General features: G+C 40.3%; 1 protein-coding gene across 1 annotated transcript; it reads left to right on the forward strand.

Moving 5' to 3' along the window:
- Positions 1-17,035: 17,035 nt before the first annotated feature.
- LOC103661826 lies at positions 17,036-38,555 on the forward strand. The gene is made up of 5 exons (XM_040626564.1): positions 17,036-17,088; positions 18,280-18,392; positions 23,928-24,357; positions 28,289-28,406; positions 38,100-38,555. The coding sequence occupies exons 1-5, from the start codon at positions 17,036-17,038 to the stop codon at positions 38,127-38,129; spliced, it is 744 nt and encodes a 247-aa protein (XP_040482498.1). The 3' UTR covers positions 38,130-38,555.
- Positions 38,556-72,089: the final 33,534 nt, after the last annotated feature.

Genomic DNA, 72,089 nt, shown 5'->3' on the forward strand with positions numbered 1-72,089 from the left:
CTTGATAGACACGGTAATAGAGTTTGTACTGACAATTGACCCTGAACTGCATTCTGCCAGTTAGAGCGTGATTAATTCACTGCGCTGGCAGAGAAAAAACGGCTCTAGCTGAACCCTGGGATTCAGGTTGAGAATCAGCCTACCAAGACCTCTACTACAATGATCCAGTCGATGTACAGTGAACCCAAAGGCTTTGAATACTCTTAAGCCATTTCTAATATACACGAAATGGAAAGACAGCAACACTACGAACACTGACTCTTCCTAAAATGCCATTCTCTGTCGAGGTTGGGGTTGTTCTTTTGCGGTCTGAAGCCCCTTGGCTTCCAGCATCCTTTGTATTTTCAATGAAGACACGTACACCAAGGAACATAGCGCCAACAGCGAGCAAATTCCCTGAGATTCGTACCAGCCAAGGGATTTGGATAAAACTGATTTGTCTCCAGAAATGGCATGAGTACACTGCTGCTCAGGAAACAGGCTTTACCTTTCTGCACTTCTCGCCCTTCCAGCGCTGGCAGTATGTTAAAAATCTCTCTTCGACATGAGGATGAGAGGACTCTTAGAAACTTCCCAGGCCAACTTAACACGTTTCCTGAAAGCATCACAAAGAAAAGAAAGTGCGTCCTAAGACTCAGACCTTCCCAACCTCGTCAGACCTGCAAGACAGAAATGACAACTGCGTACGTCCAGAGAAACCCTGGAATAGGCAGCTCTTACAGATTAATACCCAACACAGACCAAGAAACGCATGGTCTCACGGATTCTCAACAAGCCAACAGATTTCTCTTCCATACACATGTTCTCACCTCAGCCACAAAATCACAGAGCCACACATAATAGAGGTTTAAATCAAAGATATATACAAGGTATTAAACATGTACCCAGGGAATAGTTGGACACTGTTTATCTTTAGATATGAGTCCATACCTTAATATTTTAAAAAGCTGCCCAGTTCACATTTTCTTAAACTACTACTGATCTTGAAAATAAATTGAAATATTGGATATTTGGTTAGTCTTTGTCACCTGTGATTTTTTAATTAAATATTTACCAAAGTAAAAGTTGCCATGAATCTTTTCTTTAAAGATTTTATTTATTTATTTATTTGAGAGAGAGAGAATGAGAGCACGAAAGGGGTGAGGGGCAGAGGGAGAAGCAGGCTCCCCTCTGAACTGGGAGCTTGATGTGGGGCTCGATCCCCAGACTCCTGGATCATGACCTGAGCTGAAGGCAGACATTTAACCAACTGAACCACCTAGGCACCCCTGTTGCCACATATATTTAAACATATTTGGTGTATATGCAGAGAAACCTCCAATTACTATGTTGCTACTCTTTGAGGTACAGGATAAAAACTTCACTTATTATTCCATTTGTTAAGAAACTGGGTGTTTTTCCCTACTGATAGGGAAAGGGAAAGCAATATTTGAATATAAAAACTAAGCAAAAGTGTATGCATTTACAGAATATATTTCTCCAAGCAGCTCCCATTGAGTAGCGAAGTCCTTCAGAATCACTTTCCTTCTTATTCATACACATCCTGATATATAAAAACATCTGCATAGTTAGTTGGAAGTACACATTGGTATAGTCTGAGTCCACTGTGACTGTTCATAGCTACAAATGTGGGCTGATATGGGCTATCGGTTGGAATGTGGGACATAGGTGCCCCTATTTGGTTATTAAATATTTTTAACACCACCCCAGATTATAATATATAATGGAAAGTTAGTAGCACATTTTTCTACCATAATGCTGTGTTACAAGCAGCCCCTTTCGTGAATGCACTGTCCTGGCCTATATTGTAAAGGGAAGAGAAAGAGCAGCAGTTCTCCCTCAAAACCAGGGAGCAGGAGCTTGATGAGGATGTTAAGTTGTTTCCTTGTTGTCTGGGCTGCTAAAACAAAATGCTATAGACTGGGAGCTTATAAACAACATAATGTGTATCTCACTGGTCCAGAGGCTGGGAAGTCCACGACGAAGTTGCCCACTGATCTAACGTCTGGCCTGCTTCTTGGTTCGTAGACAACCAGCTTTTTGCTGTGTCCTCACATGCTGGAAGAGGCCAGGGAACTCTGTTTAGTCTCTTTCATAAGATGTCAGTCTTGACAAAGATTTTTTACGTGACCCCAAAAGCTTTCTGACACGGGTCTTGACAGTGATATACTGGATATGACCCCAAAGGACAGGCGACAAAGGAAAAATAAACACGTGGTATTACGTCAACATAAAAAGCTTGTGCAAGAAAACTAACAACAAAATGTAAAGAAAACCTACATAATGGAAGAAAATATCGTGCACTATATATCAGATAAGGAAATAGTATTGAAAATATGTAAGGATCTCATACAACTCAATAACAAAATAAACCCACATTAGAAATGGTCTAAGGACTGAATAGACATTTTCCCAGAGAAGACATACAAATAAGTGAAGGGATTAAGAGGTATAAACTTCCATTTATAAAATAAATTAGTCACGGAGATGAAAAGCCCTGCACAGGGAATATAGTCAGTATTCTAATAACATTGTGTGGTGATAAATGGTAACCATACTTATCATGGGAGCATTGAGTAACGTATAGAATTGTCAAATCGCTATGTTGTACATCTGAAACTAACATTATATTTCAACAATTAATCCCACTCATGCAGTCTCCATCTTCATGACTTAATCACCTGCCGAAGGGCCCACCTCCTAATACCATCCTTTTAGGCATTAGGATTTCAACCTATTGAAATTTTAAATTTTGAGGGGACATAAACACACAGACCTTAGCACCTGTGGTGATAACTTTGCCTCCATTTCTTAGCTTTTGGTTTCTGACACCTTTTGAGACTTATAGGCCCTCATTGCATGTCTTTATCACAACATTAAAAAGTCACAATCTAGACTGGTAACAGTAACAGCTACCGTGAATTGAATAGCTGCTATGCACCAAATACTAACAATCCTCCAAGGTAAGTGTTATCCCAGTTTTACACACAAGTAATCCAAGACTCAAACAAGGCCAACTATTTGCCAACAGGCCTATAGTATTAGGTAGCACAGCGAAGTTTCCAACATGGGCTGTCTACAAAGCCAATGTTCCTCTGTTCTGTTTTATATTATTCCTCCTAGAAAAGCTAGAAAGATTGTCAAGCTTTGCCTGAGAGTCAGCATGTTTCCTGCATTCCTGCTACCTCTTGCTTTAATGGAACAAGCAGCCCTTCCCCCCGCCCCACGGACTCTGAATTCTAGTTATTTTAACGTGGTTGTGTTTGCTAATGTAATACTAGCAGTGATAATAATAATATAATACCCATGCATGTGACTAATCAAGATGAGTTTTTGTTTCTTACCAGAAAAAGGCTCTGGAATTGAGGCCAACATAGACTGGAAGAGCCCAGATTTAGCTGGAAAGGGACAAATGATAAAGGGGACGATTTCAGAAGTTATTAGTACTCTAAAGGAAATGTTTCTCAGGTAACCAAAAATTAGTTTTTCTTAAACTAAAGCGATAATACAGATTTCTTAGTGAATCAGACAAAAACTATAAATTTGTGGCAAGAAGAGATGTACAGAGGTTTAGATAACTACAGAACTCAGTAAAAAAGTCTTGAAACTGAATTCTGGATGTATTCTTTGTACCTATTGTGTTCAGACTAATTTATAGCTAGCATCCAACTCTTGCTATACTCAGAAGTGTTATTTTTCAAAAGAGTAATTTATTTCCACCTTTTAAAAGAAAACAGTCATTGTGGAACCTCTGGGGTTTTTTGTTTGTTTGTTTAGTATTACATAAACTTAAGTTTGGAAATAAATAAAATAAATGTATGCATTAGATGCAGTCAAAACCATGGATACATTCAAATTATCAAGTAAATGTGATAGATGATACTATTTTACTGAAACCAAAGTATTGGTGTTATAAACGGTAGAATATACGTCCTCAGTTCTGGTTCTATATTTTAACTATTTCCGTGTGTTGAATTTAGTCATTTTAGTGCTTAAAATGTCTTTTTAACTTCAACATGCAGCATATAACGGAATTAATAACGTTGAGATTTTTCTTGCTACTTCAGGATAATCAGATCTTACATTCAGCCAAAACTACAGCAATCTATTTTCACATACCAATGTAAAGAACTCTACAAATGACCAGTTTAATTAAAGATTAGTATTATTGTGCACAAGTTTAGTTTGGTAGCAGAGATAAAAAAAAAAAATACCAGTGGTTTAAGTTTCTTTAGATTTTTTTTCTTTTAATATTACCATAAAAGAAGTCTAGAAATTAGCCGTCCATGACTGATACAGGCAAGCCGTGATGTCATCAAGAATGCAGGCCCCTATATTTCTGCTCCTGAATCATACCTCCCATTTTTAAGGTCACCCCATCATCCATGGAGCTCATGCTGGAATTCCAATTATCATCTTCACACTGAAAGCAACAGAGCAAATGCAACAGGGCGAAAAGGATTCCTCTCCACTGAGTTGCCTTCCTTTAAACGGCCTTGCCATAATTTTAACACAATATTTCTACGTATACCCTATTTGCCTCAACTTAAACATATGGCCATACCTAGTTGCAAAGGAAGAAAAGAAATAGAAATGTGTTTTTGGTTTCCATGCAGCAGTGTGTCTGGGTTTGTTACTAAGGTGAGAGACGAAAATGTTTATCAGAGGAGGCAACTATTAATCTTTGTCACAAGTTATACTTTTAAACTCTGCACTTTAAAAATCTAATGCAGTTCTTGATAAGGAACATTACATCTACCACTAATGAACTGTTCCCATTTGATATACCCAAAGGTGACAACCTCTAGGTAAGTGTGAAATAGAAATGAAAATATTGGTTTCTGCCTGCCAGTTCCTAGCACAGAACTCCTAAAATCCTTGTCATTTCCTATGTGATAATAGCACTAAGAATATCTTTTTTTTCCGCTAGTATTTGGCTTTTGACCCCAGTTCCTGACAGTGCTTCTAAATGCGCTGGGATTTACTGAGTGATAGAAACGTCTCTTGTTCTCTTGGGTCTAGACATGGCGAACATCTAGAAAGCTTCAGGATAGGGACTGGTCCCCAGAAAAACCAAGTCATGATTAAAAATTTAGAACTTGCAGCCTCCTCTTCATCATTTGGATAGGGGAGAAAGGCTGGAGATTGAGTTAATAATCTATCATACCTACATGATGAAACCTCCATAAAAAAATCCCGGAAGTGGGAGGTTTAGAGAGCCTCTGAGTTGGTGAACACGTCCACATACCAGCTTGACACACCTTAACTCCATGGGAACAGAAGCTCCCGTGCTCAGAACCCGTCCAAACCTCCCCCTGAGCATCTCTTCATCTGGCTGCTCATCTGTATCCTTTATATAATAAACTGGTAAGCATAAGTAAATGTTTCCCTGAGTTCGGTGAACCATTCTAATAAATTATAGAACCCCAGGAAAGGTTCCAGCCATTTGGTCAAAAGTACCAAAGACAACCGAAAACTTGTGATTGGCATCTGAAGTGGGGACAGTCTTCTGGGACTAAGCCCTAAACTTGTGGTGCCTGTTACTCGCTCCACTAGAGAGGTCAGCTGAATTGTGTAACGCCTGGGTGGAATCACAGAATTGGTTGGGGGGGGGGGGAATCACACATCTGGTGTCAGAGATATTGCGTGTGTGTGAGTGAAGGAGACACACAGGGATATGTTTGCTACACCCTGTATGTCTACTTACAATGTAAAAACAGTAATACCTCTACAGTACAGGTGCTCTTTGCTCTATTTGCTTAAACTCTTACGTACAAAGTGATGACTTAGTTCTACCATTACCTTTGTCTTCTAAAACTCTAGCAGGACTTCTGTTCATACAGCATACCATGGCAGTTTCCAATCTCTAATATGGCCTCTGGCAATCTGAACAATCAAAATTATTTTTTTTTAAAGAAGAGTCTAAGGTTTAGAGAAGTTAGACAACCTGCCTGAAGTCATGCAGCTCAATCCAGCCCTGGACCCCTCTGCAGGTGCTGTGGCTCCTCGGGCCTCCTTAGCACAATTTATGCAAATTTCCTTTGGCACAGAGTCACTTCTTCAGATCTAGGGGTCTAGTCAACGTTGTGAACGGCCATGCAATCCTATGTGGGTTTCCCAGATGCTTAAAAGAATGTTTTTCTTGGCACCTCCATTTCAAGGCATCACGTGGATACCAGGTAGAGCATGGACCGCTCTACCAGTAACAATGATGGTGGTATACAGTTTTATGTTGTTGATGGTAAATAGACAAGTTTCAGCAATTATTATAGAAAAATGACTCATCATTGTGGTTAAGAACTAATTCTGGATCCACACCACTTGGTTTGGGATCCCAGCTTCAAAACTACTGGCTGTGTGATCTTCATCAAGTTAATCAACCCACACCCCATTTTACTCATCTGTGAAGTATAAATAATAGTATCTACAGGGTTGTTAGAGGATAAATGACCTAATATTAGCACTTAAAATAGTGCCTAACACATAGAGAGGCTGTAGTGTTTGCTGTCATTATTAGAAGTAGTTGTATTATTAGTGTTATTATAGTCATTGTACCGAGGCAGAAGGGAGCAATTTTGCATAAACGGGAATACTCTGACGTGAGAGTCATAAAGAAGGAATTCAGAAAATCATATAAAATGGAAATGCACTTAAGAATCACACAGACCCTAAATCCAACAGGACCTCAGGTCCATCACTCATCTTGGATAGAGATTTTTTTGTTCGCTGGCAATAAAGTAAAGGAAATTGGTTTTTTTTTTTATTTAACAATTGTAAAACTTAGCAAAATAATTGATTTTTTTCTTTTTTTTACTCAAACTGCTGGGATCACATTATAAATAATGACAACTGGCTACAAGAGGGAAGGAGGGAAAAAACCTTTGAGTTGGGGTGGGGGAGGGAAGAGCACGCACATATTCGGGAAAGGTAGAACTAGTAATGCAAGAGACTGAACTACCATAGTCAGACCTAACTGGATTTTCCTGAACCTTTTCCTACTGCTGATTGACCTTCTGTTATCCTCCTGCATTTGGATTTCCCTTACCTCCTGAGTCACTTTGAAATTTCTTTTTTTTAATTTGACATCCCATGTAACATGTCTATAATGTTCCAAAAAGAAGTATTAAATTGAGTTTAGAATGTATCCTCCTTCTCTGTATGACAGGCAGTAAAAGACAGTGCCAGTCTTCATTTTATAAAACAAAGTACAATATCCATGCAAAAATAATTACTAAAAGAAGAAATAGATTTCCGAATAGTATTATAAAAGTGTTTTCTGCCCTCTATTTCTTACACAAATGAACTGAGGCATGAGCTTCGGGGGAGGGAAACTCAGAGTTCACTTCCTGGCCTCCCCCAAAGAAAAGATGGAATAAAAAAAAATTCTTTAGAACTAAATGCAAGAAATTGCAGAGAGAATGAAAGCAGTTATGCATGAGGAACGCTAGCATAGTTTGACTCATTTGGTAAAACTTTAATACCGGTATATATATGACTGATACCTGCAAAACTTGCTTTAATGCTTCTTCCTGTAAACTGATATTTCTCACAAAATTCAGAAGGGAACTCTAACTCCTTTCCTTCCTCTTTATGTGCCTTCTGTCTCAAATCCAGCACAGACATGCAAACAGGTAGATTTGATTCCTTGTGCCAGTAATTGATACAGTTGAACAAAGGATTCTTTTACCATAAAATCTATGTATTGCTAACAGGAATCGTGAGTTACCAGGCAGAACAATACCAGATGGCAAAGCTTGGAAGGAGAAACTGAGGTAGGTACAAAGCAACAGAATACAAGCACCGTGGGTCCCAAGCCCTGGTTCGGTCTAAGCCTACACAAAGGGATCTCGGCACCTCTCCATCACTGAGCAGCCCCGACAGTTTCTGGACCTTGGCACACGTGTGGACATCAGGGACCACATTATGCCCTGGTGTGACTAATGCAATTATCTGAACTCCACCTCACAGCCTCCTTCGTGTTTTCTAGCACAGTAGCACCCCCACTAGAGGGCAGGAAAGGGCACGAAGAACCAGAACTCCATTAATGGAGTTCATGAAGTTTTGAGTGAAGAATAAGGATAAAGAAAGAATTTCTTCTGTTGACAGGGTCTGTGGTCCTAATTAGCATACGTAATGGAGAGTGGACCACACTCGAGTCCCAGAGTCATTTTTAAAAATTCAAAATTCTAATTATGTGACTGACAAGCATTTCCTAAGTTATTTTATTTGGTAAATTCGCTCTTTCTCCCGGACTCTAAATACCTTTGAGCAGGCTCTCCTATGCAAGTGTACAAGACCACTCACATTTTGTGACAAAGGGCTGATTAAATCTCATCCCCTCCAGGAAAAAAGACAGAGTAAAAAAAAAAAAATGGGATCCACAAATTATTTTGTACTTTTTTGTGAACAAGTCCGAAGGTTTAAAAGAGTGACCAAGTTTTACCACAAATGATATATTTACCCAAGCTCAGCATCCTACGTAGTCTAGTAGCATTCAGGTATGACAGGAATAAAAGCCAAAAGCAGCCACAACTGCGCATTGTAGAATTGACTTCAAATTCATCTAAATATGAAATATTTGTACAACGCTGATACATGAAAAACAAAAGGGCTCTTTAATTCAGGGGTTGAGTTTTTTTTTTGAAACCTAGCCTATGGGAGCTCTTGGAGAATATAGTTTTGCTGCCCTTTCTTTATAATATGTAACTGCTATTTCTATTCTGGGGATTTCTCATGAGTTTGCAGCCACACTGTCACATATGGTCGCCTTTCCACCTAGTGCTGGATAGGGTCAAGTTCCTCTGCATTTCTGTGACTCGGGTTTGGGGGTTCTCTTCAGGTCAAACATACTTAATGTGAGAGGTGGTGGTGTGGAGTGCAGCTGCAGGTGAGCAGCCCCAGCAGGGGGAAGGTAACAACAACACACTGTGTCTACGGAGCCAAACACGAAGAAAAACTACAATTAGCTTTTGCTGCTTTCTGCAGAATCTGCATTTGCATTTTAAATTACATTTTGGTGTACTCATTTTCATCTTTCTTTTGGCTTTTAAAGCTGGAACAGAGACTCCTGACAAAAACACTGCCTAAGATTGGCATTTATTAGGGGGGAAAAAAACCCACATCCACATGATTTTTTTTCTAAAATATTCCTTTGAGATTAGTTATTTCAGAAAGTCATGTTGACAGGCAGATGGAGAGAAAGATGCAAGATGGTTTCAGAGATTCTAGGAATCTCAAAGCCTGGATTCCCATTTCAACATTTCGATCCTTGCTAGTCAGTGAGTTTCTCTAGCTCGCTACATTAAAGTGTGTACAGTAGTAACATATATTAAACTTGCTCTCCTGATACATGCTGACAATTATATAGTTTATCATGCCAATAAGTTTGTTGAAATCAAATCAAATCAAACTTGTCTCTTAAATCTCTGGAGGGATGCTCCCTCTACAAATTTGTTAAGCTTTGTGTGTTCTCCCCCCGCCAATTGCCTAAATACTATTGATTATCAACAGCCTTTTCCCAAGTGATCACTGGGTGTTAAATGTAAAGCAAAACAGAAATTCTCGTGAATTCGACTGTGAGCTCATTCTCACTTCTTTGAAAGGGACCAGTCCCTCCTCATTAAATGATTAATTCTCATGGACCCTTTGGCCAATGACTTTATGGATGGGTAAACCAAAAAGAATATCTCACTTTTCATTTTATCACTAAAGGACAGATGCTGAAAAACTGAAGATTGAGCCAGGTGCCAAGGGGGAATAGAAAAATTATACAGCTCAACTGCCAATTTTCTAAAGGAGATATTAGCATGGAAATATACTGCTGTGATCAACTCAAGTGGAATTAAAGGAACTGATATTGTGCAGTATTTAAAATTCTCTACAATTCTAGAGAATTCTGACTTTGTCTATCTTATTGGTATATCTTAGTAGTTTATGTGTGAGTTCATCCCAGTCTATATTTTGTCCAGCCTTCAGTGGTTTCATGCAATAGTTTCTTGTTGTGCAATAATGAAACCCTTTAGGTTTGAAACACTTCTACATGCATTTATTTAAAAATTTATTTGAGTAGAAAAGGCACTAGGGATGCATTTGTGAAAAACACAGATAAGACCCCTGGTCTCAAAAGTCTACATTCTAATTAGCAAAAGAATCAGTAAGTGGGAAACACAAAATCACTTTGGATAGCTCTAAGTGCTATGAAAAAATAACAACGATGATAAGCTAAAATGATATGGGGGAGGTGAGGCTAATTTAAACTGAGTGATCTGGAAGGCCTAACAAAACAGGACACTTGAGCTCCATTATAAGAAGAGACAATGAGGAAAAGATTTGGGGTCAGAGTTCAAGCAGAGGGTACAGCAAGTACCAAGGTGCTGGCACAGGAACAAGCCTGACCTTCAAAGAAGCTGGTGTGGCCACTGGGCAGCAAGCAAGAGGGAAAACAGAAGGGGATGAACGCCAAGGTAGAGGCAAGAGACGTATTTTCAGGTCTTTTAGAAGCTACTACGCTATCCAATTTTTGTGAAATTACCCCCAAAACATAGGTGCTTAAAATAAAGGTTATATTTTGCTTACAGTTTGAAGATTAAGAATATGGGAAAGTTTTTCCAGGCAATTTATCTCTGATGCATGTGGTATTAGCTGGAGCGGCTAAAGCTGGAGGACCCGCTTCCCAGGTGATTTCTTCATTCAGGGTCTGGTGCCTCAGTGCTTCCTGGCCTCTTTCTCTCCATGGCACCGCACATTCTAGGGCCTCTCCAATGGCTTGTTCCTCTCACAAGATGGCAGCATGACTGTGTCATAGTTGTTAGACTGCTTACACAAAGCCGGCCTTCCCCCCAGAACTATCCTTGACCCGCACTTCAAGCCTTCTATATGACCTCTCTTCAAAGTCTCAGAACATCCCTGCCCCATTTTTTGTTAGTCAAACAAGGCACTAAGGTCAGCCCAGAGTCAAAGGAGGGAGAATCAGACATCTCCTAAGAGAGGAAGGTCAAAGAATTTGTGGCCATCTTGAGTTGGCTACAGAGGCCATGGTAAGCATTCTGCATTTTTTTTTTCTAAGTCTAATGGGAAGCCACTGGAGGCTTTAAAATACAGAAATGACATGACTTTATTTGTGTTTTTAAAAGATCATTTGGGCTGCGAGACAGAGAATATACTGAATGAGGAAAAGAGAGAAAAGCAGGGAGACCAATTAGAGGCAGTTACAGCTGTCTGGGTGGCTGAAATGGAATGGTAGCCGTGGAAATGGAAAGAAGTGAATATGTAAGTAAATATAAAGGACATTGTGAAGGACTTGCAGTTGGATAGGTCTGTGGGAGAAGAAAAGCACCAGGGAGACTCTGAAGATTTTACTGAGGAACTGAACGGGGATTGTATTTATTAAGGCAGGAGGAAAGGGATCCAACTATTTACATGTCTCAGATCATCATCCCAATAGCTCTTTGTAACAGCCATGAGGTAGGCCTTACTGTCCCCAGTCTTTTGTCACATGAGAACAATGACATTCATAAATAAAAGGAGCAAGAGGATGGGAGAATAGGGAAGGAAGGGAGGGAAGGAGAGAAAGGAAGGAAGGAAGAAAGACCTTCCTAAAACAATTAACTAGTTATTGCGAAAATGGGTCTAGAATTACTTATCTAGTCAGTGCATCTTCCCATTGTACAACATAGTTAACTGTCAACCATTAGTATAAGAAGTTGAGTTTAAATTACTTATTTTAAACCTCCTCAAAGAATGTTTCCTTCTGAGTAAAAGAGAAACAGTGAAGATGATCACAAGCCAAAGTTTTGTTCTCAGTAATCACAGGATTTAAGCGGTGGCATGATCAAGTCTTTTCAGAGATCTCTAAATGTAGGTCAAATTAATTTTGATTTTATGTCTGCTAAATATATATATGTATTTTAAGTTGAATTGAAAACCACAGTGAATAGAGGAAAGGCAGGATCTAGTAGAAATGTCCTGGAGGGCCTACTTCTTGTATCTCTGGCTTTGACATTAAATAAACAATGAATTGTATGAAAAATCCCTAAATTCTGTCTAATTCCCTCCTCATCAAAGAATTATTACTTTTAATAACCATGTCATGAACATGTAAAGGGGAAATTATTGGGGGAAAATATTTTTATATACTTGAAAAAAAAGCGAGGCTGTTATTATGAATTCTTCCCAAACAACATTAATTTAGAATTTTAATACACCAGTCTATTACCCACTAAAGAGAATCCCAAATAACCCAATATATCAGGACTCTTTGTGAGTAGAACCCTTTCCCTGCCACCTCTCTAAGTCACATTCAGCAACATGTAGTACTTAACAGATTTGCCACATCAGTCATCAAATATGAAAACTCACAGCGTGGTTAGAAAATAAGTATTCTAGGAGGGTCCTAGTTACCAAGACAATACTCACTGGTAATTATTTTTCTCTCTCATGCCCTGGTTTATACTCAATTGTTGGTCACTGTCAGCACCTTTCACTTCGTGAGACCCTGACTGGGGCGCTGTGCTAACACACCCACACGCCCACGCACACCCACCCCAAGATACCTTTCTCTCACTCTGAGCAATGTTCCTTTACCCACATGGGAACATTTATTGGGCTTGTTTTCGTTCTAGGGGAGTGCAAGATTAAAGGGGTACTATCTGAATAATCATTTGGTGATGTGGTCTGAAGTTTATATTCCTCAGCAGAAACAAGCCACAGACATCAAAACTGCCTGACGATATAGATATATAGAGATTTTACATAGATAGATAGATAGATAGATAGATAGATAGATAGATAGAGATATAGATAATCAATAGTCTTCTGTTAGATCTCAAAGTTGTGCTGTATATAGATGAGGATGGTAGGTCTACATACAGAAAAACCAGACCATTTCTCTTGTACTTGTTGTGGGAAACTGATTTAACTGATTTGGAAATGCTTAAAGGCAGGTTGAGAAAACTCTGCTGAATGTCTAAATAAACTTTCTGATTGTTCAACAATTTAATTAATGTTTCTGAGAAATTTGCAGCCAAAAGACCTTTGGATTTCAGTGCAAGCAAAATTTAGTTAGACATTCCACCAGAGTCATCATTCTTAAAATTCAAATTAAATAAGCAATGTTCCAAAGCATAAAATTCCAAATACATTTTCTTTTCCCTCAAAAAAAAAAAAATCTTTCTTCCTCAGATGTCACCACTTCTGTTAAAAACAAGAGCATTTTCATTTCCCTACATCTCTCCACTTGGCTCAGTGAGGCTGCCCTCACATGGGCACTGTGCTGGTCTCCCCACCTTCCTGCCTGTATTGTTTCTTTCATAGGCACTAAGTCAACTTGCATAGTGTCCTTGCATATTACAATCTGAAATACAATTTGGTTGTTACATCACGCTAAATATTCTTTCAGTGTTTACCTATTGACTATGAAATACTGTTCAGAGTCCTTAATTTCACTCTCCAGGTTAAGACCACCTCTTGGTTGTGTGGGGTCGTGGGCAATTTCTTTTTTTCAGGGCTCCTGTCTACATAACCGGTTTGATTAAAAATGTATTAAAAATTCAGAGGCCCATGTGAGGTATATTGATTTACTCCCAGAGATTTCAAATCATAGGTAGAGAAGATGGACTCTCCTATTTATTGTCCAATCAGAACATGTTAAGATTTTTCCTAGTGTTCAGGCTCCTTCTCTGCCTGTTCAGGTCTGGTACCCATCTTGAGGTTATCTTTTGATGGTGACAATCCCTCATTTTGTGCTAATAGGATTTATTCTCCATTTCTCATTTTTATTCTTGACATTCCAGAAATTATTGCCAGTTCCTGACCTAATTTGAGTTCGAAATAATTATGTTTTTATTTTTCCCCACCAAGACAAAAAAAGTAGCAATGCTTTCATCACTCACAATGCCAAGGCTTTTTGCAATTTTTTTGTAGCAATACAATACAGATCTTCTTGCTTCTGCAGTATCCTATTATTTATATAATGCTGGTTACGTCACTAAAAATGCCCCCTCAGCCAGTGAGCAGCCCGTGAATACTGGTTTCCAGTGACCCTCTCAGAGGCTGTGACTCTGCTTCAGGATGGTGAACACCGTGCTTACCCAGAGCTTGCAGAAAATATTAATGATAATTCATCTTCCGGTTATGCTAAATTTACTGTTTGGAGTTTTATCACATACATGTAGAATAACAAACCCTTCATCCATTTTTCTCCTCAGTTCTGTACGTTACGTCATGTCATCCCTTGAGTGCGCTTTCTCAGTGTTGACTGCTCCGCTGCTTCCCGTACACCCCACCAGCGGGGAAAACCAGAAGAGGGGCCTGCCGGCAAAGTGGAAGAGCTCCCCTTTTAGGTAAGAAATGTCTGTGCCTCACGCAGCATGGCTTAGGACCAGCCTGAAAGGACATAACGTTGCCTCATCTACTGTGGGCAAGTGAGAACATGAGTCAGAAGGGCCGAACAGCCTTTCCTAATACGCACATTCCGATAACGCAACTTTGAAGCTCATTCCTGCAATTAGGATGAACTGATCCCTAAAGAAAATACCTTGTTGAAGGCCCGTGGAAGAAACAAACAAGATATAAAGGGCAGAGTTCAGTCTATTCTTCTCGATTTCATCTTTTCATCAAAAATTATGTAATCTCGTGTTGTTTTTCCAAAGATACGCATCTACTAATATGATAGTGATGACACCATTTTTATTCACCTACCTGCAGTACATACAATCGGGCTTTTGTAGACTTGTTTTTCCCGGGACTACACAGACTGCCCCTTAAACGAAAACCAAACAGTGATCTGGTTTCACCTTCCAAATCGAGTGACTCGCGAGTGATTGTGAAGGCAGTACTGATGTACTCGGTCAAGCTGACCTGCTTCTCTCTGTGAATCTGTTCTGATACTGTTATCTTCCAGAATTGCATGTACTATGGTTATGGAAGGTGTCTGGAAAGATGTCAGATGGAGCCTGAGTTTCAAGGAAGCTGGTTGTTTTCCCTCAGTTCCTAACACCCGTTCTGAACTATGCAAGGAGGAATACTGTATATTTAAATGCATCTGTTGTACGACTGCTGAGTTCAGAGTACTCTAGCAAGGGGTGGTAATCACACAGATGGTGTGCTTCACAACCCAAACCACTTGCTGTGAGATGCCACATTCGCAGAGAACATGTAAATACTTGGCGCCGTTGTGAGAGTTTTCAGAGGTGTTACATTCATTTAGAGAGTTACAGCTTTGGTGGTGACAGCTTCTCATTTTGGGCTAGCAGGATTAATTCTTCCTTCCTTATTTTTATTCTTGACATTCCAGAAATTGCCACAATTTCCTGATCTAACTAGAGTTGGGAAAGAGTTGTGTTTTCTTATTTTCCTTATTTTCTTCCTTAAAGAGGGTTCCTACACCAACAAGAGTGTGATGCAGAGGAAGTGGCTGACCAGGAGAATACTGGCTTTATGTCCCACCAGGGAGTCTTCAGGCCTGTATTCGTGTGCCTTCCCACATTTCAATAAATGCCACCCGCGGCCCACCACATCGTTCCGGTTTTCTTTTACTCCAAACGGACTAGAAAAAGCATTTTTTAAATCTGTATTTTCTATGAACATTCACCCGCCCATCCACTTACTTATCAAATATATCGCTGGAAGCTCGCTGAGTGTAAAATAGAATTGGTCTCTAGGTCCCTCTGCATGAGCTTCCCTGGCAAAGTAAGAAAGTCGGGGAGGGGCCACAGCTGAGAAGGTCTGGAAAAGACAAGGAGGGAAGCAAACCTGAAGAATGGTGAGAAGATGAAGAAGACAATAGTAGGTGGCATCGGTGTCTGCGAGAACTCACGATGAGGTATGACAAGCTACAGGTCACGTTCGGGACCTTCTCCACAGATACCACGTATCGGAGCATGCAACCCATGTGGCCTGTGGCCCGTGTGGATGCACATCTGGCTGTTTAAAGGGGCAACACAGGGCTAAGGGAAGGTTCAAATGACACAGGAGCTCCCCTAGAGGAATTCACCGTCCAGACAAGGATGTACACCAATAAACGTAATATACCAGCATTCTAAAAAGAGCCAAAGATTGGGTCACTTCTAGTTTCATGGAGGAAATAGCACTTGTGTTGGGTCTCACAGAATGAGTAGGTATGTGACAGCCCAGAGGAAAGAGGGTAGAAGAGAAGAGCGCAGAGTTTCAAATGTCTGTTCCTCCCGATTCTGTGGCACATAGAACAGTGGCTGGTACGTAAGAGTTATCATTTACTGAATGAATAAATGAATGACTATCAAAGAAGGTTGCATGAAACTTTTAAAAATAAGATGCAGACTTTAAGGACCCCATACTCAAACTTGCAACATCATGCAACAGACTACATTAAAATAGAAAATATGGAGAAAGATCATTTATAAGACAAAAGAATAATGTAAAATGAGAAAGAAAATTAAGGGGTGAGCTTAGAAAGCCAAAGAGAAAACAAGGGTAGGAAAATAGTGTCGGCCAAAAAAGAAGCTTGCCATCATAAGATTAGTTTGTCAAAGCCATTTAAAATTTCTATGTATATATTTCCTATAGAAAATTTATAAAAATAAAGCAAAACAAAAAACACACTCCTGATTCCAACATCTAGAGAGACTCGCTTATCCAGACACAACCACTATTAACCCCCATTGTACATATTTTAAAACAATTGCACTAATATTTAAATAAATATTAAAAAGTCTGATACTCTATATTTTCTTCTCCTAACTATTGTATTGTGGAGAAGGAGATACCGAGAAAGTGAAAAGTATCAGAAATAATCCTCATCTGATTTAGCACAATTTTCTGAGATGTCTAAGAAAGTGGGAAACTTCTAGAAGTAACTTCTAGGTAGTTCTGAAATATTTTAAGAGCCACATTTGTTACTTCACTAACTTTGACTTGAAGCAATGAAAACATGGAGTTAATCGTTGGCAAAGAGTTGGAGGTAGGCAGGAGCTCAGTGGCATTGTCAAAGGCTCCATCTCCTCCTCTCTGCCCCCCTGCCCCACACACAGCATGGCACCCTACTCCTTCAGGCACCACGATGGCTGTCCCAGCTCACCTCCATGTTCACGTGGCGGCAGGAAAACAGGAAAGGTACGCGGCGCTAGCTTTGTCTGTCCCTTCGATCAGAAAGGCCAAAGATCTCTCTCCACGTTAGTGTAGTCGGCATCCCTACTTCTAATTGATCAGAATTGGGTCATACGGCCGGCAACTTAGAGAACACGTTTAAGACTGCCTTTAATACATGTTGTGTCATTGGAGCCAAAGACATGGTGATACCAAACAGATGTGGGGTTGTCATCAAGGAAGGAAGAGACAGAGGGTATAAGCAATCAGCTTGCCTGCCATACACACACTAACAACTAGGGGCTGGTCCGCAAAACCCTCCGAACAACCTCACGGGTATGTCTCAGACACTTGCCACTTTAGGCAAGGTTCATGCGCCAGCTCTAGAAACCATTTGCCTGATCACTAAAATGCACAGCAGCCTCTTTACTCTCCGACGCGAGTTCATTTGTGCGTCTCACCAGCAGGAACGCACAGGTCAGCGTTCAGTTACACTATCATTATTCACTGTTCTGTATGGCTCTCTTAGGGCTGCCCTTATTCTCTGTGGCAGGCCACCCATGAGCCAAATATGGCCTATTTATTTTTGTGGTTTTATTAAATGCAGACATGCTTGTTTACTCATTGTCTATGGCTGCTTTTGCATTTACCGGGACCGAAATCATAGGACCTTCATTTCAAACATACTATCCGCCCCTTTATAAAGAGAAATTTGTCACCCTGTGGTCTACAGGCCTGTACGGTTCTCAAAGGCAAGGTCACACCCTGTATTTCTCTTGCATCTCGGTGAGCACAGCTCCAGACACAGGGGCTGCTCAGCAAATACCTTCTGTCGGACGCAAACGAAAATCAAAGGAGAGCTAAACTCTAATAGTTAAACTCTGACATAAGTGTCACATATTTGGTGCTTCATTAATGTTTGGTGAATTAATCCAGGAATTAACTAAGTAATTGACTAATTAAGGCAAAACGCTTTAGTACTTCAGAGCGTGGGCTCTGGCTGCAGGCTTCCTGTATTTAAATGCTGTGTGTCCTAGGCAACAAACTTAACCGGTCTGTTTCCTCTTGCATAAAATAGAAGTAATAGGATTCAATTGCTTGTAAAATGCTTAGAACAATACCTATCACATAATAAGTTCTCAGAAAAATTGATTATTAGTAATGCTGTGAGGGAGAGTCCTTTAAAATATAGAGTGTCATTTTCATACTTTGTGGTAGGTCTTCAAACCTGTTTCGTAAAAAAGACGGAGACGGGACTAAGATGGGATCAAGATGGGATCCAGCTTTTCCTGGAACCGCTAAACCAAGTCTGAATCAAAAGGAAGTCAGAGGTAGGTGTTGCAGGGACATCCAGGAAGTATTTGCTGGTGGCAGGGTCAGAGAATGAACTCCCACACGCTGGCGGGGGGGGGGGGGGGTCACCAAAAAGTCACAAGCACGTCAACACAGAAGGACTGAAGTCTGCTTCTGCTGATGAGAAGCGTCCGCGCCACACACGTGAGGTGACTGGCAGGAGAGCGCTTTCATTGAACTGTCAGCTAATGAAGTGGTGAGAAATTAGCAGGCCCTGCGATTTACACGCTCATTCTCCCTAATGCCACCTGGGGGCTTCCTGCAGGCAGAGGCACAGAGGAGTGGAAATGGTGTCCTCCATGCAGCAGCCAGCCTGCGCGGCTATTCTCTCTGTGCCAAGCAGCACAGCAGCCCGGCTTGTTCCCATCCACTATTCTGCAAGCACTTGGCAGACATCCCTCAGAGCAGGGGCAAGCCTCAGCTATAAGAGCACAATGAAGACAATGAAAGGAATTTTAAAAGGCTTCCACCTATTTTGCACTTTCTGTATGCTCTCAAAAAGCTGACTCAGCAGGCAACCCTCTACCTTTTCTGCAATCCCGCCAACCCCTCCCTCGCCGCAAGAATACGCCAGGGGAAATGGTCACTGTAATCAGTGCACTGTGGGAAACACAACTCAGAAATACGATTCACAAGACCCAGCACCCAGAAGGTGTTCTCACTGCGTTTATCACCATTACTTAAAAGAGAGGAGTTTCTTTCTGTAAAGCTGCACCATGTATTCCTCTAACAGGACTGCAGCTCTGCCCACCTGCCTGATCCCTAGACTCTCCTGCTAGGAAAGAAGTAACAGTTCTCACCCCAAAAACACATGCCGGGAGAAAGCAGGAAAGGACGGTCTTCGTCTACTGGCATCTTTCAGGCAAGCGGCCAAGTCAGAACTGGGGAAACAGTGTGCGATTGTGTATACAACAGCCTCCCGTATTATAATCATATATTTCCTTGGACATCCTCTGACTGTCAGATGAATAGCGCTGCAGTTTAGCTTCCCCTGGTAAGCTAGGCCTGATTTTAAGACCATTAGGAAGAGGGAAGAATGCTACAGTCTTCCTGGTTTCTCTGGGGTCACAGTGTAATTGTGCGGCAGGAGGAACAGGGCCCTAGAGATGGTGTGACAGTCACTTCTCATTACCTCCCACTTGGTTCATTACATCTGTAGGCAGCGATTGCCCATGTGTGGATACTTCCATTACACAGAAGGATGTCATGTGCTGTGGTCCTCAAATGGCTTTCAAAAGGGGAGATGGCCGTTTATTCCAGGCACATACCTATCTTGTGTCCAGGGCCATGCCAAAGGAATAGAAAGTGACATAAGGAATAGATTGGAGCTGATCGATACAGAGGAACAGGCCGCATAGGTGCTTACACCCAGTGACACATGTATGCACGCGGATCCCATGAACGTGGAATGCAGCACACAGAACCCTCACTTCCTAATCTACAAATTATACTCTAACAAACGGACCCAGCTCATTCAGGTGTGTGTGTACACAAGCTATTTTGTGGGCCCTCTGAACTGGCATTACTCCTCCGGCATACGTTGTGTGTGTGTGTGACAGACAGAGAGAAATAAATTTTTCATTTGCAAGGGTGAGTCCTAGGAACAATGAAATATATATTATTTCATACTTTTTCTCAAGGGTATAAAAAACCCCAATTAGATTACAAACTAGGGAGAATTAACAAACAAGACAATTATAGAGAATTATAGATTGTGGGAATCAGGAATGAACCTCAGGTATTCTCTATTACAGCAAAGCTCAGACTTTTTCTTTAGAACAAAACCAAACCACCTCTCCCTAAAAGGTAATGAGAGGTACCTAAAAAGATACCCACAACGAAATAAAGCTGGGGTGCTACATGCTATATCCTACTACTGGGAATTCACAATGATGTCAACTTATTAAAGGTTCTGAGAATTCCTGTTACAAAAAAAAATCTATTTAATTCAGAGTTTCCATTATTCATTCAAGGAACACTTTTTTTTTTTACATTGCAGTCTTATCACTCTCCTATGGAATAACTGTACTACAGTAAGAGATCTTGTTCCACTACAGCCCCATCATTTTCTATAGATCTATGTACTAATAATTCACAAATTTTAGCATTCATTTGACTCACCTGAGGTTCTAATAGTAATCTCTTATAGAGACTATTCAATAAACTAGGTAAGACTTGGGAACCTTAATATTAATCAGGCAATTCTAACGCAGAGGGCCTCATACCCCACTTTGGGAAGTACCAACCCACGCATGTGCTCTGTCTGAATTCATCAGGGATCGAACTACATGTTAACACGAGAATTTGACAGTTAATAGGCTGGATGTCTGCAGCTTTGACTCTGAAAGGTGGCCACGTTCGTCATGAATTACAAGAGTTTCTGAATATGAAAATGAATGTTTGCCTCTATAAATTGACCACAACTGACGGCTCACCTTTATAGCTGGCTTTAATGGTGTATTCTTTTCACTTTCCGACTCATCTATTCATGAGATTCACTAATCGACTTTTATTAATTTATTCATTCAACAATTATTTACAGAGCATTCTCTATGTATCAGGCACTGGATGGAACACTAGGGATATTAGTGACAAAAGGAGACAAAAATCTTTGCCCTTGTAGGCCAACATCTTAGCAAAAGAGACACAGACAACAAAACATCAACATAATAAGTAATGACGTAGAGTCAGAAAGTGGTGGGTGCTACGGAAGGAACAGGCTGAGGGGTACAGGTGGGCAGGGGGCTGGGACCAGGACAATGAAAAATGACACGGGCAAAGTCTTGAAGGAAGTAAGGGAGGTGGCCTTTCAGGATCTAGAATAAGGCCCAGGCCTAAAGAACAGCCAAGGGTCACAGAAACGGAGAAGGAGGGTGCATGGGGAGAGATTGGGGAATGGAGGATAGGCACCGCAGAGAGCAGATCACCTGGGTCAGGGTTTTGACTTGGACTCTGAGCGGAAGGAGAATCCATGGCAACACATTGAGCAGAGAAATGAGATTATTTGGGTCCTTTTTAAAGGTGCTGGATGTATTCGACACGATTCACAGGGAGTGGGTTTCTAGTGCTATGCCAGGCACTGAGCTTACCAGGCTGTTTGCAAAGATGCATGGACAGACCCTGCTCTCAGACTGCTCCTAGTCTCTGGGCCTCAGGAACCGCTTGTTGCAGTCAACATGTGCACATTTAAAACCTAGTATCTTTACCCCTTGCATAACTAGCCCTCTGCTCGGTGTTTGGCTCCGGGATCTCGGCTTCTGCGCGCTCCCCTGTCCTGGGCCAGAGCAGGAAGAGCTCGGTCAGATCAGTCCGGAGGTGCGGGTGCTCAGCCCTGCCCTGAACACACTGTGTGGCCTTTGACCAGACATTAATCCCCCCTTTTCTTGGCTTTTCCATCTGTTGACACAATTTTCTGCAGAAGTATATTTGTGAGGTCTGATGAGATAACCAGCACTGAGAGCTTTTGTATGTAATGGAAAACTGGCAATTTTAATTTTCCCTCAAATTATCATACTCTAAAATAAATAGAGAGTCGAGGAGATTCTCCAGCTATTCGTTCTGGCAGCACTGCCTCAGCTGAAGACCGTCTACAAGTTGGCAGGCCAGAAGCGAGGAGAGACTTGGTTCCTGGAGATAAAACCTGCTAGTTATCAACAACCGAAATTCTGAGAGAGGGTCTTCTGGGGAAGAGCCATTTGTAGCAACAACCTCTTTTTAGAATTTTAACTTGCTTCCCTCCTGCTAGCTAACTCCTTTCTGTTGGGGAAGGATGTGAAAAGTCTCACTTAATTTCAGCCTCAAACATAATTCCAAACGATCAGACTTGCTCACCTCACCTGTCAGTCATCAATAGACAGGTCAGAGACAAAACCTCCATTCCGAGGAGTTGGAAAGTGGAAAGGACAGGTTTCAAGAAAGCCGGAAGAATTAGCATGATGGCTGTGTTTGCCGTAAGTATGCATATGCAGCCTTTATGAAGAGCAACATGGTTTTTAATCAAATGCTTATGATGTAACCTCCCTGAAATCAGGGAAATTCAGGGATTTGGCAGGCAACTGGGGAAAGAGGCACGCAATACAATGCTACTTCACACCGCACTCTGCTTTGGAGCTAAGCTACTCCAGATGTTTTTCTTTTGTCTTCATTTAATAGTTTCCCTAAATACAATGTCTTAGTAGCAGCCAAGGCAGCGAAATATACAACATACTAATTAATAGCAAGATGCTTAGCTAAGCAATTCTGTCTCTGAGTATGTAATTATATTTTTAGAGCTTTATTTTATTTTTTTTTTTGACCTTTCCTCTGTGAGATTTTACTAAAGGAATAAGGGAGTGTTAGGAGCCCATAAAATCTTATGTAGCTGTAGCAGGATTACTCTCACTCAGGCAGTAAGAAATAAGTTATATTGTTTACTCTTAACCATACTGGTTACATTGGTTATATCAATTGTAAGTTCATAACAAAACCAAGTTGTCCAGGGAGTGAGAACCGCAACTCACAAAGAGCAACTATAGGTGCAAAGCGTCTTCTCGCCATCACTGACCATCTTAATTTTAAAAATTAAAAGTCAAATTAGGAGGCGCCTGGGTGGCTCAATCGTTAAACGTCTGCCTTCAGCTCAGGTCGTGATCCCAGCGTTCTTGGATCGAGCCCCACATCAGGCTCTTCTGCTGGGAGACTGCTTCTTCCTCTCCCACTCCCCCTGCTTGTGTTCCCTCTCTCGCTGGCTGTCTCTCTCTCTGTCAAATAAATAAATAAAATCTTAAAAAAAATGAAAAAAAAGTCACATTAGTTCTTCTTGCCTGTTCAGAGATTCTTAAACTTCATATTATCAGCAAAACATGCTGCCAGACCTGCTGTGCGGATCCCCAGCCCCGATCTGTCCAACCGCTAACTTGCTCAGCTCCTGCTTCCAGGCAGCGGAGCACGGATAAGGAAAAATCCCATAACTCTGTGCTGGCACAGCCCCAAATCTATGTTCTCCAACATCAGCTGAGCCCTCTGTGCTACTGGCAGTCCTTTCATTTGTCCCCACTCAGCTCTGTTTCAGATTTCCCTACAGCTGTTCCGAATTGCCAACATGCTCTACGATCCCCTCAGTTTACGTAGCTGCCCTTGTCCATCGATCCGACAAAACAGAGGTCCTCTCTTGCCCCTCCACCTGCAGCCTGACCCACGGGGGCATCCACCGTTTCCCTCCTTTCCTCCTTAATTCCATCAGGGAATTAGCTGATCCCCCAAGTTAACACTGGTAGAGAATATTGGATACCATCTCCTCAGGCACCTTCTGGGGCTTCAGTCCTCTCCCCTAACCCTTTGGGGTCTTTCATCCCCTGCTCCCTGTTCTCTTTCACCCTTTCATCTACAAATGTGCTCAATGTCGCCCTTATCACCGCACACACTTGCGCGCACATCCCACTCACAACGTTTTAATCCTTTCAGACTTTCACGCATGCTGCAAATTGCCTTGTAGAGCAATTATCTGTTTACATGACAGTTTTCAACTGGTCCAGCGGTTTTTAACCATTGTGTCACGGATTCCTTTGAGAATCTGATTAAAGCAATAGCCCTTTTTCCTGAAGACACGCACCCCCTCCCACACACACCCTCGCAGCTTGTACACGCAACTTCAGGTCATTCACTGACCCACACGGGGGCTCTCACTACCGCTCATCAATACTCCCAGTTCTCGTCTCCCGGGCACGCTGGAGAACCACACTTCCTTCCTGACTTGAGATTAGTCACTGCTTTGGCCAATGAAGTGCTGGTGGAAGTGATGTGTGCTAAGCTTCAAGAGGCTGTCCTGGATGTGGCATGCTTTGTTTTCACTCTGTCCCCAGAACCGCTGTGTTCCAGGCAAGGACTGCTCGGTCAGCGAGGGTCCTGCAGCGAGGGGCACGCGGAGCAGAGCGCCTGGCCGGCTGCAACGGACGGGCGGACGGAGTAAGTGAGAAATAAATCTAGCTGTCTGCAGTGGCTGCGATTGGGGATGGTTGGTTACTGGAGGGCAACCCAGGCTCTCGCGCTTGACAGCGGGGCATTCTCCATTAGATACGAAATCACCTAAGTCAGAAAGATCCTTCTGGTGGAGCTTGAGTTACCCTCCTTCCTATTCCTAACCAAGCCGCTCCTTTCACTGCCTATTTCTGCACTCCTACTTCTGCCTACCTGCAGCACTCCTTTCCTGGTTCTTCCCAGGGCTCCTCATACTTCAGACCTCAGGTTAGGCACTGCCTCCTCAGAGAGTTTCTTTTTGGCTTCCTTCCCACCTCCTCCAGCCCCTTACCATCATTCGCATCACGCATTTCTGCCTTTCACGGAGCACGTCACAGCCTGTAATGATCTTACCTATTGCCTGTCCCTCAGGTTCTGAATTCACAACATCTGTATTCTCACTATCAACGATGACTCATCAATCACCAACGCCAAGCTACTTTAGCCCCACATGAACTTAAGGGAATACATTCAAAATACGGACTGCCCTCATTTGTTTCATATAATGATAAAAATAGTATCGTCAATGTTCAAATCCTGCTTTACACTTTCCTAAACTATGTTAATAGAAGAAAAAGCTCTAACTAAAAATGTTGGACAGACATCTAAATGTTTGGATGCACGTCAAGAACAAGCCACTGAACCTTGGTATTCACCCAGTCACCATTAAGAGGTCAGCCTGACATTTTGGGCTCTGTTCAGATAGTTGTGGCCAACAGCACTAACAACCTTTGGTCCCAACCCAGTTAAATAGTAGTTTTTGTAATTCATTGGCATACGTTTTTTGTTTTGTTTGCCCTTTTTTTCCCCCTTTTACTCGGGACCTGTACCAAATGATCTTACTGCACAGTGAGGATACGAATTAGTCCTTAGGTTTCAGAAAGTATCGAGTGGCGAAACCTGTTATGCATCTAGAGATATAGGTAGAGTATCTCGTCACAGAGTAAATAATTCATACTTGTTCAATGGATTAACAAATATATTTAGTATGAAATTGCAACGCATTTGTTTTACTTGCCTTTATTATATATGACTAATACAAGGCAGGTAATCTAATTCTAAAAACCAAAATTTTAGCCTTGTTTCACCTGCATACAGAACATGTTTAAAAATGTTAGAAATGAAAAATTGAGTTAATATGCAATTTTTCTATTTTCACTGTCTTTATAAAATGTGTTAAAGTCTTAATATTTGGTAAGAGATTTAAAAGTTGCAATGCTATCCTTCCAGCATACAACAGACTCTGAAAAATAGTCATTAGAAATCTGTATCATCAGATTTCAATTTCATAAGCAAAAATTTTGTGAACCTTCTGAATTGTCTGAATAAGATAAATTTAGTCCTGATGAGAACAACTGAACAAAACATTTTACAATTGCTAAGAAATAAGCTTGGTTTAGAAACAAAAATAAACTTAGTTTAATTTTGTTTCTTTTCATAAGCTATTTTATGTTTTCTTTGAATTTCCCATGTGGCAGTGTGCATTGCAAAATAGTACCGCCTAAAACATGGAGCATATCCATTACCCTATCTCTTATGTAACATGTAATTGGCATGTGATAGCTACATTTTTCTATTTATATTTTACAAAAATCCACATGGGTAACTTAAAAAAATACGAATTGTTGTTTTGTTTTTGTTTTTAGATGAGGCTGAATATCTCTGCTCTCTAAATTGTTTCCTATCAATTAATTTTTAAGAGATCATCATGTGTCACCCCATTTTAAGTGAATATGGGTAATCAGATGGGGCTCACTGTCTTTAAAATGGGACATGCCTCAAACATGTATTTGCACACACATTTGAACACATATAAAGAGATTTTTTTAAATTGTTTTGCAAACAAGGCTAGTCCTTTCTCAATTCCTCATCGCTACACACAGCCTTCAAAAAAAATTTTTTTTACAAAAGCTTCTTTTTTGTTCTACTGGGGCATTTCAACCAAACTCATAAATTCCACAGAAATAGTTGCTATAGAAATGCAAAGGGGATAAACAAGAATGAATTATGCAATCAAAACTTGCAACTGAAGCAGGGCAGGAGCAAGGTCCATGTTTAATAATGCTGACTGTATTTACCCTTGACTTTATATATACTCCAAATTGAAAGGTCTGAGTCCTAAATTGGAAGGTCCATTACTACTCAAAATAACACATCTTAATGAAAATATTTTAGCAGGCATTCCAGATTAGGAAATCAGTACATGCCAAACCAAAAATAGTTAAATTTAATGAATAATGAATTCAAGTGATGCCAATTACTTTCCTTTATTTCACACAAAATGGTCTTTATGTGAAATGAAAGAAAGAGAGGTTTCCTACACGAGTTTTGCAGACACCTTGGCTCTGAAGAATAAATGCTTCTTCAGGTTTCTACATGTCTTTCATTTATTTTGCTAAGGAGCTTATTTTGAAACAGTGCTCTATAACAGGCACTTAAGGTTTTCCATCAGGTTCATTGAAGAAAACAATCATAAGTCTCCTAAAAAAACATTTGTCTCTGTCTTTGACTTGTTTAGGGATTATACTTTAAATGCTGAATTACTAACAAGGCGTCTGGTAAATGTGACTGTGGCTATTTTTTTTTTTTAATTAAGCTCTTGTAGCCTTTGATCTTGCTAATTAAGTTTTATAAAACTTTGGAGAAAAAGTTCTATCAGTCATGTTATTTAGACATAGTTTTAGGAAAAACGTTTACTTCAGCAGACTGATACAACCTGTGTTCTAATACCAAAATAATCCTATTAAAAATGTATAACACTGACACACCCATTCATGTTATAAAATTCAACTCCTAGTTACCAATAAAATCAATACAATCAGCTGAAGAAAAAGAAAGCAGGGAAGGGGAGGAATGGATGGGGAATCATCTCAGAAAATAAAGAAAATTCGCCTACACCTTTCTCTCTGAAAATATTGACCTTTACAATCCCTGTAAGCCTTCTATTTTATACTGGTTTAGCAACATGATAATCAAAATTATATCTGAATCAGCACCTTACCTAAGTGTACTTTTCGAACCTGTTTGGAAGAGTGGAGGAGCGAGGGTCTTGGATAGGCAAGAGTTCAACGCCAAGTTCCAACATGTACTGTGGACCTTGGTCAAGATTTAACACCTCCAGTCTGTTTATTCATCCATAAAATTATAAGGCATTTATCCTACAATGATCTGAATCTTACATCAAAGTTCTATTAAAATTATCCTGATGAAGGTCACTAATACCCTCTTAAGTTTAAAATCTTTTTTTAGCTCTTATTAGATCTCTTTGCAATATTTGACTCTACAATGTAATAATTCTTTGAACTGTTTTTCTTCAAAATGGCCTACCTGTTTGCTGCCATTTTTCTTCCTTTCTGGGAGTATAATCTTTTATGCATTCTACTCCATTAATTAGATAACCTCCTCCGTACTCTTCTCCCTCTCAATCGTGTTCCCAGCACATTCCATGCACTTCTCCTTCCCATGGCTTCAACCATCACCTGGACTCTGATGGCTGCCTCGTATGCGCCCCCTTCCGAGACCTCTGCCCCGGGCTCTTAGCCTCCACATTACTACTGTCTACTGGACAACGTCACTGGATCGTTCTATCAGTACCATCCACGTAGACACAGAGAGCTAGAACCCATCCCACACCCCTTGCTCTTGCTTCTGCTCACATGCCCTCAGTCCCCAGAAGCTTATTGAGTCTACCTCGTCACTGTGTTCTTATTCTGCCACTAGTGGCCTCAGTTCATTTCCTCATGTTTAGATCAATGGAATAGTCTCTACTTTATTCAGAGTAGTCTAAATGCTGTAACAGAGAACATTTGCAACAGGTGTGGCAACAAAAATCTCTGGCTTAGCACAATAAAGTTTGTTCCTTGCTCATGTCACAATCCAGTTCAAGGTGTAGGGGAAGATTCAGCTCCACTTGGGTAACCAGGCTTCTTCCATCAAGCGGCCACACCACCTCCTTATGGCTTGGAGTCCCGGCTCAGACCTTTGTACCTGGCAGGCAGGTAAGGGGGAGAGTGGTATTGTTATGAGCCTAGTCTATGTATGATGGTGGCTCATGGACAGAATGCAATTAAAACTTCCATTTTGAAAGGGGAATAATGAGAGATACTTAGTGTTTACTGGTCTATTGCAATTCTGAAATCCTGCTTGGCAGGTCTTAATAAAGCCCCTACCCTGGGGAGAAGGTGGGTTATTTAATTAAACTTTAATTCTGCTACTTGGGAATAATTCTCTTTTCCTCTTCCCTCCTTGGACTCAGCTTTTAGGAGTCCTTATTATCTATTTTACTCCCTTTGGTCACAGCTGAAAGGAGTGTTAGCAAAACTCTGAGAACCAAAATGTGATTTTACAGCTCAGCCAATGAGTTTTTTAGTCTGATAGTTTGGGTTTCTTGACAATACAATTTTCATCAAAAACATGCTAGGCTTCTGTTGTATTCGCTTCCATCTGTAATTCTTGGGTCTTTCTTTTCCCTCCCTCTCCTTAACATCTACCTTTATTATGGTTTCATATCAGAAGGCTTTACTCGTAATCTGATCTTTGACATCAAACTAAATCATGCTATCCAACTAAAAAGTTTTACCCAACTTTCATGGATCCATTGGGTATCTGGAGCCAGTTGGCTTCCCAACCACTTTTGACGTCAAGTCTCTGGGCTCTCCATTGTTTTCTGGTCAGCTTGAAAACTGGCCAACTCTGTCTGAGCACATCTCTTCTTTGAAACATCTTACCAAAGGAAGACAACACACTGATTCTTTTTAAAACATTCCCTAAAACAATGGTTCTCAAAGTATGGTCTGCACACACCTAGGAATCCCAAAGATTCTTTTAGTGGATCCACAAGGTGAAAACTACTTTTGTAAAAACACTAAGAGGTTATTGGCCTTGTTCACGGCGTTGACAACCCTTTCACCCATGCCACAATCAGCAGTTGTGGGTGAAACTCCTGGTGCCTTAGCGCAAATCAAATCCCTCTCACCAAACTGCATCACTGTATCATTGGGCTTTGCGTCTTATTTGTCACCATACACTTACGGCTTAAAAAAAAAAAAAAAAAAAAAGCCACTTCTGCTTAAGAATGCCCTTGCTGAAACAGGAAAAATTATTCACTCTATTAAAGCTCAACCATTGAGGACGCGTCGTTTCACTGTTCTGTGGGATCAAAAGGAAAGAACACGTAAAGCACTTCTGCTGCGTACCAAAATACAATGGTTGTCTTGAGGAAAAGCAATATGTGATTGTTTGAGTTGCAAACTGCACTCATCTCTTTTTCATGGAACACCATTTTTACTTGAGAGAACAAGTGATAAACAAAATATGGTTATTCAGACTTGGGTATTTGGCAGTCATTTTCTTGAAAATAAATGAAGTGAGCCTGTCACTTGAAGGCGAACAACCTGACAGTATTTGTTGCCAATGATAAAGCTCAAGCTTTCAAGTAAAAATTAGAATTTTGGAAAAATCGTATCCGACACCATGCGCCTGACAGCTTCTGAATCTTTAAAGACTTTTTCGAAGAGATCGGTACTGATATTAAGAAATGTGATTTTTAGAAATATTATATAATGAAGCATGCCAATGGTATAAATCAGTGAAACAATATTTTCTAAGTAACCGATGTAAGTACTACAAGGTCATGCATAGGTAGAAGATTCCTTTGAAGTGCAAGGAAACCGACAGATTTTAATGTAATAGTATGCGAAAAGTTCCTTGATACGGTTTCAGATTCCACATTGCAATCAACTGAAATCAACAACTTATTGAATTGTTATTGAGTATCAAGAACTAGCCACAATTATCTGAAAAGGCTATTAAAGTACTCCGTCAGGAGATTGGCCTTCTCACAAGAAATACCTACACATGTGTGTCCGGCCAGGCTTTCCTCCTGTACTTCAACAACAAATCCTAACAGGACAAATGAAGAAGGCAAATGAGCATCCCTACGCCTATTAAAGGGGACAGTATAGAGTTTTGCAAAAAATGTGAGACATTGCCATCCTTTAGAAAATTACTTTGAAAATACAATGATAGTATCTTGCTTATGTTAACGTAATGGACTTATGATTATTTTCAGTTCGTTATGATCTTTAACCTCTCAGTTTTGATATTTAATATGGTAATTTGTGCTAAATATAACTCATAGACAAAAGCTTTTTGTGATCCTCAGTTTTTAAAAAGAGAAATGAGCCCCAGGAAGAAAGATTTTGAGAATTAGTGTCCTAGAGAAAGGATCAGCAAACAAGGGCCCACAGGTAAAAATCCAGCTGTTTCGCCTGTTTTGGAAACAAAGTTTTATTGGAACATAGCCATCTCCATTGGCTTATGTATTGTCACGGGTGCTTTCATGCTATAATAGCAGAATTGAATACTTGCAACAAAGATGATATTGCTCTCCAAGCCCAAAATATTTACTATTTGGACCTTTACAGAAAACCAATCTCTGCCTTGGGCTTTGGTTCTCAAGCTTGGTAGCATATCAGAACTACCTGGAAAACTGTTAAAATAATACTAATGACCTTCCCCTTCTCCAACCCATACACACACATTAAGTCAGAATCTCTGGGAGTGGGGATGGAACATGGATAGTTTTTACAAATCTCCAAGTGATTCTAATATGTAGACGGGGTTAAGAATCACTGTCCTAAGGCTGTAAGATTCTCAAGCATACATCATGCCTTCTGGGTTTCCAGACAACAACATCCAAGGTTTTTCACATTCATGACATCGGTTACCATATTGGAACCTCCTTATATCAGGGTCCTCGCCGCCCACTGGCAAACACTAGACCAGGGTCACAGTTGTCCTTACAGCAGCAACTCCCTGCTGGGGACAAATTTCAACAGCAGTCAGGATAGGCTGTCTGCTGTAGCAAACACTTCTCAAATTTCAAAGACTAACATGCTAAAGGTTTCTTTCTCATGCAAAGCAGGGGTCTCTGCTCCACAAAGGAATCCAGCTGCTGGATTCCCCCTACATCCAGCCAGGTGAGGAGAAAAAGAGCGTGGAGGATTGAGTGAGAGGTGTTGTATGGGCCAGGCCTGGAGAAGGCATGCATAACCCCTCTTGGCCAGAACTTAGTCTTCCTGGTCACAACTAAGTGCAAAGAAGCTGCAAAACTTATAGCCAAGCTTTCTGCCAAAGAGGATAAGCAAAATAGTTTTGGTGACTAGCTTATCCCTGTCACAATCGCCTTCCTTAGCCGTCTTACATTCTAGTGCTGTGAAGTACCTCGGGCCCCTCGTGAGAGGCAGCATGGCCTCTAGACTCCCTCCTTTATATTTTACTGCAAGATTGGATACGTCCAATTTGGCACTCAGTTCACTGACTTGCATCTGCCCCTTTCCCTGCTTTTAACAGATTCAGAGAGAAATTCCTAGCAACTTTACTTTCAAAAAAGGCTGAGAGTTTGTTCTTTCATTCATTCATTCTCTGAAAATAAGTTCATCATGACAACATACTTCACCAGAACTTAATTCTGTGGGAAGATTGATAGCACTACAAAAACACCAAAATAGAAAAACCAGACAAGCTTCTAGACCTCTTTTGCAGTATCTTTCCCAGGATGGATCTCCGATCCATTTCAAAGAGCATCTTCCCTGAAGAAATGCAAAACAGGAAGGAACTCTGAGAAGCCAACATAATGACAGTCCTACTGAATAGGACTACCACAAAACTTACATTCTGCATGTTTCTCTTTCAGTGACTTTCTCCAATTTACTAGATATTCGTGAAGTACCTATAATTTCAACACATACCTGCAGCAGATGATCCGTCAACGGGCTGTTTGTATGAATCATTTCATTTGGATGGTTTTATTGCATCAGCCTATATAAGAACTGGAAGAAAAAACTCAGACTTTTAAAAACATTTTGAGTTTAGAATATTAAACTCATATTGTAAAAATATTTTGTTGTAGTTTAGGGTTAAGTTTTTCTTGAAAAAGACACTGGTCTGCTTCATGCACTGACACATTTTCCTGGTGCAGTCAAGCACTCCACGCAAGAGTCACATTCTATTTAATTAAGTGGACAAGGATCTTCCTCATCAATTATTCAATTTCCTTGCATCTGGATATTTTATGTTCACCACAATGAACATTAATATATTTTACTCAGTAATATATCTGTAATATATGAATTGTGACCTGCTAAATGATTTACCATTTATAGAGAATATTTTGATAAATAACTGTCACTATGGCAGAGCCATTCTGCAGAGCCAAATTCTAATAGACTTTCAACCATTTCTTGAACTATTTTGCACCTACTATGTGTAAAAAGAGAGAGAGAGAGATAAGAAACACCTGTGCAATAATTATCGGTTGGTGGATTGGGTCAAATTTATTCTAACCATAGACACATAATTTTCAATAGGAGTCCTAAATGTCAATACATCAAGTTTCCCTGTTCTTTTCCCTTATCTTTTATTAAGACCTCTCATTCAGAATCTAGCAGACATTGAATTCCTACTGGCTCCTGTGGTTTTAGTTTTCTTGCACACTAAATATTAACAGTAATTAGCTATTGTCCTCATCCTCACCTCTCAACACATTATCAGTTTTCCAGCCGGCATTGATTCTGTACTATGGGCTCTAACCCACTAACCACAGTGGTACAGAGTAACCAGGGAATTATCCCCCTTGGAGGACAAGAGGTTTCTACCCCTTAGTCAGCGTTCATTAAAACTAACCAATACGTTGTTAAGCTTAACAAAGCACAATGGCTGTAGGGACCCACTGGGACTTCACCATTGAAATTACAATGGTGAAGTCACAATGATCCAGCAATTAGGTTTCCAGCTGTATTCACCTTTCAATAATCAAGTCTACAAAAATGTGCCCACACTTCTTTCTGTTGAACTTAATCTGCAAGGTTTATAAAGCCTTCATTTTTATGTAGTTTCTGAAACCAAGGAAGCAATTGCATCTGAATGAAGCAATGACAAATTTTATGAAGCAGAAAAAACAATTTTTCCACCTAACATAAGCCTTATTTAAAAAAAAATGGGGTATTTCCAAGTTATATTTCCAAATGGAATATGCTCTGAGCCATCATAAAAATTTGGCTGCCAGAAAAGTATCTAGTTTAGTAAACATGAACATGGATACCTAATGTTTTAGGAATGCTTTCAAATACAGGTAACAAACAGTCTAACTAGAGTGACTTTTTTTTTTTCTTAAATTAAGGAGTATCCCCCCCCCCGCCCCCTGCAGTGAGAAATCCAATTACTAATGCTAGATTGGTTCAACAGATCAGTCATGCCAAAGATTGAGATTTCCTTGACCTTCCCTTATTATTACAAAAAAAAAGACTGCTGCAGCTTTTATAAATATATCCTCTTTCCACCAAGCAGGAGAATGGGACAGCAAGAAGGGATGCTGCCAGCATCTGTTTCAATAGATAACATCCTGTTTTAACGAAAGCTCCCAGAACATGTTTGTATCTCTTTGGACAGAATTTTGTCCCAGAGTCACTGCTGGCCTAAAAGTGGCAAGAGAGAGGATACACAGATAAAAAGAAAAGCAGCTTCTGACATTCAGAAATTGGCCGACACTTACGGTTAGGCCTTAACGCTAAGAGCCCGTGCGGGAGTCACAGTAGGCCTTGGCATTGTACTGTTGATCAGAAACAAGCTTCCAAATCACCGTCAGCGACTGCGATGAAGAAAGACAGGGCTATTCCATAACTTCTTTAAGCACAGAAACAAGGTCATTGTGCAAACCACAGACACACCAAACATCCCCATATACTGGCTGACGTGGGAGCCTCCCGCCCCTTCCCAATTACGGCTTTAGCCTCGCTTTATTTTTCCCACCTTATACACAAGATTTTTTAAATGCCCAATCTTAGGGGCACTGGGTGGTCAGTCGGATAAGTGGCCAACTCTTGATTTCGGCTCAGGTCATGATCTCAGGGTCTGCAGATTGAGCCCTGTATCAGGCTCTGCACTCAGCGTGGAGTCTGCTTCTTTCTTCCTCTCCCTCCGCCCCTCCCCACGATGTCTCTTTCTCTCAAATAAATCTTTTTTTAAAAAATGTCCAATCGGGGCGCCTGGGTGGCGCAGTCGTTAAGCGTCTGCCTTCTGCTCAGGGCGTGATCCCGGCGTTCTGGGATCGAGCCCCACATCAGGCTCCTCCGCTGGGAGCCTGCTTCTTCCTCTCCCACTCCCCCTGCTTGTGTTCCCTCTCTCGCTGGCTGTCTCTCTGTCAAGTAAATAAATAAAATCTTTAAAAAATAAAATAAAAATTAAAAAATGTCCAATCATAGAATTATCCCCAACTACGGGTAACTTCTAAATGAGGGCAAAGCCATTTCCTTAAACCACCCCCCTAAATCATTGCATGTTAGTCGTGATCCTATGATAATCCTTTCAAAAACTTCTACTGAAATGCCCCACATTTCCCGAAGGTCTCCCTTCCTTGCACCCAGGAATAAATTCAGCTTGTCCAATCATAAGTGTGTTTCTGGTGGCCTTTCCCTGGACAGCACTGAAAGAAGACTGGGTCAACCAAACAAGTGTATTCACCACACCTTTGTTTCATTCTAGTATATTTTCAATTAAAATGCTACACCTTGGTACGCTATGCTTCAAGATCCTTAATTAAGAAAGGGAGCAGTGAACTGAACATAGGAGGACTAATCAAGAGATAAAGAGTCTAGTCTGTCCTGTCCAGTTAATTACTTAAGTGACTCCAGGTTAAGTCATCAGAGGACAGGAAAGGAACTGACCTCACAATAGTCAAGTCAGCCAGTTAACATTGACCGTGTTTGAGAGATGGCAAAACCTATGTTCCAAGAGGTTGAGCACATTTTCCTATTTGCTTTTGGTAAGTGACAGAACTAGGATTTGAACATGGGTTGTTTGGGTTTTTTTTTTTTTTTTTTTTAAGATTTTATTTATTTATTTGACAGAGAGAGAGACAGCCAGTGAGAGAGGGAACACAAGCAGGGGGAGCGGGAGAGGAAGAAGCAGGCTCCCAGCAGAGGAGCCCAATGCGGGGCTCGATCCCAGAACTCCAGGATCACACCCTGAGCTGAAGGCAGACACTGAATGACTGAGCCACCCAGGCGCCCCTGAACATGGGTTCTAACTCTAAAGTCTGGAGGTTCTCCATGACACCAAGTTGCCTCACCAAGTTTTACCTTCTTCCTCTGTGAGCCAACCAAATTGTTGAACTAGAACCTTAAAGGCCCTTTCCATTCAACATTCTAGGACTTTGAGTGATGAATTGTAATATTTACATTACTCTTTTTTTAATCCCACCTGACCTGTAGGTGAAAGGTACGGGAATAATGTGAGGTGATGTATGTTTATGGAGTTTTGAATTTAAACAAGCCCTTTTCTAAAGGGCGTAAATCATAAATTTGATCTACCATTTGAACTTCCAAGCCGAATCAATTTTCAGTTCCTTATAAGTTAAAATAGGACCACTTCACTTGAGGAACTGTGTGAGAGCCAGCACAAAAAGGGGCTGAGAACAGCAAAGCAGGAAATGAGAAAAAGCAAGAAAGCAAATAAACATGTTCCTTTTTTACAGTCGGATCTCGACTTTAGCCCCTTACCATTTACACATTCATGGGGCGCACCTTTACAAATCAGCGACAGACACAAGACCACGTAAGCACACGATAAGGACAAATGTGAAATCATATGCACTTTAGTCTTCCTGATTTAATAAATTTTAAGAGAAATAATCAGCAGTTGAGGCTTTGCGGAAATAAACACTGAAGGACTAGAAGAAGGAATGTCCTTCTGTAGCTTGCTTTTGAAAGGCAATCTGTGATATATATGCAACACTTCTAAGTTTTTGCATATATCACATTTGACCCATAATCTCCTTCTGAACAAAACCACAGATGTGTGCAAAGAGTTACCCACAAAAATGTCTGTGGAAGTACTATTTGTAATTGATGAAAATTAGTAAAAAGTTAAAAGGTTAATGATAGAAGACTGATTAAATTGTGGTTTATTCATGCAGTGGAAGTCTTTGGATATTAAAAATATAAAGAAGAAGTGATATGGACAAACATTCAAAACACATTGCTAGGTTGATAAATGTAAATTACAAATGTGTGATTGTGTTTTGCTTTAAATAGTGTATATACAAGAGTGGTCATGGACTATTTATGTGCCCCAAAACTCATCTGTTGAAATCTAATTCTCAGTGTGATGGTATTTCAGAGGTAATCAGGTCATGAGGGCTGAGTCTTCGTGAATGGAATTAATGCCTTTTAGAAGCGGCCAGAGAGCTAGTGTGCGCTCTTTTCCCCATGTGAAGATACACTGAGAAGTTAGCAGTCTGCAGCCTGGAAGAGAGCCCTCACCAGAACCCAACCACACTGGCACCTTGACCTTGGAATTCCAGCCTTCAGACTACAAGAAATAAACTTCCGCTTCTACAGGCGCCGGGTCATTGTTAATTTTTAGAGCAGCCAAAACTGAGTAAAATCATATAAACGAATTTTTTAAAGGACTCAGATATACCCAGTAATTAACTCTGACTGATGGGATTATAGGTGGTTTTGTCTTTTTATTTATCTACACCTTCCAGATTTTCTACCAGGAACATATATGTATTTATAATAATTTTTCCTTTTTTTTTTTTTTTTAAGATTTTGTTTATTTATTTGACAGAGAGAAACAGCCAGTGAGAGAGGGAACACAGCAGGGGAGTGGGAGAGGAAGAAGCAGGCTCCCAGCGGAGGAGCCTGATGTGGGGCTCGATCCCAGAACGCCGGAATCACGCCCTGAGCCGAAGGCAGACGCTTAACGACTGCGCCACCCAGGCGCCCTATATAATAATTTTTAAAAATATATTAATTCTTGAAACAAATACTAATATATTAATAAAAATATACTGTTCGGATGTTAGCTACTTGTGAGCATGGTGAACACAGAGAAGTTGAATCACTGTGTTGTACACCTGAAACTAATGTAACATGGTGTGTCAACTATACTCAAAAAAGAATTTCTTTAAATATACTGTTCAGTATGTCAAATGCCAAATTCACTTGTCCTTTAAAAAAAAAGATAAAAGACAAGCCCTTAACATGACATGGCCATCAGACACCACAGACACAATGGCCACAGACACCAAACCAAGGGCCATCTCTATTCTAAGAACCATGAATACCCTTTTCCCAAGGAGGTTTTTCAAATAATTGTATTAATTCTCTTTCAAACTTGGAAATCTAGCTTGAAAGGAATACTGTGTATGTAAACTTAAATTTTTAAAAAGCAAAATTATTTTTTAAAAGTGTTATTTATTTCGTAAGATTTTCCATTGTAGTATTAGCCACGTTGACTTTGGAGTTATAAAAGCAATTTGTTTACTTGGAATATTTGCTTTAACAAATATTGCATTTCTTTTTTTTAAGCCAATGCAATGTTGCAAACCAACAATTGTGCAACGATATTTGGAGAGAGATGGTATCACAGCAGAAACTTGTATCTAGTTATTTTCCCTTTGGGCATTTTTTCTTTTAACAGGAAGGACTTTTAAAAACCGAAAAGAATGTGCCTTATTTAACTGCTACATTAATGGTATAAATTTAAACCCTACTAAAATGAGAAGTTGAAGAATTACTTTGCCTTCATAGAAAATAGTACAACAGCTACCTTATATTTGTTGCCTATTGTTATTCAGGTTCTTAAATAAATGTTATCTTATTTCACCCTCATGCCACCCTGTGAAGGAGATGGGATTATCCCCATTTTACAGATGAAGAAATTGAGGCACAGAAAGTTTTGAATAATTTGAAAGTTTAAATTACTTGAGCAAAATCATACAGCCAAAATGAGGAGAACCAGGATCTCAACACAAGTCTCTGACCCTAGTCTTCTGTTCTGTTCACTATGTAAGTTGTTCACAATATACTACATTCCTTTGGGATTACATTGTATGATTTGACTATTTTTCTCATTTGGAAAGGTGCCTGGGTGGCTCAGTCCATTAAACATCCAACTCTTGGTTTTGGCTTAGGTCATGATCTCAGGGTCCTGGGTTCAAGCCCTGCCTCAGGCTCTATCTCAGTAGGGGCTCTGCTTGAGGAAGATTCTCTCTCCCTCTCCTCTGCTCCTCCCACTACTCATGTTAGTTCTTTCTCTCTCAGATAAATAAATCTTAAAAAATAATAATAATAATGATGCCACACTAATGCTTCTGTCTGTGGTTTTTTTTCTCTTCTCTTGTGAAACAAATACCAGAGAGTCACCCACGGGGGATGAGTTACCTTAGGAACTCATGTGTACCTTGAAGCCTCATCAGGCAAGACCTCTGATGGCTGAGTGGACTTACCATGGTTGAAAAAATGGATGTGGTTATACGCCATACTGGGGAGACAGCATACCAATCTTATGCCAGGACTTGTGGGAGCTAGAGTCCTTTCAAAGAAAATTGATAATAGGGAGGCAAGTTACTGGGCGCTACGAACTGTAAACTTTGGACTCCAAGGAGAAGAAACCTGGACTGAAAGTACACTCAACAACCTCATGGACCCATGCCGTGAACGAGGGCAGCAAGATTAACACTCTCCGGAAGTGTCAACAAAGGGTGGTCATCTGAAGAGAGATGATCAGTTTACAGAGCAGCAGGGGTACAGCAGGAAAAATGGCGACAAAATAACCACAGATGGATTTAACACCAGGGCTTTTCCTGCTTGGGTGTGGGAATCTAATGGACTCCTCCTGGGAAAGGGAGAACCTCAACTGAGATACTAAATCAGCATATGGATGCTTGATCCCCTTTTAGCTTAATTTGGAGAAATAAGAGATAAGTAAATTGGCATAGCCATTGCTTCTCCAAGCCTTTCTGTCTCTTCCAAGTTAGCTACAATGGGCATGTATTACTATTTTTAAATTTAATATAACTCACTTAAAATCACTAACCTGACAAATTATATTAAATAGATATGTATTATCTTACACATTAGTTTAATATTTAAAGAACATACCATTGGTTTAAAAAAAACACATTAATGCTTTCAAGCCACAAAGCTATCATACAGAAAATTTTACATCGATGTGCTAGAAGATATGAAATATTACTAGAACATATAGCAAACTAGATAGGCAAAAGCTCTTAGAACAAAGGTTGCTTGAGGTCATACTGGCCCTGATAATGTTACACATTCCCTCACCTCCTACAGGAAAGGTTTTAGGCAGAGAGAATGTGAATATTTTATTTATTAAATGTCTGGTCCTGTTTTAAGTATTGCTGATGGTTTCTTCATGAGAATAGTAATAACAATAAAAACCTCCCTTCTTTTTCCTTGGGTTACTTTGGAAATACAGCTCATCCATCCCTGTGCCAAAGAGAGGCTTTGGGGTTTTTTTAATTAAAAAAAAACATTCTTGTCAACTTTACCCTATATCTTCTTATGTAGGTTGGCCATGCCCACTTAAAAATGTATTGCCGATGACTGATTCCTGTTATGTGAAATAACCAATGGGAAATTTAAACACACACCCACACAGAGTTTGCACTTAGACTGTCTTAAATAGTACATTCAATTGTACTTTGACTTCCTTAAAACTATCCGATTTATTTTAACCATTGTTTTTTTAAGATTTTACTTATTTGGCAGAGCAAGAGAGCACAGCAGGGGGAGCAGAGGAGAGGGAGAAGCAGCTCCCCACCGAGCAGGCAGGGGGCCCCATATGGGTGATGCCAGGGTCCTGGGATCATGACCTGAGCCTAAGGCAGATGCTTAACCCTCTGAACCACCCAGGCACCCCTATTTTAACCTCTTTTATATAGAAGACATTCTGGTAACAAAATGTATGAATTATTTCAGAAAAGGAAAATATAATATCATTATGATTAAGAGAAATCTGATTTCTGGAATAAAGTAGGATTAAAATTTACCACTTATTCCTTTACTTATTTATTTATTTATTTTTAGACAGAGAGAGAGACAGCCAGCGAGAGAAGGAACACAAGCAGGGGGAGTGGGAGAGGAAGAAGCAGGCTCATAGTGGAGGAGCCCGATGTGGGGCTCGATCCCAGAACGCTGGGATTACGCCCTGAGCTGAAGGCAGACGCTTAACGACTGAGCCACCCAGGTGCCCCTACTTATATTTTAATTGCACTTGACTGAAACTTTCTGTTTATAAACTAACACACTGAGAGGAAATAGGGAGAAATAGCCAATCCTTTATTCTCACAATGCAAGCTTTCAAGGACTGTGGTAAAACTGCTCATCAGTTGCGGAATCCCAGTAGCAAAAAAAAAAAAAAAAAATCAATCAATCAAAACCAAAACACTTCTGCTAGACTCTATAAAAATCAGAATTTCCTGAAAGACCCTCATTGCCTATTTTTTTTTTTACTTTAACTCTTCTACCTCATCTGCCATCCACTCCCACCCATCATGGTTGTGGAGAACAGTAGAGCTGCAATTTAAGGTCAAAAATTAATATATTACAATGGATTTGAGAGTGAAGTACTGGAACTAGTCAGACAACTTTCTGTGATGAAAACCCACAACTAAGAAAATTAAACTTCCTATAATTTTGTAAATTACAGCAGGAATACCTGTAATCATCCACATAAATGATGACAAAAAATTTGCCCTTAAGGGGTTGGATTACATTTGAAGGGAGGCTGCCTTATTTGCTATGCTCAAGAAGGAAGGCGTGTTGACACACAGGACAATAAGAGCTAACGCGTTTTGGACAGCACTGAGAAAAAAGGATTTTAAAGAAACCTGATAAACAGGATATGGATCTTTTCTATAAGGAGATTCAGCAAGCCCAACAAAACAAGAAGCCACCTGTGATAGCCGAAACTATCCCTACGTCTACACAGACACACACAGACACACACACACACACACACACACCGTTTTCAGCTACCTCTACCAACACAACCCTAACTGGCAGATTATAATCAAGAGTGAATCCAGATCTGGTGTTTGTTTTCCTTTTGGGACCTGCTGCCAAGCCTGACTCCCCTCAAACAGGACAGAGTACTATGTGCTCAAGAAGCTACAGAATTCTGCCCCTGGGTCACTGACGAAGCCTCCAAATGTTAATCCCATCACAAAAAACCCCATCACTTTAGTCCTGCTAAATATTGGTTAATTCTAGGGTTTAAGCAGTTCTTAAAAATATCAACCCAAAGAGGAAATGCAAGCTATCTAGGAGGGAAGGGCGGGCAGAGGGAGGAAGAACCGTCCGCTTGGATCCTACTCCACAGCACTAAAGGGGCACCTGTGATTTTACCCTCTGTGTGCATCTCTAACCAACCAACTACAGTCCTCGCTAGTCCATCATTCATAGAAACACATCTAGGTTTAAGATTTTAAATAATCTACAGAAAACCGAAAGGAACAAATTGTAAACTACTTTATTATAGAAACAAAAGGTAATTATATATGTATGAATGTAGAATACTAAAGATCTTAATATAAGAAATAAAGTTATACACACAACTTAGATAGGCAAGGGCTTTGAGGTGACCTATGGAACTTAAGTAGAGCTGCCGTCTTTATAGCCAGATCCTTCTGTGATTGCTCCAAAAATGTACATTCTGGACCACCGCTGCATTAGCTTGCCCCCATTATGGAAGTTCCTAATTTCCAATGGACATAGCATAACCTATGTTAGACTGACAGTACAGGAATCCTGGTAAAATGCTTCAGGATGGCCTTTTTAGGTCAGTTAGAAATCACCAGATGTTTTTCATTACATTGTCACCGGTACTTGTATCTGTTTGTCTGTCACTGCCTCAAGCCTTGGTTCCTGTTGGTTAAATGGCTTAGCAACAGTTACATAATTTTGCTTCTAGATACGAAATGGCCATAGGGACTCCACTTCCTGGTTAACCTGTCTTAATGAAACAGCACATTTTCATATTTTCCCACAGGAGAGGAACACAGTATAATAGAAACGAGTTAAGACATAATGATCTCTCCCCACCTTTTCCCTGCACAAGTCTCTGAACATTCTCCTTGTATATCCCTGTATCCTTTCATTCATAAATAAGGAAACCACTACGGATTTTAGCTTTTAAACATCAATGCCAACAGGGGTCATATTTCCTACAAAGACCTAGAACTTACTACAAACTAGTTAAAATGAACAACAAAAAAGGAACCAACTCTCCAAAAGGTCGAAGCTTTAGCTAATTTACATAATCACTAAAAATTAGCACCAAGTGATACTGAAAGAGACGCCGCCTCACCACTAAATCTGTCATTCCCATACCATACGTACACATACTCACTAAGTAGGAAAATACCTGGCTCAACTCCCAGATTTTCTTTATAACACTTCAACGTATTTTTCCAAAATAGCATAATCATGGTCTCTTAGACCTCCTCATATCTGCTATATGAGGTCAAAGATTATTGGTATTTAATGGTAAGGAAAATACATAGGCTGGCAAATTCTGTGTATGCAGAGAGCATTCCAGAAGCATACCATTGTTATTGTCATATCCTATTTAGACACAAGGTACTGAGTATGTATGTGCTGACAGAATATTTGCAAAACCTCTTAAGAGTAGGCTGTCCACGCACTGAAGGAGCCTGCCAGTCACTCGTCACTGTCAGGTTGTAGGGGACACTTGTATCTCCCTCCCTCAAATTTTTACAGAATTTTGAAGCCATATAGACTGCTCCAGGATAAATCTGGCTTCTAGTGGGTAAATAATAAGTCCATCTTCTCTTACATTTTCCTGCTTATTTTGCTAAATAGGTTGCAAAAATCTCCTTCTGTAAGGCCTATTTGACAAGTATTTTTTCTAGGAGATAAAACTGGGATACCAAGAAAATTCCCAATCACAATAAAACATAAAATCCTAGCCGTGTTCCATGGTTTACAACAGTCAAGCACCTAACCCATTTATTGGAGATTCCTATCAAATACTGGGTCTTTGTTGATAAAGCCTAAACTCTTAAACTTGCTTAAAGGGCCTCCAAGATTTTCCCACCAACTTCATTTTCCTTCTCCTCTGTGGAATACTCGAGGTTGACCTCGAATGGCCAATATGCCTTATTTCCGCTGGCAGAACTCCAATCTGCATGTGCTCATCAAATCATTCTACGACAAAAATCGCAGTGTTTCCCTTTGCCAGAGGGTCATTCTTGCACACTTTTTTGTAACTAGGAGTGACCATATTTCCTGATAAAGGGAACAGATGTGGCTGGAACCTCCTCTTGCCTCTTCTTTTTTTAAAGATTTTATTTGAGAGAGAGAGCGGGGGGGGGGGGTAGCAGAGGGAGAAGGACAAGCGGACTCCATACTGAGCAAGGAGCCTGATGCGGGGCTCTATCTCAAGACCCCGAAATCATGACCTGAGCGAAAATTAGAGTCAGATGCTTAACCGATTGAGCTACCCAGGCCCCCCTTGCCTCCTCCTGCCATGTGGAAATGATGCCCAGTGCTGTGGTAGCCATATGAAAAACTAGGGAGCCTCAAGCAGAGGAGAAAAGAGCCAGCAGATGAACAAAGACGGAATGGAAAGCTAGAAAGCATCTATATGCTTGACAGCATTGTGAGCGATGGAAATGAGGCCAGCAATTGCCTACCATCTTGCTTCTTGCTATGTGAGAAAAAATAAACCCTTATTTATTTAGACCACTGTTAGTCCTATTTTCTGTTACTTGCAGCCAAAATCATCCCATGTAATAACTTCTGCTTCATGCCTTCCATGCAGTCCCATCAGACAATTTGTCATCGCCCCAAACATCACACATTTTCCTACCTTCACTTCTTCTCTCCAATTGGCTTTGCATATGGCGAGTGTGTGATAAGTATTATTATAAAATGAGTGAGGTGAACTGGTTGATGAAATTTTAAATTTAAAGTAGTGGCACATGTTTAGATCAATAGGTAATTACTCACTAACTATGGTATGTAAGGCATGGTGTCATAGATATTTTACAATTTGAGCTTTCATTGAAACAGAATGATTCTATCCACTCCAAATGACAACTTCTTGTGCTTTGCTTTCATGAAGAAACAAAAGGCCTCAATACTGGTTTGATATACAGGGTGGCTGTCTAGAGGACAGGAACCAGCTCTCCTGCTGTGTTTTATAGAAAGTCTAGCTCACGGCTGGCACTCAATGAATACTAAATTATAATAATACTGCTATGGGTATCATTCAGATTCTGACATTGTTATAACTTTCTACTCTGTTTCTGAAGTGTGTGAGATCCTATAATAAAAATGTTTCATAGAAGTGAAGGCACATTACATACAGTTTGTCAGTCATCTTAGCCAGGTTGTATTAGGAACATGTTGGGCTCAAATAAAAATGTGCTTTAAAATTCTAGGTCTAAAATGTTGGTGTGATTCAACTGCAGGACTGTAAGTTTCCTAATTTACTATAATAAATTTCTTTTCAAAAACATTATCAGGTTGCAACTATTCTCAATTTTAGGGGTGAAAACACCTTTTTCTACAGGAAAACTGAAGTAGGGCAAAAAAAATTTTTTTAATATAAAAGCTTAAGTCATACCTCTATTTAAAAGAATTCCTGGGAGATTTTGTTTTAATAATTTTAAAACTATTGCATTTAGAAGGAGCATATAATTTTTAAAGAAAAAGAAGTTTCAAACTCATTCGTATAGCTACCACTTCAAAGAATACAGTCAAAGGTCCTGAGATGGTCCAGAGGGCATTTGCCGGATCTCAAAACTTCCACAGAAATCTTAGTGTTTCGTGGAATTTTTCTTGAAATTGCCGTTGCTTTATCAATCTAAGGACTTGTTAAGGCACAATGATGTTCCGTTGTCTTTTTACTTGTCTGGCCATCCACTCCATTTCTAAAACTCTAGCTAACAAACTTTCTCTTTGCTTATTTAACTCTGTTTTCATAATCAACCCTTTGGCTGAAGAACACCATTGAAAAAAAATTTTAAAGTTTAGAGAAGTTCTTTAAGATGGAATAATCTTCATTTAAAATCATATTTATTTTACTCCTGGGCATTTACCCTCGAGAAATGAAAACCTGAGCTCATACAAAAATCTGTATACTAATGTTCATAGTAACTTTATGTCCAATAGCCGAAAAGTGGCAATAACCCAGGCTTCCTTCAAGGGGTGACCCGTTAAACAAACTGCAGCATACCCATCCCACCAATACTACTCAGCTGTAAAAAGAACAACGTCGATACATGTAACAACCTAAACGAACCACAGAGTTGTGCTGAGTGGAAAAAAGCCAATCCCTAAAGGTTACTCCCAGAAGGTTACAAAGTATAGGATTTCATTTACATGACATTCTTGAAATGACAAATTTTTTTAAATGGAGACGAGGTTAGTGGTAACCAGAGTTTAGCATGGTGGAAGGGCAGAAGGGAAGTGGGTGTGACTATAAAATGGCAACCAGAGGGATCCCTACAGTGATGGAAACATTCTGTATTTTGACTATGCTAATGTCAATATCCTGATTGGGATATTGTCTTATAATTTTGCAAGATGTGACCTTTAGGGAAAATTGGGTTAAAAGATCTCTATTTCTTACAACTGCATATGAATCTTTATCTCAAAATAAAGTTTAATTTTTTGCCTAGCTTCTATTCCATCTCCTTATAACAACTCCCTGATATTTCTTGGAACTACCTGTCCTATTTTCACTCCATGTGGTTCAGAGGTCTAATCGAGCCTTAAGTTTCATGGGTAGACATGTAATTCGGACCTGACCAACCAGCACCATCCATCTCCGTATTGCTAGCGATTGGTTCAGGAATAGTCATGTGATTGAAGTCACTGCAGTGAGACTCAACTGAACTGTGGAGGAAGAGAAACACTCTTTACTGGGGTTGCTTAATTTTGGAAGATGAAAAGCTAGAACCAACAGTCCCCCCCACCCCCGCACACACACGGAGCCAGAGCAGAGGAGACAGAGCCAACAGACGGAGACTTGAGACCTAATGACACTTTGTGCCCCTGAATCCAACCATGCCTAAAACTAGTATACCTTCTAGACCTTCCAATTATGTGAACCAGTAAACACATTTTTAAAAACTTTAATTTTAAAAGATCTTCAGTGAAGGTTAGAATCACATTCAGTATATGACAAATACTTTTATAAGCAATGTAGTGAAATTTGAAATACTTTGCACTATAAGGTAAACATTTGATTATTCCACTAGTAGGGATTCAGTTCTGTACTTTTATCTCAGGTTTAATGTCAGTTCTCCTCCCCTTCTGATCTTGGTCTGCCACTAACTTTCTTGAACAGAGCTTCTGGTATATACTGTATTTTTGTGCTTTGCCTATTTTCCCACTAGCATATACATTCTTATTAATTTCTAAGAGATTTTTTATATATTAAGGACATACACCTCCGTCTCATGCAAGTGTAAAATACTTTTGTGTACTGGCCATTTGTCTTTCAATCTCACTTGGAGTGTTTATTCCATACAGAAGCATTTGATTTTTGTAGTTAAATTCATCAAGCTTGTTTTTTTTCATTGTTCCTGGCTTTCATGTCGTACTTAGAAAGGCTTCTCCATGCCAATATTGTCTTTAAAATCTACCCATACTTTCTTTTATTAGTTTTATAGTTTCCCAAATAGTTACATATTAAACTTTTCTTCACCAGTTCAAGATTTTTCTCAAATGCTAAATCCCTATACATATTTCAGTCTGAGGATGGGTGTTCATTTGTTTCTAACCATCTATTTCTCAGTCCATATTATTTCAATTTCAGCAGCTTTATGATACATTTTAATGTCTGGTTAAGCAACGTTCCTTCTTAGTATTTTATGTTTTTCAGAACCCTTTCAGCTATACGTGCACATTTATTCTTCAAACTGAAATGTAGAATCATTTTGTCAAGTTCCTCCTCACCCCCCCCCCACCCCCACAACACATCAGGATTTTGGCCAATGACACGCTGTGTATAGCATAAATTTAAACCAAACTGACCTCTTTAAAAAAATTAAGCCTACTTTTTCTAAGGTATGTCTCTCCGTTTATTCAAATCTTTTGTCATGTTCTCAAATCTTTTGTCATACCTTCTGTATGTTTTAATTTTACTCATCTAGTTCCTGCACATGTCTTAAGACTTTTCCAGATATTAAATGCTATTCCGCTGTAGAAGTACATGCAGTATTTTCCCTTTATATTCACTTTGTAAGAATGTGACACGTCAGAAAAGTACTGGTGTTATTCTGTAGCCACGCACCTTAATGAACGTCCTTCTTTTAACGGTAACAAGCCTGCAAGATAGATCATTGTTTCAATAGTTTCAAAGATCAGCAGATTTAAAATAGTTCAAGAAACAATTGGGTCTTCGGTATAATTTAAAATGAAAAAAGTGATGCTGATTTAAAATATACGCATACATATGTCCCTACACACATGTATACATATGAGTCATGTGGATTGGGACAGGCTTTCTCCTAGAATTTAAATATTAACAAAAGCAAGGATTTCAGTAGTTTTATAAGGCACTCACACTGTTTATAGAGCTCTTCCTGGGTTATACCATATTGTTTCTCCATTAAGAGGACTGCCTCAAGGAACTACTTTTTTTCAGTGATGCTCAAAAATCAAATATTGCAGTTTTATAATCGGAAAAACATCTCATCTGATGCTTCTGCTACTTTAAAAAAAAGCAGGTTCACAACATGTGATTAACAACGCACATAAACTTGGCTCTGTGATTTTGTGTTTAGATAATGATTGAAATCCATTAAACGACCCTTTTATGGTTGATGATCTGTCAGCTGAACATCGAGCAGTTTCTTTTTATAGAAATATGATTTGATCTGCAATGTCCTGGAACATGTTTTTCCAGCTATTTGGCTTCAAGCTTATGCTAATTAACAGGCTTTATCTCACAACTTCCGTGGCACATTAAAATCCCCTCCCTCCAGAAGCATTCTTTGATAAACCAATGGAATTTCTACAGCGTTTGCTGTAGGTACTACTCAAGTGATAAGTTTTTTTTTTTTTTAATCCTTTGTTGTACTAATTTTTACTTTCTGTATGTCTTCTTTCTCTAGACCACTTAAAAGTTCCTTGAGAGAAGAAGAAATTAATAGTTTTTGAACTCCTGAGTGCCAGAACAGTTTAAATGTTTTAAATACACTTTCTCATGGTAAATATTGGTTCCTATTGACTGTTGTATCTCCTAAGAGACTCCAATGCCCAGGAAATAATAGACGGTTGTTACTTATATAGACGGTTGTTACTTAAAGAGTCAGTGTTTCTTTCTTAAATAATTTCCACCTAAGTGAAACAATAGTTTCCTTATTGCCCCTAACACGACTGTAAGTTACCAGCATTAACAATCAAAGTTCATTGCCAGTCAAGAAATGTAAGGCATTTGAGGTTTTAATCACAAAGAAAATAGGTTTCTATTAGAGCATTTTATTTTTTCAAAGAAACACCCTGAGCTGTAGCAAAGCCTTGTGGACAGATAGAAGATTTATTTGTCCTTTTGTAACTACTCTTTTGTCCAATAATTACATTGTAATTTTAGTTAACTCCTACTTTTTTCTTCACTGATTCTGCTAATGACACATGGATTAGCTTGTATCTGAATCCCAGAAGTATAGATGAAACTTCTTCATATATACATGAAACAAGACTAATAACAACCATTTATTGAGTGACTATTACACGTCAGGTACTGAACTGAGGGTTCTACATGTTTAATTTAATTATGACAACCCATGAAGTTGATATTATTATCCTCATTTTAATACTGAGGAAACAAAGGCTGAGAGGAGTAACTTCAGATAGAATGCAAAGCCTGAACTCTTATCCATTTTCATGCACAATAAAAGAATCTAAGAATTGAACCCTCATCAGTGGCAGGAGTGAACTATCTACCTACCCAGTGAACTCTAAGAAGGCAGGCAATGTCCATGCGACAAGTTATTATGACTGGAAACAGAAGCTAGGATAGTGAGAGTGAGCTCTTACTGGAAATACTTTCAAAAATACCATCTCACTGAAATTCCATGACCATCCTGTTGAGTCAGTGTTGTTCCCATTTGCAGATGGGAACACTTCAAAGTCATGTAGTTAGAAATGGCAGAGACAAATCTATACCTGGGTCTTACAGATCCAAATCCAACACTCCCACCGTTTAACTCGAGTTCAGACATGGCAGAAGAGGTGGCAAAAGCTGTCTCTCACAGTGTCACACCCACGGCATCACAAAGTTCAGATCACCCTCAGTGCAGACACTGTCTCAAGCATGCGTCAACTAAAGTAACTACTGATCTCTAACTTTATAAAAGAAAACGCCTCTTAGCAGCATATTTCCTTTAACATCCTGGTTTTTTTTCTTCTTGGATATCAATAACGTTCAGTTCAAATTCTGTAAATAACTTTTAGTCCAAGCGATGCTATACAGTTTGACTATATTTTATAAAAGTAGCTATTTGAAAATCATGTACATAAATTATTTCAGCTTAACTAACGTGTACAATTCCAACATGCCACTCACCATGGACCATTTTTAAAGCCTTCCAGATGGCTCTCCAAATTCTCCTATGTACTCTACAAGGACTCACCATTCTGGGCCCTGTCTACTTATGGCCAAGCTAGCTGTGTCCCCCTCTACACCTCAGCCTCTCATGCAATTAGACTGGAGACATAAGACCAGGTTGAGCTGGTGAACTACTTACATATTACATCATAAAACCTCACAATATGGTAGGTATTCTGTGTTTTCTTAGATTCAGTTTGTGTCTATTTGGCATCCATTGGTCACATGTCCAGTTGTAATAACTATATTTTCTGTATGTTTGGTGCTCTGGTGTTTCGATACCTCACAGACCTAGAGAGAGATGGCCTCCCAGGGCTAGCCAATTCTTGGAGGTAGTGAAAAGCCTAGCTGGGAGCACATCTCCTATATAACAACCAGCCAATCCTGAGTCTATAGGTCTAATCACCTCTTTATCTCTCACATAGCAAGCCCATATTTCCCTGCCTGAAATCCCCCCAGGGCCAGATACCAGGCCACAAGAAACCACCCCTACAGCCTGAAGCCCATGGGAATTATTCAAACTGCCCAATACTAAACCCTTTACCCTACCCTTCCTTACCTTTCTTGTAGAAACCCCAAGAAAAGCCCTGACCCAGATTTTCCCTTCTCTCCTATTTTCTGCCACCTGGCCAAGACCTAGCACTTTCCACATGACCCCTCTCAGTGACTTAGGAGTCTAACAAATCTCTTCCTTCCAAGTTCTCCTCCTTTGGCCGTACCACCTTTACGGTACCACGTCTAACATCAACGCTCTTGCAGCAGTAGGTACCATCTTTAACCTCATTTTAGAGATGATGAAACCGAGGCACAGAGCGTTTAAACAATTTGCCTAAGATAACATGGTGAGCCAATATTCTAAACCAGGCAAGCAGGTTCCAGAGAGCAATAAATCATGGCTTTGTCTTCTTTGCTGCCCTCTCCCCCTCTGCCGTGCCTGGAACAATGCCTGGGCTTATGGTTTTTCTTTGCATTCAGCTGATGGGATGCAAAGCCTCTCATGTTTTTGGTGTACTCAAAAAGCAATAGCCATAGATTTAGTACTTGAATTGGCAGTCTGTTATCAGAAATCCTAGTTGTTTTTTAAATTTTACTCCATTTTCTCATTTTCAGTCTTGACTTTTCTAGATACCCTTCTATTCCATTGTCTTCAGTATCTCCTGGCCACAAATCTCTCTCAGTATTCTTGCCCAGCTCTGACAAAGATCTAGTCCCATTGTTTCTGAAAAACGTAGGGGAAGGAAGACAAAGTCTGGGAGATTATCCATGAGGTATATTCACAAAGACAGGTAAAATAGCATATAGGGAGGATGAGAGCTGCTATTTTTTCTAGGTTAAACTGTATCCAAGTCACCTCTACATCAAGGTATCAATATTTCCACCACTTTCATCAAAGCTCCCAGGATTTCTGCTACACTCAAGCAAGTTAATCTAGCATGATTGGATATAAAACCAGATATTATAGCCCCAAGCTTTGGTAAAGAAAAAACCAGGGCAAAAGTGATTAACAATGTAGTAGGTTAGTTCCTCCCAAGAAACTCTCAATATGATCTCAAGACATCTAAATAACTCCTTGACCTCAATGAGGAAACCTTATATTAACTCATTCCCCCAAGGATCCTTTGGAAAAAGGCCAGAATACTTTTATGGAATTCTTAGACAAGAATTCATGTGTTCACACTAGATCAAGGCCAAGAGCAGGGAAGAAAGATTTCAAACTAATCAATGTACAGTTGTTTATAAACACCAGTTTTGCCTTGCATGTATTCAGCTTTAGTGTTAAAAAAGTAGTTTAAAAAGCTTTAGTGTGGGGGGAAAGTATTTTTAATAAATATTGGCCAAAACAAGCAGAAAGATAAGAAAGCCTGTTTTTAGGGAAAGTTACCAATGCCCTGGTCTCCTGTTTCTAAGAAAGAGTTTCTAGAATAACACTTCCTCCAGCTTCCCCACATGCCCCTCTGTGTTCCCCAGACAAGAAGGAAAGACACAGATGATGGGGGAGATTAGAACAAGGAGCTGTGCAAGCATGGCTTAGCCCTTCTACCCTCACCCTGTCAGGTCTATAGAGGATAGAGGACCTTCCATGGGACAATAGAGAACAGCCCGGGTCCTGGTGAAAAATATTTTGGTGGTCCCCAAAGAAGGGTAGACTAACAAAACTCTTCATGGGGCTCCATATGCAGATCCACATCCTTTTTAGACCACCAGCCCCAGTTACTTGTACTGGCTTCTCCCCTCCTCTCATTGCCATTGGACTTCTCCTCCAGATCTTAAACTTCATGTGGTGAATATTCCTAGGTCAGGGCCCCAAATTCTTTCCTAAAGAACCATCTCCTTCTATGTCAACTGCCACAGTTCAGCAGATCTGAGGCAGGAAATCAAAGTACATCTTTATAGAATTCTGGCAGATCATCCCAAAGTCTACCCTTGCAGGAAAATGGTCAGAAACAATCAAGTTTTCCACTACTAAGGGAACATCCAAGATATACACATAAACCTGGCCTATAAGTCTATCATTTGATCCTGATCTATCTGACTCTACCTATTTCTCATTCAGCTCCAATCTCAGGGGATTTATGGAGTAGAAACAATGATCATCCACCTCTTCAAACTTCAACAAAGTCCTGTCAAAGGTAATCTAAAGAGCTCTAAAATGTTTAACACCTACGCTGTATTAAAGAAAAAAGAACTCATCAAATCCAAGTCTCTCTCAGTCTCAATTTCACTTCCTCATAACATCAGACCTTCATTCTGACTGTTGAACTCCCAGAATCTTAGGACTGATAACAACTACGTGGACTACTGGAGTAAGGACCTTGCTCCAGGTCACAAAGCTAGTTGTGGACAGAGCTAAAACTGGGACCCAGATTCTCCAGTTCCTGGTTGGGTTGTCTTTCCATCATACTAGACCTCCTGCTCAAGCTTTTTTGGTGAGCGGATGCTATGCGTGCCACCATTCCTTCGTTAACATATAAAAGATGTCTTGTGGTGGCAAGCAGAAAACGTGAGAACCATAAAACATCAGAACTTGAAGAGAAATTAGAAACACACCGCCCTTCTTTCATTTTACAAATGAGGCAACAGAGGGCCAGAGCAATGGCACTGCTCAGCTGGACCACACGCCTCTTGCCTCTCAGCTTGCTTCTCTTTCCTACACAGAAACACCCATTTTAATTGCTGCAAGCCAAAACCTAAGTGTCCTTTCTCTCTGCTTGGCCAGGAGCAGGAAAAGGAGTAGATATTTAATCTCCTAAATAAAAAGATAGGCAGTACATTTTTATAATTGTCATGTATTGCTCTACAGAAACTGTTTTATTGATTGATTTAAATTAGTTTCCTCCTAAAACTTACTATGCACTTTTTTGGTAATAAGATTCCCATTCCTAGAATAGACACCGTTTAGAAAACCAACCCCATTTCTTAGGTGGAAAACACTTCAATGATGAATGCTGATGAAAACCATTAATCGTGCAAAACCATATTAAGTTGTTTCAGTAATGAGACAGGAACTGTTTAATGAAGCATGCCTCAACAATAAATAACAACAATAATAAAGGGAAATTTACTGCTTTTGTGCTCCATTGGACATTTGTCACACATCCCAGCACACTGGAAATTAAAATTGGAAATACTTAAGTCAGAGTATAAGTAAAAAGGTAGAAAATGTTAAAAAGAGGCCAAATTACACTCTGGTATCATAGTTTTAAAAAATAGATTCATCTCTAATGCAAATATATGAACTAAATAAGTGTCACATTTATTATACATGCATTTATATCTCTACTGAATAATAATGTGAACATTGACACTCCTACCTAGTTGTTACAGTTTTGGAAGGATTTGCTGAAAGACACTGATTTATTATTTTCACAGAAAATGCTGGGATGAATCAAGTGCTGACCTAAGAACTGCCACACTCTGTGCATCCCAAGCGTGAAGTCCCTGTCTCTGGAGAAATAGACCAAAAGAGCTCGCAATCCACAATGAGATCACCACATAGAAACAGGGGTCAGTTTTCAAGGGTTGAATCCTAGGTGGGACCAATCAACACTCCTAAAAGTATGGCTCACCCACCTGGACCAGAGGCTCCTTGTGAGCTGGGATGGCATATCATTCACTGTTGTGCCCCCAGCACAACCTGGACCAAGGTGCTCCTTCCCAGCCTGTTCAGAAACATTCTATCCTTCCCCCTCAGACCTTGAGCAACTTTCCTGTTGACTCACTTCTTTCCTACCTTTTCTACTTTCTAGCTCTTCCAAATGTTATGCTCAATATCACCTCCGGAAGGGAAGGACTGTGCTGGTTTTGTTCTTTGTAGTATCCGTAGTGTCCAACCCTAAGAAAATGGATGTCATTGACAACTGGTTCTGTGTCTATCTGAACACTTTTAGGAAGGAAGGATTTGAGATGGTCCCATACATCCAACTTAAGACAATTCTGAATGACAAACCCTTCTTGAGAAATCTCAGACGTGTGAGTGTCTTATGGGTGGGGTAAGGATGAATGTAGAATTCTGCTTCCTAGAAGCATATTTTCTATTATATTTGAGCAAAAACGTGACTCACTATTTTTCTTCCCTTTAGAGCTCTACGAGAATAACCATAAGCCTCATCCCCAATATTCGGTTAACAGATGATAAATAACATGTCCCCAACTTCCCAGTATGGTTCAGATTAGATATGGCCAATTTTCTGCACAGCCCCTCACATTAACTTCTACCCAACTACCTCACCACCCTCGTATTTCGTATTTTTATAATTCCACTACCTGAGTCCAGCTCTATTGCTTACTAACAATATTGGATAGGTTATTTAACCACTCTGATCACCAGTCTTTTAGCTGTAAAATGAGGACAATGCCACTTAACTCAGACTTGAGGATTAAAATCCAGTACACAGAACTCAAATTGTGGTTATCACGTAAATTCAGTACATAAAAATATGTACACAAAGTATTTTGATTCCTTGTGTAATTTTTTAAGTTGCCTCTCAGAGACAGGCCACTGGCTACCATATTAGAGAGAACAGAACTAGTAGAGGAAGGAGAAGGAAACCGAGAAAGAGTGGACTAACTGCTCATGTCCCTTATAGAGAAAAGAATATCCATTGGTATTAGATGACCAACATTTCTGAAGGAGAAAAATAAGCAGGAAAATATATTAATGGGCAAACACCTTGAGGAGATTCTCAAAAGAAACCAGCATGGTTGAATAAAGTCCTGTCAGACCAGTCTAATCTTCTCTGACGAAGTAAAAGATCAGGTAGATTTCAAATTTTGAATTCTGATCTTGGAGCATACTTCCCTACAAAGGTAAAATCCATCTATCAAATAACAATTATGGAGACATGAAGCTGATTGGAGAGTGGCGCCCTCAGTGTGGTTGACTCTGTCTTAACTGAGGGCCATGACAACCGCGCTCCTGACTCGAGTCATGCAGGAATTAGAACCACGTCTAGCAAAATCACATGATTTTATTCATCTGAATCTTGCCTTTGTGTTGTCTGAACTATATCTGATTGCACACTCCCTTTTACACACTTACATCTTACACACAAGAATGAGAAAAGCAGAAAAAATAAGGATACATCTTACATATACACAAAGGTCTCAAGTTAGAAAAATATGGCCCCTTTCTAAATCAGAAGGAAACCCCCCGAAAAAAAACACGAGGTTTAGGTTTTTTCCAATTACCAAGCCTTCAGAATATAAAAGAGCACAAAAAGTACAATTAAGGGTATGTAATACAAGGTTCTTTTGTGTGTTTACCCACATTGACATTAACAAGTAAGTAAAAAGTTAAAATTAATTTCTAAAACTAAACTACAATCTTAGCTACCAAGGATTTACTTTATAATTCTCTATTTACAGGCCAACCTAGTGTTGCTGAAGTGTCAAGCTGTTATTGTTGGTCAGAAACATTCTTGTCCTCTGTGTGGCTGTTTTTCCGTGGCTGGCGTGGGGGGAAAAGGGGGGTACACAGAGCTGTATCAGCAAAGCTCTTGGCCTTGTAGCTGTGGAAGGGTTCATACAAGAGGAAGGCAAATACTCATTATTGTGAGATCTACGAGGAATAGGTCCACCTTTGCAAAAAGATACATTAGGAATACTAAATTAGAAATTATTCACCACAACAATGTCCCCCTCCTTACTCACATTCTATACAGAAAAACTTTCCATCGTTCCTAGGAGCTACAGTTAATGGGAGAACAGACTTGGACTCAAAATAAGGACAAGCTTTCATAAATAAAACAAGATTTTTTAAAGGGCTGAGTAACAGGCCAACTAAAAAGAGTATATAAATGTGTAGTGTTATTACTAACCATTCAAGCTGTCCAAAAATGTAAAATTCTGCCTGAAAAGTTCTGCATGTCCCATTACTAAATGAGTTCAAGTAGTTCCCCTAAGGGCAATGGCAGAGGGAATCCCCACACCAGATGTTTTGATGAGATTTCAAAAGTTCCTTCCAACGCCAAAGGGATGATCATACCAGAACCTAAGTTGCTACTCCGAATCTATCCATTGTTTTTGTGAATTACGCATACACGTTTGTGGCTTGTTCCGATTGTGTTCTGAGAGAATTCCAAAACAAAAACAAAAACAAATCATTTTTAATGAGAACTTGAATACAGATATCTGTTCTTTAAACAATTAAAAAATTCCTTGTAAATGGGCAAAAAAAGAGTTCTTTAAGAAAAGCCAAGTAGTATAATAAGGTGTGTAAGCTTTCTTAAGGAGGGACGCAAGAGTTTATTAACTCTGTGACCTTGGACAGGGTAATTAGCCTCTTGGAGTCTCATTTCATCTGCCAAATAAGGATCGTGATCCAGTGGGTTTGTTAGGAGGACTGTATGAGTTAATACGCCAACTCCTAGGGTTCAGTGTCTGCCCGACAAGTGATATCCACTATTATTGCTGTTCTTGAAACAGAGTAAAACAAAGATTTTGTAATGCTCATTTGTGGAAGTACTGAACACCTTGAAAAGAAGAATTATCATCCTGGACTTACAGGAATTTTTCTTTCAGAGTATTTTTCATTAAAAATCTTCCTTGGAAAGAATGACATGACACAGGGAGATAGAACCCTTCTTTTCAGCTAGAATGTTAGACAGTGTTATTTATTGTTGAAATGAAGCCTTTTGAGTCATGTTCCTGGGAAAACGATGGGTGGTTTGGGCATGAGTGCAGGGATAACCTATGGTGAAGAGGTCTGTTAGGAATGATCATTCTTAGATCATTCAGGTTCCCAAGGACAAGCACTTATCACAGAGCACCTCTCATGCCAAGACAGAAAATGTAGGAAAAAATTAATAATGACACATTAAAATCTCTCAGCATAATTCTAACCTGTCAGGTACACAAGCGGAACGACCATCCAGAGTATTCTTTTGTTAAATACTAAGCTTTCCCAAAGAAAATGAAGAGTTGCAAACTTTTACACACACATGTGTGGGCACGGACACACACACACACACACACACACACACACACACGCCCCGATAGTATATAATCAGAATGTTCTTCAACTGCCTAGAAAACACCATACACATTTAAAGTATGTCAGCGTTCTCTGGAAATGGAACAGTCAGACGTATAATGCATAATATTAGGAGCTCTCAAACACCAGAAGAATTTAGCAGAAGGGGGAGCTTCACATGTTAAAATATAAAGTTTTCCCTGAGGCAGAAGAATAAACGCCAGATTTCTTCAGATCTCCAGAAATGTCCAATTGGTTGTGTTTAGATTTTCTCAAAGCCCATCTGCAGAGGACTATTATTCCTTAACCAAGTTTGATGTCCTTGCTTTGGTAATCAAGCAGCCTACCTTCAGGTTTCAAAACATCCTTTTACCTCCTAGTCCCAACTTCTCAGAACACTCCCCACTTCTTATTCAAACCAGGAGCTGATAAAACGAGTCATTTTTCTCCCCTCAATACCCAGAATGCTGTTAGCAGTTGGAATAAGCCTAACCACCCGCCTCTTCAATGAGCCTTTTACAGCAGTTGATAGACTTGATTCCAGCGCATCTAGCAGTGAGTCCACAGAAGATTTAAGGAAATACAGAGAAACACTCTAATAAAACTGAGGAGAAAAACATTCTTCACTCTGATTGAGCTGGGAGCAAACGAGAGGTGCTCTAGTCCCACACTTCATGTTACTGATGAGGAAATGAGCTGCACACACCCAGCTTGTTAAAGGCAGAGCTAAAAGCAAAACCTAACACCCAACAGTAGTTCAGTTTTTACTAACACACATGCACACATGGACGCACACACGCACGCACACACTCGATTTCACTTGAATTTCTTCCTCGTTTGATAAAGAGTGAAACCACTAAAAATTATTGTGAAAAACTGGTTTCACAGTTGACTGATTTAATTCCAGGGGAGAGGAAGGGATACCTCAAGGCACCATGATTACCGGACTCCCATCTAGTCAGGCGCATTCATGGCGGACGTGGGAGTACAGGAGATCCCTGAGGGAGAAAGTACAGGAAAAGAAAAACAAACATCCTATGATTTAACCATGATTCAGCCATGGGAAAAGCCTCTATTTATGGAGTGGGGGAGGATGAATAGCATTAATTGCCACCTTGGGCTTCTTCCCCAAAGTACTCTAGGACTGGTTTTTCAAGCATAAAGGAACCAGACAAGCTATAGCAGCCCACAGCACGTTTTCTCACCTCCCATATCTCTGCCTCACACCCTTCCCACCCAAGACTAGCTCCTGGTCCCTGGTCTACATTTGGAATGCACACTAGGGCAGGGTTTTGGTAGAAGAGGGAAAGGAGGTGGTGCACAAGAAGACAAAAGCTATGGCAAGACTACGGCTCTGGTGTTTCTCTCTCAGTCTGCACTTGCCCAACTTTTAGGAGAGAGTTGACTAATGCTCAGCTGGGTCTCACCTTTAGTACTGATCCTAGCTTTATTTTTTCATCCCTCTGCCACTCAAATGAGTCGCCCATCTGGAGCTACCACTTCAGCTCCCCGTTCAACAAAACCTTGCATTCACACGTTACTAGGGTTCTGGGTCAAAACCAATGGTTTTTGTTTTTCTTCATCCTTCTACATCTCTCCAGCAGGTTTGGCATGGTTGACTTTATGAAGATTTCTGAAGTTAAACTAGGCCTGAAAGAATGGTTAGAATCTGTCCCACCATATTCCAGAAAGTGAAAATAACATCAATAACTCTTTTTATGGATGTCAGCTATTCATGTATCACCTTCAGTTTTTCCCAAATTACATATTTAACATTTCATTTAAATTGATCCTTTAAAAAACTTGAATATTTACTTTAGTCTCAGTCTAAGCCATAAAAATCTGTCAAATCATGATTTGAAGTACATGTGCATTTTTCTGGTTTACATTAAACTTAAATATATAACTAAACATTCTTGAAGTGTATTCATATACCACCCAAAATCATCTCAAGTGTCATCCGTGAGAAGCATCAACTTTGGGAAACACTGAATTAATCAAAGCATGCTGTGGGGCACACATGACAGACTTTCCAGAAAAAAAGAATGACATTAAACAATGTCAGGTGGAATGTCTTAGGTCAAATTATGCAGACCTTAGACATGGCAAAAAGTTTAAAAAATAAGAATCGATAGAAAGTGGGAATGAAATTAAAGCAATGCTTAAATTCATCTGCTAGGCATACACAGGCTACACCAAAGGTCAGAAGGCCTACATTTGGGAAGGTTGGAAAGCGGTTACAAATAATAACCATGCCAGCTAGTGAGAGCCTGGGGTAAAGGGATGGACTCCAGGTAGGAAAGGCTGAAGAGTTGTACTTAGAGGAGCAGTCAGAGGGAGAGGAAAGGAATTCTGGGGGAGGAGGCAAGGTCAAAGATGGCTGCAGGCTTTCGCAGGAGGGACTGCTAATGCTGTGGGAATGACATGGGGAATTTGAGGGAAGACATTAAAAATGTCCAATAAGCATTTGGTGATACGGTTCGTGACCTCGGGTAGAGACAGGATTGTAGTGATTTGGAGTCACCAGCAGAGATTTGACAAGTTCAGGAAATCGATGTGTACCCCAAGACCCAAAGTAAGGAACGGTGCAGTTCTGCTTAGGAAACCAAGCCTCACCAGCTGAGGAGGCGGTTGTTAATCTGCAACAACAAAAGTCTACACCAGAGCAGCTTCCTCAACCTCGGAACGACTTAGAAACACTGGGGAACTTTAAGAATTACTGGGATCTGGACCCCACCTCAAACCAATTAAATACGGAACTCTGGGGCTGCAGCATTAATACTTTTATGGAGATTCTGAGAAGTATGGAAAATTCTAGAAATACGAAAAACCTTAAGCCAGACCTCTTAATCCTGCTCTGTGAGAAGCAACCGTTTTCTAGAGAGCTTTCTACATACATGAAATAAAGGACCTGAATATATTTACAGTGATTTTATCTGCATAGGATTTCAGTTATTTTCCTTTACTCTGAAATTTTTATGACTTTTCCCCCCCATTTTATTCACATATTAGTTGCTTCAGTTAGGAGGACCATTCAGAGTGTACAGTCTAGGCCGTCTCTTAACAAGAAAAAAAATGGTATTAATCTATGTGCACATTGCCAGGGTCTATCTCAGCTGTCAATATATTTTTTTTAATAGATTTTATTTGACAGAGAGTTAGAGAGCACAAGCAGGGGGAGCAGGAGAGGGAGAAACAAGCTCCCTGCTGAGGAGAGAGCCTGATGAGGGACTCGATCCCAGGATGCTGGGATCGTGACCTGAGCTGAAGGCAGATGCTTAACTAACTGAGCCACCCAGGCGCCCCTCAGTTGTAAATACTTCTGAAGTTGCCCCGCCTCATAAGAGATTTTTTCCTTTATATTTTAATGTTTTCTTTATACCTATTTAAATGTTGCCCACACCTAGTGCTTTCAGAAATGTTCTTAACTAAGGAAATCTTACTCATTTTCAAAGCTTTTAAAATAAAAAATAAAGCAATGAAAAGTTCAAACCATTTTTTTCAGGTTTTCCCCCCCCCCAGATTATCTCACACTGGATAGGAAAGGAATAACTTTCCAAAAGATGTCCATCCTGAATTCGGCTTTGCTCATCAAGGGAAATAACTGTACCTCTGTTCCTGCATTTGCCCTGAGTAATGATACTTGATACTCACCTGCAATATTTTCTTAGATGTGCATTTGAATGGGTAGAGGTAATTTACTCAAATTATCATATGTACAGATAAGGCTAGGATATTGGAAATTTAGCCTTGTTATTCACCCACTTATTAGAACAACTTGTCCCAGATCATTAAAATCATTTTTCTTTTCTGTACACATTAAGTCATGTTAGGGATTTAACACTTTTGAAAATGGCTTTGCTAGGCAACAATGAGGATAACGTCTTACATTTACATAGGTCTTACTATGTGGCAAGGTGAGGAACAGAGTCCAAGGTAACTTAAATAACCTAAGATCACAGAACTTGTCGTAAAGAATAAATAGCCTATTATGAAATTCTAAATTAACTGGGAGACAATTCACTAAGAAATCAATGTGTAGGAAAGTCATGTATATCCTAGAATATCAGAAATGTTCTCTTGGAGATCATGGTTTTTTTATATCATGAATTCTTTTAAATGTGTCCCTAGCCTCTCCCCCTTAGCATCTATGGAACAAGTTGGGTGCAGCTTCCACACACAAGCCCTTCAAATATTGAAAACAGTGATTATGTTCCCTGGTAAGCTCTCTCCTTTGCCAGCCAAACAACCCCATTCATTGACTTGTTCCTCTGGAGACCCCCTCCTCCTGGTTGCTCTCCCCTGAACTCCTAAGGACGTTTACATTTCTTTCTGAATTTTGTGCTCTGCAGAAGCAGACGTGCTATTGAGTGAAGTCCAATCAAAACTGACAGGGAGAAAAATATCACCTGCCTCATTCTGGATACTCTTCATGCACATTTCCTGTTGGGATTCTTCATATTGAAGTCCCATTCTGGATTCGCTGCTAATGTGCTCTGTGAATGACCGCAAGTTTCCTCTCACAGGTGCTGAAGCCAAGCCACATGGCCCACTCATGCTTATAAATTGTTTGTTTCTTTTTACAGGCATTAGAAAACATTTAAGTCCTTTAACTCACTGTATGAATAGCCTAGACATGGCAAGAGAAAAAAACACATGGAACCAAACTCTACATAAAATTCACTGAAGAAACCATAATACCAGTTGTCAAATACTTAAGCCTTAAAGTTTATCCTATTTGAAGATTTCAGAAAGTTTTTATGATTATTTTTATAGCAAAAGGATACTTTCAAGTGCTTTTTGTCTCCCTAGAGGATTCTAAAGTCATCATTGGGGTACCCTTATGAAATTGACAAAACCAAGCCGTATTCTCTAGAAACATGTCCTTTATTATAGAGACTGGTTTTCATTTGATTGGGGGAGGGTAACTGGTATTTTTAATCATTTCATCAGGAAGCAAAATTCACACTACATTTTACATGTAGACAGGGATTTGGCAGGATGAATAGAAGAATGGAAGTTTCTCCAAGCAGGAGCCAAGCCTTCACAATCTCCAACAGCAGCTCAAACTGTTTGAATACTGTGTGGGCAGAACAGAAGCCTGTGGGATGGCAATGGGTCAGAGCTGCTTAACAAAGAGAGTGGAAATGGCCAAAGTTGAAATAGGAGCCAAAAGAAAAGACAAAGAAGGAGAAGTAGCGTATTGAGGTGAGGAAAGTAATAGTTGTCAAAATGATGAAGTTACAGAGTCAAGAGTTAGGAAGTGATGGGAAGTAATAGAGGATGATTTACAGAAGAGGTAAAGTAGTTCACAGAAAATGGTTTGAGTAGAACAGAACAATCAAGGGCACAGTAGCTAAAAACCCATTTCCCAGGAGAAGAATTTTTAATACAGATATTTTCTAATATTGGCTTGATATGAAATTAGGAAATGCTTCACTTTCAGGAATCCTGGCTAAGTGTGCCAAAGAGAAGGTCCTATGTCAAGAAGAAAGCAAGATTTCTCAACTTTGGCAGGACATTAGAATCATCTGCGAAGCTTTAAAAAAGTGGTTTAAATTGTGTTTCATTTCATTTATAGTCTTTAAACTTAAAACAAAAACAAAAAGCAAAAAAAACAAAAACAAAAAACAAAACCCCCAACACAGTAATGCTTTCTTTTCAGTTTAAAGTTTAACAGGGAGTCATTACTAGACCTACAGAAAATTGCCTCTCTAGTTTTATTGAATTTTTCTTGAGGGTTTGAACCTTAAGGCATTTTTCTTCCCTTGCAACTTCCTTGTAATTTTCATTTTGAATGTTTTATGATGTCACAGTGAACTGCTCCTTCAGTATTTCTATACTGAATCAACAGTTTGATTCCCTATTCAAATGATGTCCCCCTTGAGAAAGACATACTAATATCAAGATCTGCATGGCTAAACAGTGTCAAGTTCAAACTTCCCACCACTATCAACAGATTGTGGAAAAGAGAAAAATACTGATTAAAATACTAAAATGAAATTACTGGTTGCTGGGAAAAGCATGACTTTCAGAGAAAAACAAGATGCTTTGCATGAAAATATTCCTGTTCAAACATATTTTTAAGAAACTTCCACCTTTGTTGCCGTACGACTGATGATCTAGAATTCACATGTTTCCTGAACTAAATCTAAATATCAAAGTTTCCTCTGCGATTCTAAGACTGAGAGAAAATTGTCTTTAGAATATTCCTGCTTTCAAAAAAAAGGGACAAAAGACCAGGAATTCTATTTTCTTATATCTACAGTATATTTTTAAAGTTTGTCCTTTGATACTTGTGAAACTCCCCCCAGGTGTATGACAATAATTTCGGATTCGTTGATATTGAATGTTGACCTAAAAGTTAAAAATAAATACATTTCAACATTGTAGTGTAGCAAAAAGGGGAACTATTACAGAATTGTGGTATAAAAATAGCAAAAAAATTTCAGCCTAATGGGTGTGAAACATGTAATTGTTTTCTGTATCACTAAGTTTTGCTGAACTGTCCCTCCCTTCACTTTACACTACATACATTGGTAGTTTATGTATCCCTGGTGACTTTTAAAAAAACAGGTTTGACCAATTTCATTCAGCGGAGTATTTACTTTTATCCCCCAAAGATGAGCTCTCGCTTTTCTCACAAGAATTTGATCATGACACATCTCTTGGCTTTTGTGTTTTTATCTCTGACTGGGTCATCACAGTACTTCTCGAAACCCAACTCTCCTTCCTTCAAGTAGCACATCTTCCATGATAGCTTTCCAAGCAGCAAGCTCACCTTTCTCCTCTCTGAGAATCCTGAAACCACAGCCAATGAAAAAGAAAAAATGGAAAAGGGGCTTCACTGGTGTGCTAGACATAGTCGACCTCTTACATTCATCACGGCAATCAGATTTAATGACAACCCAAAGGTTGTCTAGGAGCTAGCGCCTTGGGAAGGAAACGGGAGCTCAGATTCACTGCGGGGTGACTGTGTGCAGGTACGTGCCCCATGTCTTAATCTCCATACCTCTCCACCGGATACCATGCCTGAAAGGATGGCTTTATGGCATGTCTTACTGAGCACTCCTTCATGAACCAGGAGGCTACCTTGATCTGCTGCAGGAAAGAAAGGGTACATATACCCTAAACCATGGTCGTTGGCAAACTTCCTCAAAACTCACTTGGTCACTATAGGATCATACCACATAGCAAAACAGTTACTACAAATGGTTATAGCATAAGCATGTTTCTACAGCACAATTCTTAGAATCAGGCTTTGCCAGTCCTGCAGATATGTTTTTCTATGTCAAAAGTAAACTTAAAACATCTGCTTTAAAATCCTTCCAGATGAAAGTATCATCTATCCTACTCCATAGTTGTTCCTTGTACAAATCTGAGAGAGTTAACAGATACAAGAGAGCTAATGCACATGCAAACCATTCATACTCTCTGAATCTTATACCCTACAGCCTTACGTTAAATTTACATTTTATTGTATTGTCCTTAACTTCTCAAAACACCCCTAAGAAACCATCTTTGAAAGCCATTGCCATAATATCTATAATGTGTTAAGGTTGATAGCTCCAGTAGTCCGTGCACCAGTCATAAAAAGTTCCCATGCGATTCAAGGTTGGAAGACATTCCTTCTGCAAAAGTAGTTCCTTCTCCCCTTATATTCCTCTTTCTAGTTAGGAAACTGGGCAACCTGGAGATAAGCTTGAAGCTGAGTCAAAGAAACCATAATGCTTATTTTTGCAGAGAGATTTTTCCTTGGCCTCAATTTTCTATTTATATTTAGCCAAGTTGTTTAAAGTTATCTGGAATTACAAATTCCGTTATATCCCATGTTAGGACAGAGGAGTCTGAACATATGTAAATTTAATAAATAAAGGCTAAGCACTTACCAGGTTTATATAACTGAAGTATCTGTTTATGTCTGACAATCTTATGAAAGTAAATATTCTAAAATGCAAACCTAGGTCACTCCTTGATTACAAGTCCTTCCATGAATAGCATGGAGGACATCAGGAGAAGGAAGGGAAAAATGAAGGGGGCAGAAATCAGAGAGGGAGACAAACCATGAGAGACTATGGACTCCAGGAAACAAACTGAGGGTTTCAGAGGGGAAGGGGTGGGGGCATGGGTTAGCCCCGTGATGGGTATTAAGGAGGGCATGAATTGCAATGAGCACTGGCTGTTACACGCAAACTACAAATCAGGGAACACTACATCAAAAACTAATGAAGTACTGTATGGTGGTTAACATAACATTAAAAAAAAAAAAAGTCCTTCCATGTCTGCCACAGGTTTCTGAATAAAGTCAAAGTTCTTAATGTCCAAGTTCTGAAGTCCAAGTTCCTCAGGCCACTGGATACACATACTTCCTGTTAGCTCTTAGTCCCTGCCCTCTAAAGAGAGTTCTACCTCCTGCAGGCTTGTTTTGGGTCCTTTGGGATATCGAATCCAGTGGTTAGCCAAAGAAAGGACCAGAGAAGGATAAAGACTCGAAGACTTAAGAAAACAATAAGGAGACGAGAAAGGAGGTGGGTGGGAATGGGGGGCGTTGGGGAGTGAGGGGGAAAGAAGAGATAGATGAAGGTTGATGCCAGGAAAAAATTGGAGAATGAGAGATGCAAGGCCAGTCTTGAGGTGTTCAAAAATAGGAATTGGGGGCTTTAGTGTTCTTTTGAGAAACACAAGTAGAAATCAGAACTGCTTAATGCCCTTCTGTGATTAGACTAAGCTTTTTCACATGGCACTCCATAAAGAAACTGCACTGTGTGGGACCCTGGGTCTCTGGGTTCTGTTCACACCACACGAGTAAAACGCACAAACCTTCTGTTAACGTGGCTGCCAGGACTTCCCCTGAGCTCCCCCCTACACATACCCTGGCTCTGAGAGTTGCCCACCGTTTATAGAACCCATGTTTTTCTTGCATCAGTCTCTGCACTTCTCAAACAGAGCATTCACTGTCACCCCTCTTTTATACTAGGCTGAAGCCTACAGCTTCCTCAAAATCAGTTTAAATATTCATCTTTCGGGAACCTTCCATCCCACCCCGTCTATACTCTCAGGTCTGAGAGATGCATACATAGAGAAAACTCATGTCTGCTCCATCGGTCTATTTACTTCAGTTTCTCCCATCACACCAAGCTTACCCATGAGGGTAAGACCATGAGAGCAAGAAAATGAACAACATTTAAGGTGAAAGCAGAAGGAAAAAACCAAAAAACATGGCATCAAGAACTCAGAATGGTTACAAAATTAAGCCTTCTTCCACAGAATACACTAGCAGAAAACGACCCATGCAGAGGTTTTCTGGTATAAAGTAAAATGGGGTTTATACCACCATCAAGGCTTTGAAGATGTAAGGGTCATATGAGATCTCCAAGAAAGTATCTTACTTCCTAAGCAAACTCCCAAAGATGCGGATGAGAGTGAACACAGAGGCTGCTTTGATTAAATATCTGGAATTTTATAACTGATCTGAAATACATAAAGACAACCCATAAAGAAATACATAAAAATATTAAAAAAGACTTTCAGACAAGATGGTGGCATGGTAGCAGCCACCCAAAATCCTTCCCAGAAACTCCGCTAAATCCTGAAGGAAAAATAAGAATAGGAAAAAAATCCTACCTTGGAGTTCACATTGGTCAAACTCCAGAGGCAGTTAGTGAATCTGATTAACTTCAACAGCGAGAGTTTGTACAGGATATCAGATGGCTCTCAGAATCGTTAGAAAACTGAATCAACAGTTGAGTTTTCAGAAATGACGGAGAATCGCACAGCAGAACAGAGCCCGGAAGAAAACGCGGCTTTGTCATCAGGCACCTACCTGCAGAACTTGGAAGCTGACACCCCCTAACCAGGAAGCCGCCACAAAACTCAATACCCCAGCATGGCATTTGCCAGCAGAAGCTGGAACAGCCAGCAGCTCCCTCCTCTCTTCCAAATGACGGGCAAGTGCGTCCGAATGAGACGCCTAAGTCCCGCTGAGAACTCTAGCTGAGAGAGTAGCTGGGACAGGTGTTTATTTTTTCAGCTCTTGCACACAGAAAGGCACACTAGAAACAGGGGGAAAGAGATCCTGAAGTTCAGTCCCCCAGACCACACACAAGCATGTGGGTGCACCTCAACATAGCATGGCAAAAGCCTCAAGGATTTTTGCTGCGTATAATGAAAGCTCAAAGGGCTCAATACATGCCTAATTGCCCTTCCCCAAGAGTAGTAATGGGACACAGAGAAGAACTAAGGAAAGCCCAGGGGGAGAAACAAACAAATACTTCTAAATCAGAGGTGATAGGGCTAGAGGTGAGGCTGGCACTTCCCCACTTGGCTTCCTGTCACCAGCACAAACAAGGGCCAGGATACCTCATTCAGAGGGGAGCCCTGCTCATACCAAATAAAAACCTGCAATGGGAGTTTTTCTGATCTTGTTTTTCACCAACGTAGCAGAATTTTCCAACTGGAAATACACTCTCCCAGAGTAGAAGAGCATTCCATATTTCTACCACAGGTCGGGCTGGCTCTGGGAGCATTCTGCTGCTCGGTTATAGGAAACGCGGCCTCAGGCCTTACCGTAGCAGTCCCAAGGAACCAGTAGATGTACTTATCTTCCTCCACACACCCCTCAGACTGATAAATTAATGAAAATTTAACAGAATTCAGTTAAACACCTTCACTTCTAAAAGGAAAAGCCCTGTAAACACTATTTGGAGGAAACAGGAGTCAGCAGCAGATCTGCTCCAGCTCGGTAGTGAACACACAGGGGGAAGCGGCCAAACCGAGACGGGGAGATGAAGGTCAATCATTTACATCACCCGCAGTGAAATTAAAGAGAATTAATGGGATCAAAGACACAGAGAAAATACACAAGACCGGAGATAAAAAGAACACTAACGTGAAGTGAAAAAAACAAACAATGTAATAGTATAGTGACATTTTAAATGGCACTAGAAACAGCAAAGATCAGATCCAACTACAGAAAGTCAACTGCAGGGAATCTTTCACAGTTAGATTAAAAAGATAACAGCAAATGAAGTCGGGAAAATGTATGAAAGACAGCCTAGATATTTAAGATGTGAATATTAGTTTAATAAATGTTTTTGAACACCTTTGTACCTGGCTTAAAACAAAATGTAGTACATACCAAGAAGATTTTCCTACACTAAGGAAAGATTCAAGCAGATAGAAAAGGCTCACAATCTATTAAGAAAAGTAACAAAATAATGAACGCTGTGTTATATCATGGGGAGATATTGGTACAGGGGGAAGGGTGGGGGGCAGCCTTTTTTTTTTTTTTAAGATTTTTACTTATTTGAGATAGAGTGAGAGCAAGTGAGGAGAGAGAAAGAGCGCGCAAGCTTTGGGGAGGGGCAGAGGGAGGGGGAGGTGCAGGCTCCCCACTGAGCAGGGAGTCTGCAGACCGACGGGCTGGATCCCAGGAGCCTGGGGTCATGACCTCAGACAAAGGCAGATGCTTAACCGACTGAGCCACCCAGACACCCCATCCCTGAGCTTTTTAATGAACAAAACAGATACAAGAAACAATGCGGCAATTAGTATGAAAATTTCAGGGAAAAAGTTGTGAGCCAAGAATGTAGAATCTAAAAAAACAGAAAGAACAACAAAAACCAGAAGCAGACTCAAATACAGAGAACTGGTGTTTGTCAGAGGGGCGGGGGTGAGGGATGGGCAAAATAGGTAAAGGGCATTAAGAGTACAAACTTCAGTTACAAAGTAAATAAGTCACAGGGGTAAAGAGTATAGCATAGAGTCTATAGTCAATAACATTGTAATAATGCCTGGTGACAGATGGTAACCACTTCTCTTAGTGAGTTTCCTGTAAATGTATAGAAAGGTCAAATCACTGTGTTGTACACTTGCAACTAATAGGACATTGTGTGTCAATTACACTTAAAAGAATTCTATGGTACCGAAATGAGTTATTCACATGCAAAGGCAAAAATATTCCCAGATATACTTCCTCAAATTTTTTGCATACTACTCTTGCAATCTTCCTGAAAAAGAGATACTTAAATATTTCAGTCAACCCACCAACACAGCAAGATATAGATTTCAAAAATAAACTGTGATATTAAAAAGAGGCAAGTCAGAGAACACTTCTCTAAAAAACTAGCTCCAAACGTGGAGCTTTTGTAGCCACATAGGAGTATGGGGGTGCGCGATCCTTTTCTTTTCAGTAAACTGAATATCCTTAAGGATATTTTCAACCTATTCCTCATCCTGAGCAGGTTGGCATTCACCTTCGTACTTGCCACGTCCTGAATACATAGTTGCCACCAGGACAGACATCACTCCGTACACATCTGTGAAGGATAAGCGAGTGGAAGAAACCTTTCTGATATACGGGTTTCTCTTTTTAATCAGAAATTCTTGGGGTCCCCAGGTGGCTCAGTCATGAGCATCTGACTTCTGACATCTCAGCATTTCCCTGACTCCCCACCCTCACCCTTCCCTCAGGCAGCACCAAAACAAAATCACCACTTATTTAAGAACTTCAGACATTGAGCTGACGCGGTTTTTCAGTTTTTCACAAATACCACAAGCAGGTGAGCTTTCTAGGGAGGAGGAGGTGGCATAGAGTGGGAAAGAAGAGGAAACATTGACTGCCTTCAGCACAGATGACCCATCAAGCTGAAAGTTTTGGAGAACACAAACAGAAGCCTTCTAGAAAGTGGACTTCTTTCCCAGCTGACTTCTGTTAAACAGGGTAATTTTCTGGAGAAAACACCACCCTGACCCTCTCACCCCCCTCCCCTGCCTTGAGCCCTTAAAAACCATCTGTTTATGCATCAGGAGCCTGACCCAAGGTTTATTCCTCTCTCTTTCCACTGCATGAAAACTCAGTGAGTATGTCCCAAGGGCAGCCCAGGAGCTCAATCACTTCCCTGTCTAGCACGGTCAGCAACTTTTGAGTTCCTCATTTTCCCTGAAAACTACTGCCTCCTGCTTCTCGAGGTTTTTCACCACGTGTGGAACAACTCTCCTTCTTTTCTACAAGATGGAACAAGACAGAAAGGGAAACAAAACTCCAAACTCACCAAAGCATTCCAGCTCATTTCTGCCAAGCCTTTGCACCCTGACGTCCCCACGTGCTTCNNCGTACCTGCTGTTTTTTAGCTTTGCTGATTTTCCATGTGTTCTGCCTCCCATCGGACCACTTCAGTTGTTGAGAATGTCAGTCTCTAGTGGAGATAAAGGAAATGGAGGGTGCATGGGTTCTATAGATGGTAAGGAGCCTTCCTCTGGGAACACTTCCCTCCACCTTCAGAAACTTGGTTCCCTCATGGCTCCACCATTTTCCAGCATTTGCCACACCTGCTCCAGGAGCCTCCCCAGCTCCTTCCCCTTCCTTTGCAGCTCATACACTGCCCCTTCCACCAATGAGCAACTGCTAGAAGAGGTCATCCAGGGGATGGGACCACCGGGTGACCTACAACCTGAACGCAGTCAGTGGGAGGCTCCTAACTCCCTCCCCTGTCCTTGAAATGCACGTTTTACCCACCATTCCAACGTTTCAAGGAAGTGGTCTTCAGAGAGCAATGTGTCGTTGAGACTATCTGAAGAGTATAGGCCACCGAACGATGTTAAAGCCTCTAGATAAACTTTTAAGATTCGGAAGGAGCCAGTGGAGATCTACTCCTGTTGCAGCCAGCCCGACAATCTTCCTCTGTGAGTTTCCTTGCTTATTACCAGTCTCGTGCTCTCCCCCCCTTACCCTGCGTTAAAAGGGACCAGTTTGTGAACCAGCAGCAACTGTTGCAGTTTCTTCACCTGGTGGTGCCGAGGGGACCAGCGAGCAGGAAAGCAACACACAGGACTCCCAGAGCCACCAGCTGGGAGAAATGAACCAGACCATAGACAAATGGAGAGAAAGAATAGGACCTTCCCCGTACAAGTGTGGGGGACACGGATATGAGAAGCATGCCATCCCCCCCTGCCCGCTGAAGCCAGGGCCTGGTACTCGACCTCCTGCCAAGCCTTGCCCGGGTCGCGACAGCCCCTTGTTCCATTCCTCAAACACCTGTTAAGAGCCCTCCACAGCAGTAATCTGCACCTAGGCCTGGATGGGGTAGGAGTGGCAGGCGGTTCTTCTAAGACAGTGGTTCTCATACCTTAGTAGACAGGAGCATCGCCTGGAGGACTTGTTGAGCCTGACGGCCGAACCCACCCCTAAAGTTTCTGATAAAATAGGTCTGGGTAGGGGCCCAGGATTTGCATTTCTAACAAGCTTCCAGGTGATGCTGTTGCGCTGATGAAGAGAACACACTTTGAGAACCACTGCTCTAGGCTACCCTGGCTTCTTTTGCCTTCCTGTCTTCCTCCTTCCAGATTCTAAGCACCTTTCATTGTCAGGAAATGACAGCTTTCTGCAAACCAACATAATTCCAAAAGGGGGCGGAGCCTACCCAAGCACTGCTTCCTGAAATTCAAGTAGGGTTTCCCTCCTCCTCCCTCCTAATGAAGTTTTTTTTAAACCAGGAAATACTTCAAGGATCAAGTGGTCAGATCTTTTCTTTGACTAAAAAGGAAAAAGAATCAGTCACACACAATAAGTGGCAAAGCCAGAAATGAATTCCAATGTTTTAATTTCAAGTTAATCTTTCCCACTATACCATATTTCCTTGGTCTCTAATTCATCTTCCACCATCTCTAATCTACTCCTTTCCCAGCCAGTCAAGCCAAAGAATGAATTCTTACCCAGCGCAGCCCGTCTCAAAAAGCCCAATTTCCCAAAACA

This window comes from Ursus maritimus, unplaced genomic scaffold (genome assembly GCF_017311325.1).
Source record: "Ursus maritimus isolate PB19 unplaced genomic scaffold, ASM1731132v1 scaffold_11, whole genome shotgun sequence".
In the NCBI taxonomy this organism is placed as follows: domain Eukaryota; kingdom Metazoa; phylum Chordata; class Mammalia; order Carnivora; family Ursidae; genus Ursus; species Ursus maritimus.

What these genes read in the sequence shown, in the direction of transcription:
- LOC103661826 (XM_040626564.1), top strand. Translation starts at nt 17,036, where the DNA reads ATGGCTGTCCCAGCTCACCTCCATGTTCACGTGGCGGCAGGAAAACAG. An exon ending in GCGGCAGGAAAACAGGAAAG is followed by an intron (nt 17,089 to 18,279) that starts GTACGCGGCGCT and finishes ACTTTGTGGTAG; the next exon opens with GTCTTCAAACCTGTTTCGTA. An exon ending in CCTTTGTACCTGGCAGGCAG is followed by an intron (nt 28,407 to 38,099) that starts GTAAGGGGGAGA and finishes CACCCTGTGAAG; the next exon opens with GAGATGGGATTATCCCCATT.